Below are 72089 nucleotides of genomic sequence, written 5' to 3'. Positions count from 1 at the left end.
AGCATCGTATCTCATGCGTATGTGAACCGGTAAAGCTACTGCATTTTTCCACTAAATGTCACGGGCAGGAACGTTGTTTTTGCAACAGCTGCCACTTCTACAGCTGGGAAACCTCCTGCGTCCCAAGAGCATCACAGCTGTTTGTCAAAAATGGCTGCAGTATTCCGATAATCGTACAACACTGCCGCGATCTTCTTAGCCTAACGTAAGATTCTCTCAATTGCTTTCATTTTCATTGTAACCCATTCACGAGTTTGTTCTGGTTAAATGTACCACAACACATTTCGGCTGACTTGAAAGCTCTGTTCATTTTATTTTTTCACGCGTTTTTCGCCGTTCTCTCGGGCATTGCACTGCGCAGCCCGGACGGAAAGCTATGCCCCAACACCTATGTCAGGGGAGGAATGTCATGCGTGCTATTACTATTTGAATTGACGTCTATGCAGGAATACTCTCGAGTTGGAATTTCAAATATTCAGTAATAAAATAAAAACAGAACCACTGAAAGGCCAGCAAGGTCAGAATGCGAACTCGATCGGTTAAGCAAACTCGACTCTGTGAATGTGCGGGAAAAACTCTGCCGCTTTTTTTTTTTTTTAATGTGAACTGAGCATTTGGTGAAAATTGTGCGGATGTCGTCTGTTTTTACGCAGCAGCTGCATAAAAGAGTGACATTTTTTTATCGGAAACTGAAAACCATGCATGCATACGAAAAAATATTTAGGCTCAATTCTTAACTTGTGCAATGTCACTTACGGGTTATTATTCTCTTAACAAAGCTTCATTCAAATGACTGCACCTGCGGATTATAATGAGTGCATTCACCTTCGATTGCGCAGCTGTGGTGTTTCAAGGGTATACGCGCGCGCGCGCGCACACACACACACACACACACACACACACACACACACACATATATATATATATATATATATATATATATATATATATATATATATATATATATATATATATATATATATATATATATATTGAAGGCACGTATACGTACTCAGGTGAAAATGCCCTACTGGTTTTCTTCTGGTTTCATCTGGTCCCACATGTGGGACATCTGGTTTCAATTGGTCCCAGTTACTCGGTTACTGGTTTCAACTGGCCCCAGTTGCCAGTGTTCTGGTTTGCTACTGGTTTCATTTGGTCCCAGTTACCGTGTATCTGGGTTTGAACTGGTCCCAGTTGTCAATGGCCTGGTGTGCTACTGGTTCCATCTGGTCCTAGTTGCTGGATAACTAATTCAAACTGGTCCCAGTTACAATGGCCTGATACACATCTGGTTTCATCTGGGCCCAGTTACCAGGAATACTGTTTCAAGTTTGGTCCCAGTTGCAACAGCCTGGTGTGCTAGTGGTTTCATGTGGTCTCAATTGGGATCACATCAAACTGGTTTCAACTGGTCCCAGGTGATAGGTTATTGTTTTAAACTGAAGTTACACGTCATGTAAATGTTTGTATTTGGGATAAAATATAGTTCCAGTTGCAGTTACGTCTGGGTTATTGTTGAGAACGCTGCTAATAAAACAATGTTTGGGCCCTCATTCTCAAGCAACTATAACTTTTACCTTTTATGGCGATGTCTCTTAACCAACATGATTTTTTTACAAGGATAGAGAGTTTCAGCGGGGTTATTGAATGATAATTTGCAACTTTGGCACACCGCAATTGGTTGTGAATCAATCATCCTATTAGAAGAGAGCTGTTTGATTACACATTCGAATTTTAATTGCATTGGGCAGGCACAAATTTAACCTGCTATGGCCTGAACAGCTCTAAAATGTTCCCTTAAATGCAGTTCATGCAGCTAATAAAATATTTAGGTGAATTTTTTCTGCACCGCGTTTACATAATTTTATTACACGTAATGTTCTCCTGGCCACCAGTGAATACTTGGCCAACATAATACACCCAATTAGCACAAATGTTGGACATCGCAAGGCGACAAGAACTTGTAATGCAGAAAAAATAGCCGACCTCATAACGCTGCTGGCAACATTGTCTTAAACGAGTTGTTTTTGAAGTCAAGCCAAACCAAGCTAAGCCGATTGCATATTCAAAATGGCGGGGAAGCATGACTGCGCTGTAAGTCCAGTTCACCGAGTTAAAAAGAGTGCAAGTTGGTCCGTACCTTAAACGAGTGAACTGCATCGTTAGTAACAATTTATTCATTGAGCGACAGCATCACGTAGTCGAGTAATGGCGGCGCTGGTTTGTTGGTGCTTATATTTTCGATGAGGCTTCTTCAATGTGGTTCTAGCGGACAATGAAAGTATTCATTTGTGCTTCCAAGCCACTTTTATTCAAGTGGTTTGCAGAAGTGTTGCAGCTGTGCAGTCAGAACAAGTGCTTCCTTATACATTCATCCTGCACCGAAGAAGCGTCATTGTGCACTTACTGTTGTGCCATGTCCTGAGGTCTGCTGTTTGCTAGACCGCGAAGGTAGGACCACGTGTATATCCAAACATTGTGTATCTTATTCACTTCCCAGCCATCCTGCTTTGGAAGGAACAGGTCATAGCTTGTTTCGAAACTGTATTATAAAGTTTATCAACCTAATAAAATGTTTTAGTTTATTTGCCGTACTTGTTGCTTTAATATAAATCATGACTGGCACTAGCTTGCAATGAGCTGCGAATGATTTCTGTTATATTCCAACTAGGCTACAATCACTCCCATCTGGTACTGAAATGTTCCTGAGCAGTTTATCTTTCATGCGCCTTCTGCTAGTGCCCTGTCTGAGAATCAGCTGTGTTTTTGTCGATCAGTAGCCACTGGTCCACAAGGACTACGACCAGTTGCTACTGGTTTTGAACACTACTGGTCCCAGATGCTACTGGTTTACCCCTACTGGTCCCAGTCCTACTGGTTTTGTCCTACTGGCCCCAGAACTACTGGTTTGGACCTACTGGTTCCAGTGGCTACTGGTTTCATCTGGGAATTGTCCAATAAACCAATTGAACTGGAACCAGATGAAACCAGAAGGGATATTTTTCACCTGAGTACCGACAATTTATGCGGACATGAATACTCCGGACACGGGAAGAAACACGCGTACAGTTCGTACGGCCTTGCTCACACATTTCTACTGAGCTCGTTCCTGGAATTACGAGCGATTGCGTAAGAAATCTTTCTGATATCCTTCCTTTTTTTTCTTCTGTAGGTCATCAAGTGAAGCTGCAGATTGCAATCGCCGCACGAAGTAGTTCCAGATGACTCACAGCCGCCCTTATCAGTTCTCTGCCGCTACGCATCGACCAAACCGTGCGCAACTCGAAACCACTTATCGGGATTGCAATTAAACCCAGGAAGTGGGAATCGAGTTCGTGACGCCGCCCAGATAATGCAAAATGCACCTCTGCTTCAACAAAATTACAGTGAACCTTCTAGAACACTGTACCAGCATGATCACAGCCCGTCTCGGTTGCAACCGAAAAACTCGCAAGCGACCACTTATCAACCAACCATGCCCCCGCAGTGAGCGCAGCTAGCTAAGCGAAACCGATTTTTTAGCGGTGCACCGGGCCCATGCAGGAAAAGAAAAAAAAAAAAAAGAAACGTTTCTACTTCCTCCAATGCGTACGTCAACTACATTGCGTCAACCGGTCGGTCAGAAATTGTGAGTCATCGTGTTCATCGCTCCCCGCCTCACCATGACATCCCACAGCCGCGCGCAGTGAACTAACGTAACGTAACTAGGCCACCCGTTCGCTCTTTGGCCGAACGTAGACGGTGGAATCTTGACCTTACACCTGACACGCCAGCGACGGCTCGGCGTGGCAGGTGCCGAACCGGACGTATATAGTAACCCAGGAAACAAGCTACGTTCACAGTTTTTCACGGCTGATGAAACAGCGCTTTCCTGTCCCGAAACTCCTGGATCGCTCTAGCTGGGAGGAAAAAGCAGCGCGAAATGTGACACTGGAGACGACAACAGGTGTTCCACGAGCACTCACCAAGTGGGGTTCCAAGTGGTGACACGAGCACGAGAGACAGAAAGTGTCAATACACGCGCACGCACCGAAATCTGCTGCACTTCGCCTAATAACACGTCGTCGTCGTAACGCACGCTCCGCTGTGAACTGACCGCCGCAACAGCTGCAAACAGAAACGAAACAACACACCGATTCTGTCAGGTTCTGTGGTTCTGTTCCGACGCGCTAGTGGTGGGCGGCGCTGTGCGCCGTGAAAAATATGCGAACTCAACGCTAGGGAGCGTCGCAAACCTAACAATTTTAGGGGCCATAAAAATCTACGTCGTAGTATTAACTCTATAATCTACGTGCCACGCAAGTGAAAAAAAGTCATTCTTACGGAGGGAAAAATGCAAAGAAATATTTTTTTATAAAGCGGGAAATTTCGAATAACTCTTTTTTAGATTTCGGTTGAGGGTTTCGTAAACACGCGCAGGGCGCGAGTTTTAAACACCCCATCAGACGGTCGACTTTCATTACCGCGTACCAACTTTGACACGCACACCGCTTCTTTGAAAAAGTTACATACATATAAGTACGAATTGCCTGTTTTTCTTGCGCTGTGAATGTCCCAAAACCAGTCGCGTTCAAAACTTCCCACGTTCGCATATCTCGCAACGCAACTGGCACGCGACCTACAGTTGTCGCAGGCCTGCGCCGCAGTTTTTAGTGCTTCTGGGTCATCATTTCCGCCATTCTAGAGCGATCTTTCGGGCTTCACTTCAGCCGCACAGGGATGTTTTAAGCCAGTGGAGGAGCTCTTCTGACCTGTGCCATGGGAATGCCACATCACTCCACATATGTTTTGCTCCCCCCAGCCTCCCATAAAGGGAACATGCCGTCGACTGCCTAGTCGCGTGGTGCTATTACGTATACGCTATCATGTGCGTGACGAAGTGTCGCGGGTTGGTCAACTGCCTGTCTGGGCAGCTCATTAAAGGGACACTGAAGTGAATTTGTCAAGCTCCCGTTTTTGCTTGCACTGCGTAGACTGGCTCGAATTAGCACACTTTTCATCGTTTATCCGGTTGACAAATCGGTAATGATTTTATAAAGCGCGAAAGAAGAAAAACTACCATGCGCGGTTTGCGGCGGCCGCACCAACTAAGGCTGTGACGTTGAGAGGAGGGGCGCCGTGATTGGACGATGCCCAAGGTTAGCAATCACACAAGTTTCGGTTTCGGTTTCGGTTCTGTAAAACATAACCAATGGCTTTGTTGGATGGGCATTCTCAATATCTCAGTAATCATCGTACCGCGCTTCTGCCATGTTGTCGGCTGTAAAATGCACAAGATAAGCCTCCCAGGACGGCTTGTAGTCGTAGCATTCACTAGCCGAGACCTACGCAGTGCATGAACGCCCTCCGCGTACCCGCAGACGCCCAAATGTCATGCGCTTTTCCCCCATATTTGGAGCTTGCCTCCCTCATGCCTGTATCGTAAAAAGCGTGTTCGCACCAGGCCAAGGGTCTGTTCATTCTGGCCTGTGCCCGCTGCCTGCAAGCAGTCGGTGCTTATGGCAACAGCACGCCAACGAGAACTCGCTAGCGCACCAGTGCCAGCCTGCGCGCGTTTTGTAAACTAGTTAGTGTAGCCATGAACGTTGCGGCCCCAAAAAAGGTGAACTCAATATAGAAAACATCGGCGGAAAACAAAAAAGTTAACTTACAAAAAAGAAAAGCACTTACCCGCGGGGATTCGAACTCGTGACTCGCAAAACATTTGCGGTGTAATCCTAGCGCCCCAGACTGCTAGGCTACGGAGCGGGATGCGAGTACCTTGCTAATATAGGGTATATATTGCACAACCGGTTTACACTTTTATTTAGTTTGGGCATTTCAAGCCGCTTAGGTGACTATTTGTTGTACTGCGATCGTGCAGTAAGCGTCGCCCGAGTTTCCACAGTAGCTCACGTCTAGCAATTGCATTTCGTAGACGGAAAAGCGTTCGCAGATGCGTAGTCGTGCTGCTGACCGCTGTGCTTGTTCGCCCAGCGCAAAAAAGTGCTTCCCGCACCCTAGTTTTACGCTGTACGGTAAAAATATCAGTTGATTTTATTTCCTTAGTACCTATATTGACTTCGCTGACTCTTCTCCCGCCTTCAAGATGCCTTATATTTTCCTACTGGCGTACCAGTCAGCGAAGCGTCGCATGTGCGCTTGTGCAGCGCTTGTGTGAAGCGACCTTGACTTGGAGCTAGATACAGTGTACAAACAAACCAAGTAAAGAAAGGCACATTCTTCCATTCACAAACGTGTCCTGGCTTCGTTTCAACTAAGCGAACGAATTGCGACCAAGCAATTTCTTTTAACCTCCTTGATTGCGACGACCCGCCGGCGGCCGGCGGACGAAACGTTGGGCCGACTGACTCTGTCGGCCGGGGAGCCGTGCAGTAGCGCAGCCGTGGCGCAGCCAATTGCCAGCTCATCCCCTCCTGACGTCACACGAAAACGCCACAGAAAGTGGGCGAGCGTAAAGAGAGGAGGACAGCGTTTTCGAATTAGTTTTTCTACTAAATAAAATCGCGTAAACGCGCCTAGAGTGGTCGGAACATGGCCTGGGGACTCCGGACTACAATTTGCGCTAGTAATCCCGCAATGTTTACATATCACTTCAGTGTCCCTTTAATTTCCTTATCTCCCCTCTTTCCATCACCCGCCTGTCTGTATATATATATATATATATATATATATATATATATATATATATATATATATATATACAACGAACAGACGTTGTTCGTTGTATATATATACAACGAACGAATTGTATATATATATATACAACGAACAGACCTATGCTTAACGTACAGCACCAACTTTCCTAACGTAAAAAACATCTTGAAGCGGCACTACAACATTCTCGGACAAAGTGAACGCCTCAAACGGGCGTTTCCGTCCGTTCCAGGCGTCGTCTACCGACGATCCCGGAACCTCAAAGACACACTCGTGAACGCAAGGACAAATTCATTGTCCGCGCATAATGAATGCCGGCCATGCCTGAAACCGCGGTGCCTTGTCTGCAAGGCAATGCAACAGACAAGCATTGCTCAAAGCTCATGCAACAGACAAGCATTGCTCAAAGCTCCAACTCAGAGTACTCTTTAAAAATTCGCGGGAACATGACGTGCGACACTTCCAATGTGATTTATTTGATTGAATGCAATGTGTGTCGAATGCAATATATAGGGCAGACAGGGACCTCTTTCAGGCTCCGGTTCAATAATCACAAAGCGCACGCCAAAACGCGCCCGACCCTGCCTCTCTCCAGACACCTCAGCCTTCCAGATCATTCTTTCGATAAACTAAGCGTCACGCTCTTAGAGACGGGGTTCAGGTCAAACCGGGAACGAGAACAACGTGAATCATACCTCATATACCGATTCAATACAATCAAAAAAGGTATAAATGAGGACCCAGGCACACTTGCAGCGATTAAAACATTGTCATCTACCTAACCGTATCAGTGGCGCTGTGGGTGTAGCCGGAACCGGACTCTCGAAATCACATGCACGTGAGCGTTTGTTCAGTGGATTTTTCCCACATTGCTGATGTCTTTCCGTTTTTGTTTTCATTTTTATTCCTTCTCTCCTTTTCCGCTCTTCGTGTTCACTCCTATCTTTTTTTTTTCTTAATTCTCTCTTTTATAATCTTGTGTTATAACTTTGGAAACTTTTTCTAAATCTCCGTCACAATCTTACAATTAAGTAATGTTGCTTAGTGTCGGTGCTGTTTCAGCAATAACTTCTGTTTACCTTCTCCCCAAAACACGTGTTCGAAAATTGGTTGGGGGATTTAAACGTTTGGATATGGCGCATAACCCGGAAGATAAGCAATACAATTTTGGGGTCTGCGTTATTACTCGCCGCTGTTATTACTTTGCCGCTGTTATCACTATTCGCCCCCGCGGACTGGTTACATTTTTGACTGCTTGCAAATCTATTTTTCCCTCCCTTGCACCTACAGTCGTCTTCTAAGCCCGGCTACCGAACCATCGGGGTTTATTTTCTCCGTTTCCCCCCCATCCCGTTGAGCAGCTTGCGTTCTGGTTTGGCTGTTTTCCCTCCCATCCCCCACTCAGCGGAGGGGAGACACCGACGACGCACGGGTTGTCGCTGAACTGCAAAGTGGCAGCTCTTAACAAAGACCTGAAAACTCGGCCTAGCGCCCCGTTCTCGGAAGGCGTCCGTCCGGCGAGGGAACGGTGGAATGGTGGCGGACCGTTTCCTTCTGCACGAACACAAAACGTCCTTTAATTGTCTCAGCTCCGGGAACGGGCCCATAAACGGGCTGTAAAATGCCTTGTTTGCACTTTCCGAACATATGGCGGGACACTCGCTTTCAATCAACGGAAACGCGATCCCTCGGAGCGTCTGGGCGTTAGCATAGTGACGGCTAGCGGCGGAAGATATATTGCCTTCTCTCCTTTGTTCTACAACCCCACTTTCGGACGCTGTTGAGCTTTTCGCGTTTCCGCCACCACTCGAATTCCTGTTCAGTGCTCTTTCATCTCCCTTTCTTCCTTTTTTTCTTTTTTTTTTCCTCTCCAACTATCTTGGCGTCTCTCTCTTTGTTGTTCATTTTTTGTTCATTCTTCCAATAAGGAAGATTCCCGCTTCGTGTTTGTGTTGTTCACGTATGTTTGTGTGTGGTATCGTTGGCCATTCGTAAACCCGCTTTCCACTTTCGACATATATGCTCTCTTCCGAAACGACCGAAGCCATCATTCCTGTAGAAGACTTGTCTCGAAGTCGAAACGTCGAAATAAACCCTCCGCTGTTGCTCTGTTACCGAGGTTTCTTACTTTGTGTTCACCACGCCTTCGGCCCCATCGCCAGCATGCCAGTTATATATAGTTATATATGAGGGGCTCGTTGAAAATAACACAGAAATAAGAGTTGGCAAACAAGAAAACCTCGGAAAGCAAAGGGGAGGATGTGGTAGGTCGTTGAAAGAGATAAAGAATTTGGAAAGAAAGAAAGTGGAGAAAAAATGCCCGCCAGGTGGGATCCGAACCCACGACCTCCAGAATACCGGTGTGGTGCGATAACCACTACGCCACCGGCGGGGCGATTTTCCCCTCCACTTTCTAGGGTATTTATGTTAAGGTATTTTTGTTTTCTGCGCTTGGGGGTGGTAGCCAGCGCCACTCGGACTACTCGGGGTGAAGGGAACCTTCTTTTTAACCCCCGGGCCGTGACTCGAGCGTCTACGGCATGTCGAGAGTGGTCGACCAGCGTTGAAAAGGTCCCCTTTTTTTTTTTTTTCGGGCGGGAGGTTGGTGGGGGGGCATGAGAGCAACCTTATCCCCCCTAGAAAAAAAATGGCTGCGGTTTAGCTCAGCTGACCTTGGATATGCAATGCATGCAACGCTTGGCTTAGTCTGGTTGAGTCCTGGTTTCGCTTGGTTAGCCTTTGATGTGGCTGTTTTGCCGACCACGGCTCAGAGCCGTTCGGTCCCGCGCAACGCTCCCAGGAGGCCCGGCCTCGCTTTCATTCACGGCAAACGCGGCGTTCCTCTTCGCCGGTCGCAATAGGAGTCGCGTAGCCCGAGACGACCCAGTGGCGCAAGCGTGGGAGGCTGCGTGGTTGGTCGGCTACCTATCAGCTAATAGGCCGCATCCGCCACGGCCGCAGATTAGCAAACCATTTCTGCAGTTTAGAGAATTTGTAAGACATTACTGCGATAACCGCAGGCTTTACCCAGCCCCCTGCAAAGGGTGTGAGCAAGGCCGATAGGCGAATACTGCGGCGCCTGCAGACGAGCACATTTACGTGCCCTGCAGTAGCAAAGCACTTCGATCCTAAAACAGATGGGCGGTGTCTGCCCTGTGGGGAGGTGTCTGACACCTTCCACCTGGTGTGGGCATGCCAGAGCAACCCTGCGTTATCCCCCACCCCTTCTCCTACCAGAGAGGCATGGGAGGCAGTCCTGCTCAATGGCTCGGGGCTGGAGTCTCAAAGGGCTCTAGTTCGACGGGCGAGAGTGGCGGCCTTGACCAATGGGGTCCCGGAGTAGGGACTGCGCCTGTGCGGAGGGCCGCAGGCCCTAAAAGGCTATGTCGACAAAATGCATGTTTGGTTCATTTAAAAGACTGCATTGTCCCGCTAACCATGATACCAATTTTATATCGCAAACAAAGGAATAATCAATCGAGAAACGCATTTCCCGGTGATTTTTCTGACATCACGTGATCTTGTTGGTACGATCACCAACCTAAGCCAGCAGCCACGAAATGAGTTTTCGCATAGCGGCTAGCGGAGGCTCCCGCTACGGCGGCGGGTTACCGGGACCCGACCCGACTGCGCACGTGCGCGCGGGGAGGGCGAGGAGGTTGCCCCTCAGCGGAGCGAATGCGCGGGAATGGCGAAGGCCGGCCCGCGGAACTAATCCACCCTACCGGAACGAATGTGCACCTGCCCACTCGGGCCCGCGACCCGCCGCTGTAGCGTACCCGCTATGCTAATACTAGAGAGTTTTAGCATAGCGGCTCCCGTACGCTACGCTAAGGTTAGCGGGTAGCGGGAGCGGACTGCGCATGCGCGCGCGGGGAGTGCGAGGAGGTTGCCCCTCAGCGGAGGGAAAGAGCGGGCATGGCGAAGGCAGGCCGCACGGAACTAATGCACCCCACCGTGACGAATTTGCTCTCCCCAGTCGCGCCCCGCAACCCGCCGCCGTAGCGTTAGCGGACGGAGCACGCTATGCTAAAACTCTCTACTCTTTAATACTTTATTGCGCGATTGTGTAGGGGTATTCTAGTTCCGTTTTATCCTACCATTTGAATCCTAATGTGCAATTAACAAAGTGGTAACTACGTTTTAGTGCTAGCCTAGCTATATACTACATCACCCCTGTCGCTGCAGCGCAAAATTTAATCATTTTTACTATTTCTTGCATTGCCTCGGTTGGAAAACATCTGCGTCTGGAATGGAGCTGTGTGATTTAAGAAATGCTAGTTCTTTAAAATTGAACAAAGTTGTGCATTGTCTTCACCTGGTCCATTGGATGTCTCTCTCATGATATTGGTGCGAATAATGGTGGTATTTAGAGCCAGGTGAAGTTGCAAATTGTGGAAAAAATTCACCCGCATTTCCCCGAAGGGGAGCATGGGGAAGTGCGAATGCACGGGTGATGCGAAGGAACTCTTCTTGGCCAATCGCCCTAAGTGGGTATGTGGTGGGGTCGCTTTCGCACTTAAAAACTCTCCTTGGCCAATCGCCCTAAGTGGGTATGTGGTGCGGACGGACGGACGGCGGTGGACGCGTGATTCAGGGTCGCTTAAGATAATACTGATTGTGGAATTAAAAGCTACTTAATTCCACACTAGCCTGGTCAAAGTTTCAATGACTTGTGGGCTTGGCGCCTCGTGATCCCGATGTATGCTATAGGATTCAACCAGGGCTTCAATCCCATCTCGGTGAGGTATATTTGTGTACAGAGAAGTTACATCTATAGTTACAAGGAAGGCGCCATCAGGGATTTTTATGTTGTTAATTTCCCGTAGGAAGTGGTTAGTATCACGAAGATATGCCGAATGGGTAGCGAAGGAACTCTTCTTGGCCAATCGCCCTAAGTGGGTATGTGGTGCGGATGGACGGACGGCGGTGGACGCGTGATTCAGGGTCGCTTTAAGAAGTGCATTCGCACTTAAAATTCGCATACCGCGTGGTGCAAACCTTCACTCGTCATACGGGACGTACTCACGGTCATTTTGTGCAGGCATTACATTAAATGGCGATAGTTCATGTGATTACTTGTTTATTTCAACGTGTGTAGTATGATGAGTGTGACATCCGCAATAAAATGACGTAGGCTGTAAGAACGAGATTTTTTATTTAGTTGCTGTCCAAAATGCAATATAATTTTTTTATCGCATATAAGCCTTCTACGCCCACACAGCAGAATCCAGTGTAAGGTCAATCAAGCTCATTCTGTACAGTCTACATCAAATCTACGCGCTTACTTGATATGTATCGCAGGTGTTGTCTTAAAAATACGACAGGGTGTGAATTATGCTTACAAGAAGCGTTATATTGCTAGCAATAATTTCACCAAATACGAACCCTAAACAAGCAGACATCACGCATAAGAACAGCGCTGTTAATGGCGAAAATTACGCGAACATGGCAGGATGAATCCTCACGCAGAGCGGAATAATTCAGACATAGGTATTTGTCAAATCATTCCAGTTGAAATTGCCGCTTTTGTTTTGAGTCTCTAACGAACTACATCTCGTAGCTTGTATCAGGTCTCCGGGCGGACATGAGAAGCTGGTGTTTTGTAACATCGTCAATCTGGTTGACATTTCGCTACAGCCCAAAATGTCGAGCCTGCTGCAATGAGTTCTCCATGGGTGTTTTGTAATAGTTACGTTGTTGTCGGTCAAGCTTTCAATCCTTCGTGCATAAATGCACTTAGTCTGCCTGAAGGTACATACAGCTGAAGAGGCAGCCAGCACTCTGGTGTATGGGCTCCTGCCTTTTGGCTGCCTCTGGCTCTCAGCTGTATGGAAGTTATATGCCAATAAACTCTTAATGACCTATTAAGGTGTGTACTAACCAGTAACTTTTCTGGGGCGGCCATCCCCGTTAGGTGTATAGGTGGCAGAGCAAGTCACTGCAAAGTTTACTATTCAATGCCATGTCGAACTTTGAATTTAGCAAGAAAAAAGAATAACGCAAAAACGTCGGCGTCTGACTCTTGCGGTTAGACATGCTCTGTGCAAGTTGAGCAAAATCTTGCGGCGTTTGGAATTGTGTCGTAAGATCTGAGGATAGGCACTATAATAAGGTCCTATAATATTTTGGTTTCAAACATTAGAAAAGGATCGATACTTTTTAGCAGACGCCTGCGCTGCCATTGTTCAGCCGTGTACACATTGCCGGTTTTAAAGCTAAACGATCAAACAGCACTTTGCAGTGTATGAGCAAATTTTGTAGTTTTCTTATAGTGCCGTCGCAAATGGAAATTATATTTGGTAACACAATTGGTCCACCAGAAAACAGGGAGAATTGGCCAGTTTTACAGAGCCAGCATGACGTTTGGATGTGGTTCGATGCTCGAAACGAGTCAGCATTTTGTTCCCCGCAATGCACCAACAAAACATGTGCAGTGACATGGCTCGGCATACATAAACGCTACACACTACCGTGTCTGCACGAAACACGCAGTGATGGCGCAGTTAAAGCATTCTCTTGGTTAACAGCAACCCTTATATTCAAACTGAAGCATGGTTTCAGTGTGGTGAAACGTAGCGTAGAAAAAAAAAAAAAAAAAACACGGGAGAGAGAGAGGAAGAGAGAAAGCTCCTTATTAAAGGAAAGCGCAGAGAGGACTCTGCGGGGTGGGGAGGAGGGAACAAGGTTGCAATAGGAAGTAAGGCGGAAGGGAGAGAAGAAAGAAAGAAATAAAACGTAAAAAAAAAAGGAGGTAGCGTGTGTGTTGGGGGCCGTCAGTGCGACACGTGAATATATGCATTTGTCCTTGCAGGAACAATAAAAACAGGAAAAAATGCTGACAAAGAGAGAGCGAAGACACCAAACACGCGCCAAATTCTTTTGACTATCACAGCGGCCCATCTCGCATGGCCCCACATTGCAAGAAATTCAGTTCACGGTCAGATAGCGCAAGCGTCGGTTTGCTTACGCAGTCGTTCGTTTCACGCGCCATCTGAGCTGCCTCACTGATTAAGCGCGCTAGCTCGTCCTTAATCTTATCGACCATTGTGGCGCCGAGGAACTGCGGAGTGCAACCCCAGCTAGTGAGAAACCCTATGGCAACCCCCACACGTACTGACATGCTGTGCCAGAAAGCCTTCCTTACCGTGATGGCATGCCCGCGTCTGCCCGGCTCGCGCCGCATGGCAAGGGAATTCTGTGTACTACGTTTTGAGTACACTGTACGAGCTGTGTTCTGTGTTTTACAGCGCATTGGAACCCACGTCTCTTTACGGGACAGGTTGTGCTTTTATCAGGAGCGCTAAAGACAATTTTCACAATGACACGTTGTCCGACGTGGGTTTCAAGAGAATACATGATTCACACTCCCCATTGGTGCTCGTGTGTTCCTGGGCAGAAGCGGTCGCCTCTAGAGTGTCGAACTGAAGCCGTAAGCACCTCTCCCACCATAACTGATGTCGGCGCCAACGTGGACTCAACTACAAAAAGTGACCAAAAGTCACGCTAAGCTCTCCAAAACCAGTTGAAGGCTAAAGCGCCGGCCTCGCCAAGATGCTCAGCGAATATACACGTGTATGCACTTCGAAACACCGAAACTGTCGCAATCTCGCTCAAACGCTGCAACACCCCACAGCCGCACTCTTTGCGTAGACGTCCTCTCTGTTTTTTAAAGACGACAGTCTTTCTTGGGCTACTTAAACGCAGAAATTTTGGTCTGTCTGTATGTCTGCCTGTCTGTGACTCAATACAGTCAGCCGGCCAAAGTGAAATAAAATCTGCGCAATAGTCTTATATACTCCCAGCCAAATCTAAACATCTAAGTCCGGTGTCAGTGTTCATACTTGTCAACATTGTTGAACGAGACATAACGCAGAAGGCAGAAAATCAACACATAAGAGATATTTGCAGTGTTCCTTTATTAAAAATTCATGGATGCTTGGTTTTTGCGATTGCGAATGAAATACTACATCAACGGCAGAACACCGTCGCCTGCTGTTACCAGCGCTACCTCCTAGCGGAAATCAAACGGCGAACGAAAGGTTCCATAGATCCATGAGGTCCACATTGCGCTTGGAACCATGGAGGAAAAAATTGGAACGCTCGTGCAGTAGGGCATCGTGGTTCTATAAATGCTGTAGTAGGGTACCTAAATTTACGCGCGTCTCCGCCGTACGGCAGCGCTGGCATCGAGAACCGGACTTGGAGCAGTAGAACGCGGTAAGTTTAAATTGTCTTGAACAAACCTCTAGCGTATTATCTTGGGAAGAACGAGACGGGAGAGGAAAAGCACGAGAGGTGAGCGGAAAAGAGAAGGGAGGACTTTACTTGGCAGATCTCGAGCCGCCAATCGTCTTTCGGTGTCATTTGCAACGAAAGGAGCAGATACACGGTCTTTTTTTTTTTTTTTTTGCATCATCTCCTCTTTTCTGTTATTATTGCGCCATTTTGCCACCGCTGTGGCATAAGTAACAGGGAAACAATGGACAAAACAGGACAGAGGTACGACACAGAACGAAAGAAACTATTTCACTCTCTATCTCCCCATTAGCCCTTCCGCTATGCAACTTGTCCCCTCTCACTCATTCAAATCCTAGCGTCACCGCTCATTCTCTTTCCATTCCGTTCTCTCCATTAATATTCCCCCATACTCTTCGCACTCCTCCTCTCCACTTCGCCGTTTCCTTCCGCGTTTTCCCAGCTCACCCCTCCTTCCACTTTCTTCCCATCCTCCTCCCCCTATCCAGATCTATTCTCATCACTTTGTAAACTGCGCTCTCCCATTTCCGCCTGCTCACACCAATCACTTACCTATCCTTTCCAAGAGGGTCAGTAACATGCTAGACAGCAGACTCGCACGTTTCTGGATGAATAGAGTCACTGACAGCCCAAATTTCAAAGCAGGCCTAACGTATACTGACCTTAGAACCTCGCGGCAGTTTTGGCACCAACAGGGATCCAGACATGGGAGCCAAAGACGCCCTCTCAGGAAAATGAAAAACTCCCACCTCCCCTCGCGGGAACCCCTGTGTAGATGCGACGCATAGGGGGTTCCGTTGTTGTTTCCGTTAGATTGATTCTCCTATCGCGTGAAACGTGCCGTGAACCCCCTGCCGCGGCTATGACGCAACGTGCCGCGGCTATGACGCAACACAATCCACTTTAATCCAATCCAACCCAAATCAAATCCAATCGAATCCAAACCAATCCAATCGAATCCAATCCAATGCCCCTCGCGAGAGAGAGTTCGCTATCGGAGAGGAGAGGGGGTGAGCGGCGGAGAGCGCAGCTGGCGTGGCGAGGAGAATGGGGGAGGGGCGGACAACGCCGCCGACGACGACGATGACGCCGGAGGGACAAGGCGAGTGAATAAGATGCTCTGCATCTAAAACGCTTCCGGGGTGACCTGGAGCTAGCCGAGAAAAACGAACAGCCGGCTCCATCCTCTATCATGCAGCAGAGAGATCACAAGTGGAAAAAAACATTCAAGAATCCCAGAATCGCCACAACCGAACTTTATTCACACAGTTGACAGCTATTTCCGTGGAGCCGGGTTCGGTGCGGGAACATTGTACAGGTGAGCTCTGCTGGGGGCGCGGAGCCAGCGCAACACCATGTCAGTGTCTGCAATGCTGAGCATGACCACGCAGTTATTAATTAGGTGACGGCGCCCTCCCAGGATGGCTGCTACAGCATCCTTGTGACACGGGATGGCCACGAAGGCACTGCCCATGTGGCGGTGATCTGCTAGGTGCATCATGTAGACGCCGTCTGCCTTGAGCCCCGGGAAGCCGCTGAAGAACGCCTTGACGTCGTCTTCCGTAGCGCACTCGGGCATGTCGCTCACGAGCACCATGGTCAGGGGCGCCTTCTTCGGGCTGCAGGTTTCCGGCGACACCGTCGGGGCTGACACGGCGGGAGTATTGAACGTCGGCGGCGGGGTGAAAACTGCAGCCGGCTCCGGCGTCGGCACGGGATGTTGGTCGCCGGGCTTAATGGCGTCCTGCAGGTCCTCCGGCTGCGGCTGCCGGGCACCACTCTCTGGGTAGGGCACCGGCTGGGCACCCGCGAGCTTGGTCTTCATCTCGTCCACGCTGCAGAGAAACGCCTGCACACAGCTCGGCTTTCGACCCATCATAAAGCGGTTGCGGGAATTCACGAACGCCCGAAAGGCAGATTCCTCGGAGTTCATCTGAACGATGGCTTCTCCCGACGGCTGTCCCTCGGCGGTGTAGACAATGTGCACGCCTTGGTCGACGACGGAGCGCGCGTCTGGTCCCAGGAACTCCATGATGGTCTCGTGCTGCGCGTCGAGCGGCACCCCTTGGAGACGGAGGCATTCCTTTCCTGTGGACAGCGGAGCCAGCGTCTCTTGTCGCACTCCCTGGGAACGCGCCGGCACTGGGGGCGAAGACGGGGCGGATGGCTGCGGCGGAGCGTCGACGGTTTCAAAGTCCATCTCAACGCTTAGGTGGACTGTCGCTGTTCGGTTAAGCTTGCCAAAGCTTTGTCGCCGTCCTCAGCTGCGCTGCTTCTGTAGGACCCGCCTGTCGCCGTTCTCGCGCTTGCACCTCGATTATGGCGTTCTGCACGTGCACCATCGTTGATCACGTGATGACGTGCTGGCCGGGAGGTTCACGCGGTGGACCGTGGCCCTCGCTTCTTCATTCGCCACGGCTCGGGCGCCAGAGGAGCACGAGCGTCGCGGAGGGAGAGAAAAAAGACAGACAAAAGCAAAAGAAGAAATAAAGCCAACTCAGCGGCGTCTGCGTTGTGAGCGCGGTTCCCTGCATGCCCCTCTACTCTGGCGTCGTCAAGGGCCTTGCTGAAGACAGAGAGCCGACTAGTCTCTCCAGCAATGCGCCAGCTGCCGGCGTTCGAAAGATCCTGCGTCGGCTTCTGAACGTTGTGCTGCTTGGCCACATACCTAAAAAGCAAGTCCCTCTTGGGGATCCAGAAAGGGCTGGAAGTTTTTGCACAAAGGCATTAAATGACCATTTGCTGGAATAATATCCTAGGATGTCTAAGCACGCCTTATCATCTAGTGAATCGGAAAGCATAGTGTTCATTTGTGAAGCCGATATACGCCAGCGTCGTGTGCACCGCTGTGTTTCACAGCCTCTGTCGATGTAGGCGGTTCAATCGATCAACGTACATACACCGCATCGATGAAAACTTGTTGAATTGCAGCATAGAAAATCCAGACATACGTCGGTGGCTGATATAGAGTCAAACCCCCTTATAGCGAACTGTAATATGCGCCGCGATTAGTTCGATATATACAATAATTCGATATAGCCGAACCCGTCTATAACGAATTTTTTATTACGTGTTCGCAATACGCGGGACCCCCACCCCCATTCCCGACATTCTCACATAACAAAACGAACATATCAAGTATGCTATCTTATTGCATTCAATAAAGCTACTTTCTGCCTTGACTGCCTACTTCGCAAAAAAGGGGTGATTTTTGTTTGCACTTTCGTTTTGGCGGCACCAACTAGCACCGCATTCACTAAACGAGACGTCGTTTGCACCAGTTCAAGTACGTGTTCTTCAGTATCGAAGCAATATTGGCGGAGAACATCAGCTAGCAAAAGTGCTTCATAAAGCATTGGACGGCTTTATGTTGTGACACCCTCAGCCTCTTCAGTGCTTTCAGCAGCACCAGCTGCCATGACATCGGCGATGGTGTTTGCGCTCGAGGGGTTCATAATGACGGCAACATCGTCGTCAATACTCAGGAAATCCGCTGAGGACACTTCTTTCCGTACAGCATCTGGAACATTGGCGACCTCTTCGCGCAGTTCGCCGATGATGCCGTCTTGGTCAGGATTCGCTGGCTGGATGGGCTCCGTCGTGAATCCCGTGCGTCGGAAACAGTTACAGAAGGTGTCGGGCGTCAAGTCGGTCTATGCGAGGCTCAACGTCTCAATCATGGCCAATCAGCACCTCAATCGCCGCTCCGAGACAACGCACTTCGGTTGCAATTGGAGGCGCACCGAGTTCGATATATCCGATGTGAACTTCGTTATAAGGAATACGCTTCGCGTGCATTTTTGTAACAGATGTGCTTTTGTTCGATATATAGCGTAACCCACTCTATCCGGGTTCGTTATAATCGGGTTCGACTGTACACAAATATATTTTACATGAGCTGCTCGGCTAGACAGGACCGGGGCAGCGCCTCGCTGGCATTGTCTTGCTACCGCTGATTCTTCAAAACTGCACGCACACGGATCGCGTGCTCAAGCGCTTTGTCGTCTTCTTCCACTATGGCACAATATGAGCACGCTACAGCCTGCTCACTCGCACCCCAGACTGCGGAGGAAGTCGCTTTCAGGGAAACCACGCTGCGCCATCGGCTAGAAAGACAGACACTCCCTCCACCTCATCGCAGCCTCTCCAAAGAGCAACAGAGTCAGTCTGTCACCTCATTTGTCAGCATGTTGGGCTCTGGACACCCACTACCACTCCCTTTCTGAGTGTCCAGCTTCCCCTCCACTTCCATTCCCCACCCATTTCCGATCGACTATCGGTGACGTCGCGGGCACTGGACGTCGCGGCGGCCTTTTGGACCTCCGCATGCATCCCCGCCTTCCCAATGCCAGAGACAAATAAAGTTTCTCTCTCTCTCTCTCCTCATTCAATCTGGATCCTTCCCCCACCCAACAAGGCTGCACCTCATGTTCCCGGAGCAATACTGAGACGATGTAGGCGCGATTAGAATGAACTATTTACACTATTTACAAAAGGGGAAAATACGAGACGCAGCAGATGACCGTTTTAGCCCCTGCCGGGCACCACACCGATCGTCGTCTTTCTCGTCCTCCACGACTGGCCACATGCCTTGCAAGGGTATTTCTCGTCATAGCAGTGGCTTCACCACTTCGCCAAGGAAGGCTGCACCGTAACAATACCCTGCAGAATGCAAATTTGGTATAAAGCCAGGGTCACTCCGCCACATAACTGGGGAGTGCGACTTCATCTCAGAAAATCCACTCCCCCACTATCCCCCACCCCCTCGTTTAGAGAGTAATGGGAGATTTTGATCTCCAGCTCCTCACTGGCGACCCAGCTTGCGCTGGTCGGCAGGGCGCAGGCGGCCATTACATCATATGGGCTCCAGTGAACAAGGAACCACTCCCAACGGGCCACAGGACCCACTCTAGACGCTCAATAAATGTATTCTCTCTCTCTCCCCCTATGGAAGGCACAGCGTTCATTCTACGCAAGGTGATGCTGTGGCGCCTACGATTACACGAGTTCAATAGTGTACTTGTGTCTTGTCATTATTATCATCGTTCTTTTCTCTCTGCGACGTCTTCTTCTTTTTGGTTCCTTATAGTATAAAGCAGATTGGCTTTCTCTTTGCATAGATAGGGGCTCCGGAGAGAGGGCTCCTCCCTAGTGTCTCCCCCTAACACCCCTATCTCTTTATGTATAAATCTTATGAAGCTGATGGTGATTTAAACCCGCAGCCACCCCTTGCCATTCTCCTCCTCTGAGCACTGGGAAAGAGCGCTGTCCAGGTCGGACCCTGACGACCAGCTTGGGCTGGTCCAGAGAGCCCAAGAAGCCGGAAATCCTCAAGAAGTCACGGAATAAGGACTGTTACCCTAGGCTATAACTGCTCCATCAAGCCGTTTATTCCTCCTCGTGGTAGGTTAATATGATTGAGACGCTTGCTAGACACCTAAGAGCTACGTGTGTAATTACCAAGCTCGATTTATCCTGCATAGTGCCAACACGTTCCTCAGTCGAAGGCCACAACGCATATGTTCACCTAGCATATGTTCACCTAGTTAGGGCCACAGAGCTGTACTGGTCCAGGTCCAGGGGTTCTGTGCTCGCCTCGTATTCCAGAGGGCTCAAGGTTCAATTCACACTTAGAGTAAGATTTACCCATTTCAAGTCCCCAGGTTGCTTTGTTTACAGAAGCTTTTCAGAGAGAAAGAGAGAGAGAGAGAGAGAGATAGATAGATAGATAGATAGATAGAGAGAGAGAGAGAGAGAGAGAGAGAGAGAGAGAGAGAGAGAGAGAGAGAGAGAGAGAGAACTATTATGAACAGATGGGTTAAGGAGACGGCGTAAATGTGGCGTCATTCCAAGCCTTCGTTGACCTCTTTCGATCCTTTGACCATTGTGTGTGCCACTGACGTCGGAGTTTCCAAGTACATCGGTAACTAGTGCTTCCGCTTTAAAATCGGCATTGTCTGAATTAGCAAAGCGGCTTCGCAATGGCTGCGGCACGTCACGTGGCTTATCAAGCATGCGCCCAGGCGCCGCTGGATTTAAAAAAAAGCGAAGCAGTGCAGAAGATTCGTTAGGGAAGCTTTGAAGCCGTCGTAGGCGTCGTCTCACACACACACACACACACACGCACACACACACACACACACACACACGCGTGCGCACGCACGCGCACACACACACACGCACACACACACACACACGCGTGCGCACGCACGCACGCACACACACACACACACACGCACACACACACACACGCACACACACACGCACACACACACACACACACGCACACACACACACACGCACACACACACACGCGTGCGCACGCACACACACACACACACACACGCACACACACACACGCACACACACACACGCACACACACACGCACACACACACGCACACACACACACACACACACGCGTGCGCACGCACACACACACACACACACGCACACACACACACACACGCACACACACACACGCACACACACACGCACACACACGCGTGCGCACGCACGCGCACACACACACACGCACACACACACACGCGTGCGCACGCACGCGCGCGCGCACACACACACACACACGCACACACACACACGCACGCACACACACACACACGCACACACACACACACACGCACACACACACACGCACACACACGCACACACGCACACGCACACACAAACTTGTGCGCAGCCGGCGCACATGCCGGCTTCACAGCTGCAAAGCTTTACTAATATCTTCGAGCGGTTTCACCGTCGCGGGGAATATGACCTTCATTTGACCGCGGCTGCGCCGTACCCTTGGCAACGAATTCCGTGACTCGCCAAGCCGAGCTCCGCCGACGGCCGCGTTCGCTAATCGCCGCCTCTGGCGCCGCTGCCGGCTTGGCGCATGCGCTTTCCGCAGCTGGGTTGGCGCCTGACCATGTGACTCGTCGCATGCTTGGTTCGATGTGTATGACAGCGAGGAGGGGCCGTCTTCTCTGAACCTTGCGCGATGAGCTGGAGGCTTTGAGCCGTCGTCGCCAAGCGGCATCTGACCAACGCGCGGATATCGCCAGGCGAGCAGCATGCTTCACTGGAGAGGGTCCGGAATGCCAAGCGCGCGAAGCTAGCGTCGGGGACTGAGGAAGAGCGAGCCGTTCGTCTCGAAAAAGCCGGAAGCGAGACCACAACCGTAGACAAAGGCAGACTTTGGGCGAATAGTATAATAATTCCAGCTAAATCAATGGGAAACCAAATGAAATCAAGACTTGACTAGATCAAGAGAAGCTTTCGCTTTGCATACCCAGGGTTAGCTGAGATAGACCGCTGTCATTCCTTATTTTATATCGGAGACACGCCCGCAATGTCATTCGTGGCGCGTGCTTGATAAAGCCTCACGAAGTGTCGTAGCCAGCGAAAAGCCGTTTCAGTGCTACAGGGACTGTTTTGCTACTACGGATCACGCAGATTTTTCTTCCTTGGTGGGCCATCAGTGCGTTCTCATTAAAAACGTATGACCCCATTCTATAGCCCCAACAGGGATTTAGCTTTCTGCTGTAGTTATGTGGCCAAGCAGCCCGACGTTTAGAAGCCGACGCAGAATACTTCGAACGCCGGCTGCTGGCGCATTGCTGGAGAGACTAGTCGGCTCTCTGTCTCTTCAGAAAGGCCCTTGGTGACGCCAGAGTAGAGAAGCAAACAGGGAACCGCTCTCACAACGCAGACGCCGCTCAGTTGGCTTTATTTCTTCTTTTGCTTTGGTCTGTCTTTTTTCTCTCCCTCCGCGACGCTCGTGCTCCTCTGGCGCCCGAGCCGTGGCGAATGAAGAAGCGAGGGCGTGAAACTCCTGGCCAGCACGTCATCGCGTGGTCAACGATGCTGCACGTGCAGAACCCCAGAATCGAGGTGCAAGCGCGAGAACGGCGACAGACGGGTCAGCGCAGCTGAGGACGGCGGCAAACCTTTGGCAAGCTTAACCGAAAAGCTAGAGTCCACGTAAACGTTGCCATGAACTTCGAAACCGTCGACGCTCCGCCGCAGCCATCCGCCCAAGAGACGATCCAGCCATCAGTACCGGCGCGTTCCCAGGGAGTGCGACACGAGACGCTGGCTCCGCTGTCCACAGGCAAGGAATGCCTCCGTCTCCAAGGGGTGCCGCTCGACGGGCAGCACGAGACCATCATTGAGTTCCTGGGACCAGACGCGCGCTCCGTCGTCGACCAAGGCGTGCACATTGTCTACACCGCCGAGGGACAGCCTTCGGGAGAAGCGATCGTTCAGATGAACTCCGAGGAATCTGCCTCTCGGGCGGTCGTGAATTGCCACAACCGCTTTATGATGGGACGAAAGCCGAGCCGCGTGCAGGCGTTTCTGTGCAGCGTGGACGAGATGAAGACCAAGCTCGCGGGTGCCCAGCCGGTGCCCTACCCAGAGAGTGGTGCCCGGCAGCCGCAGCCGGAGGACCTGCAGGACGCCATTAAGCCCGGCGACCAACATCCCGTGCCGACGCCGGAGCCGGCTGCAGTGGCCACCCCGCCGCCGACGTTCAATACTCTCGCCATGTCAGCCCCGACGGTGTCGCCGGAAACCTGCAGCCCGAAGAAGGCGCCCCTGACCATGGTGCTCGTGAGCGACATGCCCGAGTGCGCTACGGAAGACGACATCAAGGCGTTCTTCAGCGGCTTCCCGGGGCTCAAGGCAGACGGCGTCTACATGATGCACCTAGCAGATCACCGCCACATGGGCAGTGCCTTCGTGGCCATCCCGTGTCACAAGGATGCTGTAGCAGCCATCCTGGGAGGGCGCCGTCACCTAATCAATAACTGCGTGGTCACGCTCAGCATTGCAGACACTGACATGGTGTTGCGCTGGCTCCGCGCCCCCAGCAGAGCTCACCTGTACAATGTTCCCGCACCGAACCCGGCTCCAGGGAAATAGCTGCCAACTGTGTGAATAAAGTTCGGTTGTGGCGATTCTGGGATTCTTTAATGTTTGCACTTCTCGCTCTCCGCGGGCTGATAGAGGAAGGAACCAGCCGTTCGTTTTTCTTGGGATAGCTCCACATAATCTTTGAAGCTGTTCCAGCTAGATCGTTTGGAGAGGGCAACTCTTGTGCTAGAACTGTCACAAGGTTCTAGCGACAGCAGCTTCGGCTGTAAATATGGTCTGTAGGGCAGATTCAGAAATACCACAAGTGAGTCAGCTCTCTAGTATGATATTGCCCCTCTTGGAAATGGAAGGTAAGTGATTTGTGGAAGGGCATTATAGAGCAGGCGAATGGGGGAGGGAATGAATGAATGAAACTTTATTAACATAAGTAGAGAGAGAAAAGCAAACGGAAAGGCCGAGAGGTTATCCACGCTTAGAGCCCGGACTCCTACCGGACACTGGGGAAGGGGTGTGCAGGGGATGAAAGAGAAAGCAAGCAAAAAAAAAAAAACTCCCCCCACCTCCCCGAAGGGGATCGTGCGGAAATGCGAATGCATTGGGTGCACCGATGAGTGCGCTGCGGCAAGCAGTCACGGAGAGAGGCGCGCGCTCCACTGCATTTATATATACTTTTCCGAGCGCAGCGAGCGGAGAGAGGGTACGCGGAGAGGAGAGAGAGACCCGCGCAACACGCCCGCCCCGCGCGCGAGCTCTCTCCGCCGAGCTCCGCGATGCGAGCGCCCTTACACGCCCGAGCGCGCTCCTTCTCTCCACTCACTCTCCGCTACTCCGCCCGAGCTCCGCGATGCGAGCGCCCTCACACGCCGAGCGCGCTCCTCCTCTCCCCTTGCCCTCCGCTACTCCCGCCCGAGCTAGCACGTGCTCCGGTTGCTAGGCGCGCCACAGCTGTTGCTAGGTGCACGCCGCCCAAGGCACGACAACCCCCGACTAAGAAATGCATTCGCATTTAAAAGAGGGGAAAGAAGGGCCGCGCACACACTTCAGTCCCTTTGCGGCCACTATAATCTTTCGGCTAAGCCTGTTTCCTTCATAAAACGCGAAAAGGGCTTTTGTTCCTACATTTGTTTTTACATTGTTTTTACAAAGGGCGAATTACATCCAGAACACTGTAGATCAAAGAAGAGTATTCTAGGCTGCTGACGTTAGATCTAAACACTTACCCTATCAAAGCAGATAACACGCGCGGCATAAAAATAAATAATTGCACACGCGCTTCACCTGGCCCACGGATAACACAGATAACACAGCCCGGCGCAGCAAAAACAAAACAGAAATAAACAAACCCAATGCATGGTTCGCGGCATTACCCCGCACTAAGAGTGCATCGCCACGATGCTAAAATAAAAGACAGTCCGAACAAACAAAAAAGTCCGTCATCTTGCGAAGTAAGGTTTCAGGCGAACAACTTGGGTGACTTCGGGCCGCGTGCGTCGTCGCGATGTCCCGGAATCACCATCGGGGATCACCTCGTAGGTAAGCTGGCCAACACGTTGTAGAATCCGGTAGGGTCCGAAATACCGTCGCAGAAGCTTCTCACTGAGTCCATGTCGTCGGATGGGAGCCCAAACCCACACAGGATCCCCTGGGCGGTACTCGGCGTCTCGGCATGGGTGGTTGTTTACCGTCCGGCATCCACCAGCTGATGGTCGTTGTGTGAACTCGAGCTATCTGGCGGGCCTACTCTGCACGGTGAAGGTATCCTTGAACGTCGGCGGTGAGGTCGTCGTCTTCTACGTGCGGAAACATGGCGTCAAGCATCGTAGTCAGCCGTCTTCCGTAAACAAGCTTGAACGGTGTCATCTACCTAGTTTCCTGGATAGCCGTGTTTCCTAGATTGCGGCTGGAGTACCGGCAAATTTTACCGCCATTTTTTCGCGGGGCTGCCAAGGTTGCCAGAACACGAATGTTCACCCAGCTAAAAAAGCGGTGGCAGGGGGTCGCCAGTTTATGTGACACCTTTGCCTAATGTACACATCATTTTTTTTTACATTTTTTTTCTTTTTTTGCTCACTTCCGTTTTCTCCCCGCCATCCCTTCCTCTCTCTTTTCTATCTGTCGTTCCGTCGCTACCGATTCCTCTCCGCCCGACTCGCCGCGCGGAATATGCGGGCGTTTGAGGCCTGCGTGCGCGTGGCATTCACTGTGTTTATTGTTTCTTTTTTTGTTTGTTTGCTTTCAGCACATTCACGGGTAGAAAGAGGGCATGTGCACCGGTTCCAGCAGCGGGTGTGTTGATTAGCTCGCACTATACATTCGCGGGTACTACAAACGTATTGGGGCCGTAAAGGCTGCGAATTTGTCAGTCCACTCTGGTTACAAACCCCTGCGCGCTTGGGCCGCGGCTCGGGCCCGGGTTCACTCTTGTTTTTTTCGCTCCATCCCCGGTGGAGGTTGCGCGCTAGAAATGGTCATAAATGCCTATTTAATGCCGATTTCAATATCGGCGCCTATGTGGATTAATGAGAGTTTTCACCCATAGAACAATGCAGAATTTGGACGGGACAGGACGCAGAGTCCTAGTTAACCGAAATTCCGAATTAACGGGGTTTTGCTATCGGCAACGAATTGAAACCTGTAGATTTAATTCATTTGAGCATTGGAATTTTTTGTCCTCTATGAGTATGGTCGAGAGTGCGTGTGTGCGTGTATGGGGATCTGAGTCTTCGATAAATTTTATAGATAACCGGAACAGCTTGCCTTCGAATTAGCTCGAATTTTTTAATGTCTCCTTTTTTTCTATGGGGGTTAGAGTCCACGGAAGCGTAATGCAGGCGCTACCTGGCCAACAATTTTATGCTAGGCATTATTTGAACTGTGCATAATTTTGAAAAGCAACCGGTCGCCTGCAAGTAGGCGTGTTTACATGGTCAATACGAGTTCTTACGGGATTAATATAAATGGGGCAGTAACTGCCCGAGTGCACTTCATAGGGGGACGCTGGAAATGACAAGGCGGGAATCAAAGTACTAGTAATTTACATTGAAAAATTGTCCTCGTTAAATTCATTTGCAATTTTCCGCTTGTTAAGAACCACTTTTTCGCCAATGCGAATTCATTCGTCTTCGTTTTGTTTCTTAGAGTTCAGGTGGCGTCAAAATTTATATGGATTGGTTTTTAACATGTGCAAAAATAACTGAGCGTTCGTATATGAGAAGTTTTTCGGTGACGGCTGGACTCGTCTCAGTCTACGCCTCACAGAAAGCATTTCGGCTGGCGTACCCGCAAATTTTCCCACCATTTTTTTTCGACCAAGAATGCCTTCCCCGATAAAAAAGCAAGTCCGCTCTGGTCACAAACCCCTGCGCGCTCGCGCCGCGGCTCGGGCTCTGGCCCGGGTTCGTTCTTTTTTTTGCTTCGGCCCTAGGGGAGGTACTACAAACGTATTGGGGCCCCTAAAGGTCGCAATTAAAGGCCGTAAAGGCCGCGGGAAATTACGAGAAAATTTGCGGGTACGCCAGCCGAAATGCTACCGCTGCAGGCATCCACGACGACGTATCGCATGTAACTGGTCGTATTGCCAAGCACACAGAGATAAAAGGCATAACATGGATACGTTTTTATTCGCACAGAAGTAGAACATGGGCAACCTTTTCCCACCCATCTGTGATGTGATACTCGCGTACAGCAAGATCACTACATCGAAGCCGAATGTAAACCGTCCATAATTACACACGTGCAAGGTACAAAACCAGCTGAAGGCCAAGTTTCAGCAACAACACACCCTACACAAGTGCATCACAATGCCCCAGCAATAACAACATTCGCAAACATCGTTTTTCTTACAAACGTCACTCAGTTATCATTTGCTCGGGAGTGTTCTGATGCATTAAGTGCTTGGGAAACCAAAAATTTCCGGCAAGAAGTGTTGGCAGGCCGGGTGATGACACAAGAATTTGCAGCTTCGGAAACCTTTCATTCGGGAGCACAGGAAAGTGACAGTAAAAGCACAGAAATCAATCAATCAATCAATCAATCAATCAATCAATCAATCAATCAATCAATCAATCAATCAATCAATCAATGTTTATTAAAGTGCCTAGGATCATCCAAAGCCTTTGTTCTGGCCCAATCACAAAACAAATGACAACACTGAAATAAAACAGCAGGTGATATGGTCACCAAAGAATGCCAGCGAAAGCGAACAAACAATAAAACCCCCCAAAAGTACAATAAAATTAATAACAGAAGAATAGTAACACAAAAGATCTTTCCATGCCAGCATTTTCTGCGCAAAAGGATAGGGGCTCACCGCACTGACGGCCTATTTTGATCAGTCAGCAAGTGACCCCATGCCATATGCTAGCGCTTTGGTCCGACTTTGAAACACTGAACGTTCACAGTTGCATTACCTATGACATACCAGTACGCAGGGGTTTGGGCATTAACTGTTCACATTTGCCTCCGAGCTTGGTGTATTATTCCGCAAGCAGATTTACAGCCGAGGCTGGGGACTTGAGTTCCTTAAAAAGGCTGGGAAATGAGAAGTTGTGAATTGAGAGCATCCTAAACACCTGTACTTTTAGTTCGCCCACTGGGCTCTTCTTTCCTACCGTGAGAGTGAGAAACAACATCAACTTCTCAGCTGACTTTTTTTCAAAATGTCACGAGATAAAAAAAACCTTGAAGGCCACCTTCCAGCTTCCTTTTTATAATTGCAATGGCTGCTTCATTCGGTGCTATGCCACTCGGCTAGCCAGAAATGATGAGGGATGTCGCACATCTGTTCACTGTAGACAAAACTAGAGCAATCGCCACAACTGGAAACGCTGAATCTCGAAGCCGCACCGCCGTTGAATTTATAATATTTTTTTTCGTCGCGACGTTCCACAGTGAACTACAAAGCAGGCATTATTCAGGCAACGCTCTTCTGAGCATTTCAAACAGGTACAAGGGGGAGTAGGCAGACTAAGTTTCTTATTCAGACGAATGGTGCAAGTTTTGTGCGAACTACGGATAAGAGCGTTGGGCAGATGATAGGAGGGAAGGTATTTTTTTTGTTTGTCTAGGAGATTGTAGTGCTGAGAGGCAGGTCATGCCTCTTGACAATGCACATCTAACACGCAGTGTGCCCGTCACTAATACCCCTGTCACAGGGACACTTTCGATACGACTGATTGATTTTGATTTGATTGTAGGGTTTAACGTGCCGACGCTACACAGGCAATGAGACGCACTGTAGTTGAGGGCTCCGGATTAATTTTGACCCCTGGCAATCTTTATCTTCAAGAAAGCTTCAATACTGGTCACAGGTCCCATGAAGAAACGCTTTGCTTAGTGGTCCAGAGCTAGAAAGGACGTGGGAGTTTGGGAAAGCATGACTGGTTTGGCCAAAACGAACCACACTGCTTGGTACGTGGTAACACTGTATCCGGTTGCTTCTATACCACTACAGATCACCAGTACCTTGCCTGCTTCCGGTTTATTTTGATGCTAACAGCAGCTGCAGTCGCTGTTTGTGTTGTCGATTAGCGATTTCTCAGCAATTAATGAACCTTTTGGCACCAAATCAATGCTAAAATGACTATGGAAAGGTCAGACTTTTGTTTGAGACCAACTTGCGGTTGCCTTCAATGGCCCTTTCTGACTGAAAAATCTCGGAAACGGCTCATGTCCCGTTCAAAATAATCTCAGCAACGCACTCTTTGCACTGCACGGCTCCGGTGATGAGGTGGAGGAGCAACTGCCGTTGCCGTTCTTGAGTTGTACCCGAGTATAGTGCACTAAACAATGCCACTTCATATCACAGTTGGTAGCCTTTCACCAAAGTGTCAGTTTATATCACTGCCTCAAAAGAGGCAAACATGTCATTTCGGACATCTCAACGCTGCAGCATGGGTTGCGTGGCTTCTGTTTAACAGATTATTTATCTAACGAAGAAAGGATGAAAACATACATGGAGAGCTTGTTTAAAGGGACAGCAAACTGATTTTTGTAGCGTATAAGCTCTCTGTCTCAAATGAAAGGGCACCACTTAAGACATTTTGAACCGAAACAATGTTCCTGATAGCACCCAGAACGTACGAAAGCGGAATATTTAGCCAGCCTTTCATATATATTATAGCGAGCCAACAAGAATATTTAGCCAGTATGCTGGCAACCAAGACAATGAACCATACAGCAACATACTTTTAAGCACTTTTAGCTGTGCGCAAGATGAGAAAAGGGGCATTTAAAAATTTGTTCTCAACTAAAACAATAATAAAATGCAGTCTTTCTTAATTCTTAATGCAGTTTTTGAATCACGCGTTAAAACCGATGGAGCTGCTAGTATTCGAGTGGTAGTGTCACACTGGCACCACCTTTCCGATTTCAGAAATCTTAGGCCCAAATTAAAATGATTCCTGCCAATTTTTAAAAAAATTTCTTGTGGTTACCCCACTATATAAAACGCTTCCACTACTTTATATACCATATTTTTCGGTGTATAAGTCGTGGCTTTTTCTGATTTTCGTTGATGCATCTTAGCCACTGGTGTGACTCATGTATGGAATAAATTTGGTACGTGGCAGCCACGCATGGTCTGTGCTCACACAGATGCCTGTGCGCTGCGTGACGTCAGTGCACGTTAAGAGACAGCTCTATGGTCTAAATGAATGAACTAATTGTTAGCGAGTCGGAGGAAGAAGGATCGATGGTTTTGCCTAAACGCCATCTGTAAGTACATGCCATCTGTGTGTATCAATAAACCATTTTTGAGAAGTTAGTTCTGTCTAGACTTTGGACGGTAGATGCACATGTACAGCACTGCTGACTGGGGAATGCGTTCAGAGGCGGCAGCCGCCGCAACTGTGCACTTTCGCCACACTTTCTAACGGACTGATCCTCTATGGGTTTACCTGATTAACAAGTGCGTTTTGTACACCGGTGCATCCTATACACCGGTGCGACTTATATACGTCTTTTTTTGCAGAAAAACTGCCGTTTTGAGGGGGGTGCGACTTATACAGAAGTGCGACTTGTAGACTGGAAAATACAGCAGATATTCCTTGCGGTTACCCCACAATATAAAATACTTTCACCAATTTGTTTTGAAATTCATTGTGGTTACCCCAGCATATAAAATGCTTTCACCAGTATTAGAAATTCCTCGTGGTTACCCCACTATATGAAACGCACCCCAGTATATAAAACGCTTTCACCAACTTTCGAAATTCATTGTGGTTACCCCACTAATGACACGTTCTCACCAATTTATGTAGAAATTTCTTGCGATTAACCCACTATATTAAAACGCTTTCACCAATTTATTTATAAATTCGTTGTGGTTACCCCAGTATATAAAATGCCTTCACCAGTATAACAAATTCCTCGTGGTTACCCCACTATATGAAACGCACCCCAGTATATAAAACGCTTTCACCAACTTTAGAAATTCCTTGTGGTTACCCCACTATATGAAACGTTCTCACCAATTTATTTAGAAATCTCTTGCAATTAACCCACTATATTAAAACGCTTTCACCAATTTGTTTAGAAATTCCTTGTGGTTACCCCAGTATATACAGTGGAATTCCGATGAATGTACCCCGGCTTTACGGCGACCTGCTTCTTACGACGGATCACTGTGGTCCCAGCAAACTCCGCATAGTAGAAACAATGCATTAAGAACCCCGATGATACAATGTTCGGGTGCATGCGGTCTGCTTCATACGAAGGACGCTGACGGGGATAAACCGGTGTTTTCCCCACCTTTTACGCCACGTTGACCCGTATTTCTTCACCCCCATTTAGCACTGCTAGATGTACAAAAAAAAAAAACAGTCTGTGGCGGACCCAACCACTTGCTTTTAGCAGACTCAAGCTGGCCGGTGCTGGCAGGCCTTTGACGGCCTCACTGGCTCCAAGTGGCAGCAGAGCGCCGAACGGCATATAGGCGTTTCCTAGTCAGCACAGCCAAGCGACGCGTGGCGCCATCTAGGGGCATGTTTGAAGCTATGTCCACGTGCATGTGGCCCTCAATTTAATTGCGCAGAACCGCTTGGTCTCGTAGTGTAGTAGTTCCGCTCCTGCGAAGTGAACGTCCTAACCCGGGTTCAAATCCCGTTACCGCTTTTTTTTTTTTCATTTTCACGGGTTTGTCATATTTGAATATTAACACTTGTTATCCTGCATAGAATCTATTTATGACATCTTTCTGCATTATAAATGGGATGTCGGGTATTTTCGTTGCCTTTTGGTCAGTTTCAGCTACTGCTTCTTGTACGTTCTTACGGTTTTTCCCGGTTTAGGTCGGTTTCGGCTATTTCTGTTGAATATTTTTCTACACCGTGGTTTTCAACCATTGCAGGTCTGTTTTGGCTGCTATTTATTTTAGTTCGGGTGGTTTTGCATGCTTTAGGTACGTTTATGCTGTGATATAACCCCCACAAGCAAGCTCAGGTGACGGCTGGCTGTACTGACTAGGAAACACATATACGCGTGCAAACTGTGAGGAGTTGAAGTCCAGGTAGCTGGCGGACTGCAATTTGATGCTCGCATGGTGCTGAGGAATGTGACACACAATACCCCACGGCGATGACCTAACCCCCGCTTTCCTCACCCGCCTGACCTCTCCCCACACCACTTGCCAGCGGCCTTGGCCACACTCCTGCCTTTTCCCCACTTGTATTGCTTGTCTGCACCGACCTTCCCAGCTTATCTCGTGCGCGTGAGGTGCAGGGCTGGCGGGGGGAGGAGGGGGGCACGGAATAGGCGTTTTTGTTTTAGAAACTTGGGATTTCAGTCAGGGTTTTGCAAATTATGCACGAATGCGCTAAATATAGTAATTTAAACAAGTGTTTCGCCCGCCTGTCACGCAAGACCGTCTATTAGGGCGACATTTACTGTACCCCGATGATACAACACCCCGCTCATACGATGCTTTCACGCGGCCCCTTGAAAGTCGTATTTTCGGGGGTTGTACTTAAAATGCTGCCTTTCATATTCCCCAGTACAGTTAAGGAACGAGTTTGGTTCGGCTGGTTGGCATAACTTTTGTGGGAAAAAAAAAAAGTAAAAAAATTAAGAGAGAGAGAGAGAGAGAGAGAGAGAGAGAGAGAGAGAGAGAGAGAGAGAGAGAGAGAGAGAGAGAGAGAGAGAGAGAGAGAGAGAGAGAGAGAGAGAGAGAGAGAGAGAGAGAGATTGCAAAGGATAAGCCGTTGTTCAGTCAAATTTCTTTGTTACTTAGTTCTTGTTCACCGTGTTTTTCTCTCCTGTACTATAACCATAAAGCAAATGAAACAAATGCAAAATCATGAAAACACAGATATCATAACGAGCCTTGTGCACAATATAATACACTCCCAAGCTGAACAAGAAAGCAGTATGCTATATTGAGCATACCGTGAAATGGACCATGGGAACAGCCTACACAGGCTAGCAAAAGAAACTTTTCAAGAGTTTCTAAGCTGGTGGTATCTATACACCAGGAGAAAAAAAAAAAAAAAGGCAAGCTATGGCAAAAAGCAGTTGTGAAATGATCTGCTTTACAAACATTCACGAATGCTAAAGCGTATCCCTGGAAAGTGATAGTGCATTTACTTGCACAATTACTGCACCGACCTGGATCCAGAATTAGGCACCAAAAATTGATTTTTTTTTTTTCCTTTGCCAATCATTGCACCTTAGCTTGCAGGAATAACCATCAGCTCATTCTAACTGATGATAATGGCACTTAACTGTTCAGTGCCAGCAATAAAACACTGGATAAACTATGCTGCATATTGTTCGGGGAATGATGTGAAGGATCTAGCTAACAGTGCGCCAATGACAGAAAAAAAAAAGAGAACAGTTTTTCCATTTTTGCAAACACATCGCTATGGCTGGCATCAGTTATCTTAGCATGTTTGTTTCACAAGATGGGGGGGGGGGGGGGGGGGAGAGGGAGTGATGCCAGCTACATGGCTGGTTTAAAGCTGCCAGTCGCCAAATATGATCTGTAGCGAGGCATACATGATTCCTGCTGACACTTTGGCAAGTTCTCACAGATCAACAAGCAGCAATAAGTTGACAAGTGACCAAAAGTGGATTGCGATTTGCAGTAGCTTCAACAAAGGAAACTAAATTTGACAAAAAAGAACTCAAAGTTGAACTTTGCTAATAAATAAACGGCAAGTTGTCATTTGCGCATGCAGGTAACGTGTTCTTTTATTACAAGTATGTCTACGTTTCTCGGAAAATATTTCTTGAATGTGCTTACAGTAGCTGGAACTTGAACTAATAATATCCACTTGAATTTCGCATTCCCGATTCCCGGCAAACCACGTGCAAGCATTACGCGAACCACTAGAGTATATTCCTGCTGTTCTCAAACACCACACGTGCCCTTCACACTTCTAAAAACACTGCAGCCACCACCGTGCAAAAGCAAGCGAACTGTGCATAAAACCTAAAAGCCATTCTTCCAAGCAAACGACACCTGAGCCCATCATGACGGGGCCTAAGATTTACACTCTCACAGACTTATTACACCCTCAATGCTGTTGCAAGAGACAGCAGCCCTCCTTATACACAGGGCTTGACACGCAACCTTCCAGGAAGGAAACAAAATTTTTTTCTACGTAATGAGTGACACATTTCAAGTCTGATGCTTCAGGAATGCTCTCATTCGAGTAAGCGGCATCACATTCATTTGGTGTCCCGTGGAAAGAGTACAAGAGTTGGATGGGGAGAGGAGAACAGCACATTACGTGTGTATGCAGTTACGGAAAAAAGAAACATCCTAACAAAGGTTACCGTTGTCAGCACACTCTTTCACTGTGTCCTACTACTGGTCCTCACACACCGCGGGTTGTTGATTCACTGCACTCCGACTGACACCATTCGGACTCCCGCTCCACCAGGAAGGGACAGGAGTTCACTCTGTCATGCGTAACAGGCTACTTAGAAAAAACAGCGCCAAAAACGATACAACAGGGAGTAAAGACAAACACTGCGCTGTGTTTGTCAAATCAGCGCAGTGTTTGTCTTTACTCCTTGTCATATCGTTTTTTGGCGCTGTTTTTTCTAAGTAGCATCATGCATCAACTAGCCTGTCTCATTCACTTGTTCAGTTCATAACAGGCCACTGTGGGGTTTTGGAAAAGGAGAAAGTCGTAAACAGCGGTACGTCACAGCTGCCGCCCCAAGAGAACTCGCCATCACCGGGGACTGCCCGTTCCGTCTCCGTAGGGAGGAGAGAGATCGTGCGTTGTCTGGCGCTGTTCTGGCGCCATTCGAGGGAGGATGGGAGACGACAGCCCTCTCCTAGGAGGCCCAGTTGTGGCAGTAGGTGTTTTGCCATTCTGGAATGTAGTCGGCCAGGGGCCCTGCATGGCAAAGGAGGAGGAAACAGGTTGCATTGTTTTGCACAGACTGAAGCGCTGGGGTCTAGTTTTTTTAAAGGAGCCATGAAGACAAAATACAAGTTGGGTTTATTAGAAAGGCTGCTTAGTCCCGATAACAATGATACCAACATCATCGCAATCTTCAAACAAATAACGGAGATATTAAAGAAAACGTGTGAAGCAGTCGCGACCCCCTAGCCAATTTCCTGCAACTTTTCTATGACGCCACGGAACAGCTTGTTTGTGCGATTGGTGGCCGCCTAACTGACCTGTCGCGTCGGCACATGACTGGACGTCTGTAATGGGGCCTCTGGTTTCATTTGACCGCATCACTTGAATGCTAACATGCAGTTAATGCACTGAAGATTACATTTTATTGCTGGTCCGTATGACGTCATTCTTGCTCATAACACGTCACTGTGGCGCAAATTTTGAAAGTTTTTAAATGCTTCTTGCTTTTTTTCATTAAAAAACATCTTTTGTGGCTGTAATGGAGCTGAGTGAGATACTGAATCCTAGTTCTTTCAAATTAAACGAAGTTGTATTTTCTCTTCATGGCTCCTTTAAACGTCAGAGCTGTTTAAGCTTGATCTTGGTCTGTTGCCATTCACAAAATAAAAAAAGAAAAAAGAAAAACCTCTTTCTTTGGTGTGAGGTGCCCGGCACGACCTTCGCACAGTGGCTATAGCATAAAAGAAGAAAAAAAAGAAGAGAAGAAATGCCGGACGCAAAGCCACCCGTTCACAATGCACACGAGAAGTCGGCCACCGGACCAGCTCACGAAGAAATGGAGGCCTACCAGGGCGAGGACACGGTACAAGAGGATTTGCTGTACATGGCTGCCCTGTCAGAAGACGATGACGAAAGGGATGATGACGACTGCTACTGAATAATACACTATGCATACTTTAAAAAAGCAGACATGAAATTTTCGTGTTACGTTTTTTTTCGCTGCTATGGGTGCCTTCCAGGTCATTAATCATAGAATGGCGCATTAGACGGTCGATCGCAGCGTAAACAATCATTTACGGCGTCGTTTATTTGTATCAGTTTCAGTTTCAACAAAACGAACGCCGAGTGGCCACCATGACAGGAGGGTGCACCTGACGTCGCCATTCCTGTTGCACCACTGCCGGTCTGGACGCGCTCGCCCAGACCGGCCGAGGTCTTCACCATCTCCACACACCCAAATCCATGACGTGATACATACGGCGTAGCAGCGCGCGCCAACCGCAGTCAGAGCATTGGCTACGTCACGGGAGCCCCAACATCGGCAGTTTGGGGCAAGTAGCAGATGATGTCATGTCGGCCCACTCTGGGCTTTCTTGTGCGGGCGAAGATTTGAATGGATTTAAAATGTCTTATACTGAACGCCTACTGTTGAAACATACTGGGAGATATCTCCTAATAAAAAGGAAGCATTTTACGCAGTTATCTCAGTTCTGAAATTTCGTGTCATTACTCCTTTAATGGTCTTCGCTTTACAGTGCTGTCCGCAATGGCTTTGCACTGCTGGAGTCCGGCTGCTCTCTCTCTCTCCTGGGATCCACTGTCAGTGTGGCGAGAAGCTAGGTTGACCCCAAGCTCTGCTGTTCCTCCAGCCTTGCACCACTAGTCCAAGCTGCACCATTTTTTTTAAGGTTTGCTGGAGTATGCAGGTTGGGTGAGACAATTGAACAAGCTAGACCAGCTGTTCCACACCCTAACTGGACCAAACTAAGACCTGGCTACAAAGCTTAGGCGTTTTTCGTCTCGCCAATCGGCAGTTCTCACTGGGGGAGCCACTGTCCATGCAACAAAGGTGTTTTTCCCATTTCTGTAAGGGCTGAAAACATGAGAGCTTGACAAACGCTGTATGATCTTGAACATCTTGAGGTAGCACAAACTCAACACGGACACAAGAAGAAGGAAGCACGCAGACCACAGTGCTACTTGATTGATTGATTGAATGTAACACAACGCAGGCAATGAGGCACGGCCATAGCAGAGGTCTCCAGATTAATTTTGACCAGCTGAGGATCTTTAATGTGCACCGAAATCTCATACCACAGCGCTACTTCGTTTTTCCTGTCCACTTCCTTCTTCCTATATGCGTGTTGAGTTTGCGCTACTTCAAGATGTTCAAGAACCACTACTAAGTAGTCCAAGTGTTGATTCTGCTGCACTAAAATCATAGTGTTGTTGTTGGCCCAGCCCAAACAGCGAGCTGCAGAGAGGTTGTGCAGAGACAGCTTTCTGGTAAGTTTTTAATAAACTCTGGTGAGACAGTTTTGCCATATACCATTTAGTTTAGTGCGTAAAATACTGCGCTGCATGGGTTGAAAGGCAGTGAAACAAATGGCACCATGGCGTCTCCTATGCAAGCGTGCTAAACTTGGAAAAAAAATCCCGGGCATCTGTACAGGTATACAGCGTTGCTGTAAGAGTCTCTTGCCTTTGAAGTACGAAGCGCTCCAGCGCGAGGCATAAACGAGTGCCCCGGTGTTTTTTCAGTATGTGTTACGAAGCGCTCCAGCGCGAGGTGTAAACGAGTTTTTTTTAGTACGCGTTACGATCTAGCGTGAGGCGTAAACAAGTCTGTTGGTGTTTCAGTACCGTCCCTACATCGGACGACGATTACAGCGACGATTACACCGGTGATGACGACAGATGCCAACAGCCGCAGCCCTTAAGGGGCGTCGCCCCTAAGGGGTGTCACCCCTAAAAGAACAATTTCACTTTTGCCATTTACTTTGAGACTGTTTTATTTACCAGCTTTCAACTGTCTGTAGCAGTCAAGAGGTTCTTGAAGAACCACGGGCAATTCTTCAGGAAAAAAAAAAAAGATGAGCGGTGGACATGGCCCAAGGCAGACTGTGGCGAGTTTAGGACTGACAAGACAAGCAAAAGCTTGCCATGGTAGCGCCCTCCTGCTCTCCTGAGTTTTGAAGCTCACACACCTCACACTTCTGCATTATGTAACTCAAGTAATGCCTTCAAGTCAGCCTGTTTTGCCTCTCTCGACGACTGATTCAAAAATATGTTATCAGTGATCTTGACTTTCCTTTCGCGTGTTTCACCAACATGTCAGTGTCGCTTGTTTCTAAAGCTCTGTGCCAATTTCCCTCACAGGCTGGTGATTCAAGCTCAAATGAGCAAGAACAGGTGCAACACAATGTGCCAACAGTTGTGCAAGCAGCAGTTCTCAAGCATTGAAAGTGCTCACTACCGTATTTACACGATTGTAGGTCGACCCTTTTTTTCAAATTTGACAATCCAATGTCGGGGGGGGTCGACTTAGAATCGAAGTCGAACCGTCTACCGCTAGTAACGGCAAGAGAAACGAGAAGTCGGGGGTCTACGAGGTGGGGACAGCTTTGCACCCTCGTTCCCATGGTTATGGTCTAAAGTGTGAACCGCATGGGGCGTTTTGTGCTCGCAAAAATGCGCCGCGCTGACGCTGCCGCGAATTCCAACCCTCATGCTGTGCACTACGCGATCGGCGGCGGCAACATGGCGGTGTCACCAGCCGCGAAGAGGTGCGCGTAGCTCCAGCGACCGCTTTTAACCGCTCTTTAGATATCACTGAAGGCAAAAACGAAGACGTTTGTGCAGGAAAGGAGCTGATAATGTGGTCGAAAACGACACTATAAAGCATTATCCGCGCCGCTAAGGAAAGCGCCAATCAAATATCCGCCACCGTGGTAAGCCTAAACATCTCCGGCGGCGTCAGCCGGCTGGGGCAAGTCGTCAGGCTCCTCCCACTACCACGCCCGTTACGCGTCATACCGAGGTAGAACTGGTAGAACGTAAAAGCAGCAGAAGCTGCCATGCGCGCGTAATCGTCGACGCAGGCGTGAAAAACTATCCTGTGCAACGCCAACGCGCAAGAATCGCGTGCAAAAACGCGTCAAGAATCGTTTTATTCGTCTCTAATAAACAAAATGAGTATTAGCGAATCCCTTGATTGAATGCGCGGCGCCAACGTAGCCCAAGTCATATCACATTGTTCAGTACACTTCCGAACGCTATGGTGGGAGGTTCCGTCAGTTGCCATGTTGTTTTGATATCGCGCAGCAGTGGCCGCTGCCGGTTGCATCGATGGTTGTCATCTCGCAGCTAATGTGCTCTTCCTGCTCAACCCACAGCGCATGGTTATTCCGGGTGCTTAAACAAAAGCTTATCTTTTTTAACATCTACCGCGCATACCGCGAACGCACGGCTCTTGTGGGAGCATCGATCATTAGAGCCGCCGTGTGGGTTGACGGAAGAGCTTCTCTTTGTGATACGATTTTGTAGGCGGCGCTCGTTTTTTTATTTTTTTTTTAAAGAGAGATGCAATTTTTGGGGGTTGACCTACATTCGAGTCGACTTACAATCATGTAAAAACGGTACTTACTCACTACGCCTGTCGGGGCAATTTGAGATACGATAAAAAAACACATGCACATAAAAGGGCTAAACCCCATCAAAGTACACAGCAGCAACCAAAATGCTTGTCAGGCATTAGGGTGACCCGAGTGGCATAGAGGATGAAAGCACGCGGGAAGAGAGCATGAGAGCAGGAGGAACTCCGCCTTCACTGACAGGGACCAGTGCATGCACCTTCATTTTGTTGTTGTTATTTTCGTTGTTGTTTTCGATCGAGAAACCAGAAATTTCCAGCAAGCATCAGCCAATGACTGGTAAATTATCCTGCACTTAAGAATGTACCACAAACCCCAGCAGCCCAACCAAGATTCCGCGAAAAAGCGGGATTGATTGATTATGCTGAGGCTATGAAGTGCGCTGCAGAGGAGGGCTCCAGATTGATTGCGACCACCTGGGGATCTGTAATGTGCGCCCAAATGTCGACACATGAACAAGTGGGATTCAGTCACGGGGGTATTCGAGTGTCACACCTGACAAGTTTTTGCTTAGAAACGTTTGTGTGCCATTCCGTTTTTCAGGAGAGTCTTCCCCCCCCACCCACCACCCGTGCCAGGTGGAACTTTCAAAAGCGGTACTCACGGTTTCTGCACCTACGGGGCAGAAACTTGGGGGCTCAGTAAGAGGGTTCAACTTAAATTGAGAACGACTCAGCAAACAATGAAACGGAAGATGACAGGTGTAACATTAACTCTTTCGCTACCGCCGGAAAATTGGCTAATTTTAGGGGTCCAAGAAAACATTTTTTTCCTGCTAAAAAATTGGTTAGGCACTAATTGCAGGAGCACAAAATGCAGATTATTTAACGGCATTTCCAATAATAACAGTTTTTTAAAGGTTTTTATATATCATAATTGTAAAAAAAATATCAAAACCACTATTTTTGTCAAGTTGTCAAAAAAATGATAAAAAGGAGTTGTGTATATCAAACCACCAGTAGAAGAAAAAAATTAGAATATACATTTTGTAGGAAAACATTTCAAAAACACGCCCTAGAAAAAATGTCAACTTGCGCGGAACAGTTTGTCAGATATAAAAAAAAATGTTAGCATGCACGGTGCTCGTGTCATGCGGTGAAGCCCAACCTCCAATTCAAAATGTGCAATTTCGGGTGGTTTCCTGGAATAAATCTGGCGGTTTGTCATTACCAGAGGCACCAATTTACCCCGACATAACGTAAAAACATCTTTTCAATGGCTGACTTCGCATTTACAGCGAGCACAATATTTGAGACAAGCACGCGATGCGGAAAAAAACATGCATGAAGTTGAAAACGGAACGCCGTGGCTGATGCTTGTTGTCGTTCACGGTCAGTTATCGTTCAAAACATAAAGCTGAGCTTTATTACAGTCGAATCCTGCTACAACGAAATTGACGGGACGCGCGAAAAATTTCGTTGAAGCGAAAATTCGTTGAGGCGAAATCCGCCCCAACACACCACGGAAAGGTCCGAAAAATAGCCCCGTATGTTTCCGCATCATTGGCAGCAAAAAAACAATGTTTAGAAAAAGGAGTGACGCGCAATAACGTCACGTTTATTCGGATAACAAACATACCAATGGTTATCTGTGTTCACTGCACGCAAAGAACGCGTTACGGAGGGGGGTGAAGAAATGCAGGCGGAAAACGTATTGCTGCACAACAAGGCGTGCCCACCGAGCTGATTCCTTTCAGATAGCTGCTAGGCCGTCGGAAGCCCCCCTCGCTTGTGGCAGGAGCAGTGGCGTCGGTGGCGTTATCTTATCCTCTGACGGCACGGCAGCTACTGACCTTGGCAGGCAAGACGCGCGCGCTTGCATTAAACATGACCGCCCGCTCGCTACTAAGATAGGATGACTTGGCTTCAAGACCAAACACGCAAACATGATTTTTGCTCTTGGCTATGAAGAATGGTAGAAGGAAAACGGAAAGGACAGCTGCTCACGAGCCACAACGCATACATGACGGCGCCGCGCCAGCAGCGGAGCACATTCGTGCGATTTCAATTGGATACAGATTGGCTGTAGCTCCGGCTTGGCGAACCGGGCCTGTGCCTCATGTAAAGACGGCCAGCCACATCGTTATCACCATCAAACAATGAGGTCCGCCTATGGGTTTTTTTTTTTTTTTGGTGGTAGTGTGGGCGCACCGCGCATGTTTTCGGTGAAACTAAGCGTCCTGAATGTTTAAAAAGTTACAAATAGCTGGCGCCATGCTTATTTTATTGTGAAATAATTGTTCAAACCCAGCCCAATTCATCGAAAATTTCGTTGAAGCGAAAGCAAGCCAGACAAATGGTTCGTTGTGGCGAGGACTTAGTTGCATTGACTACTATGGCTAGCTGATGGGGAATTGGAAATATTTCGTTGAAGCGGAAATTTCGTTGAAGCGGACTTCGTTGTAGCGGGATTAGACTGTATCATCTTCTTACTCGCAATTGTAGCCTTGCTCGCAAAAATGAGGTACGATGAGCTAGAATCGTGCCCTGCGATCTTTGGCCGACTAGCAGTTGCGCGCTGAAAAAGATCAGCACAACGAGCCTCCTCTATTGCAGCGCTACCTAACAGTTTTCAAATGAAACAGTACAAAAACTTATCCGAGACTCCGTCCGAATAGACAGTTCAACTAGCAGCAACATTAGACACCCGGCTATACACTCGCATGGAAACAAAACTGGAAGGCGAACAGCTGGCAGTGTAAGGCCGGTTTGAAGCGCTGTCCTCGGCAGAACAGATATCTGGTGACTGGGTGTGACCTTTTCACTTGCATCTGAAGTTCTTATCGCAGAAATCGGGTTAGGGTGGGGGGAAATCAGGAGCGCCGTGCTTTGTTCGGGGATCAGTCGCGAACGCTTCAGGCGCCATGGCAAGTAGCCTTGAAGTTGGGTAACTGCGTAGTAGCGCTAAATATGAATTTCGCGATGCAGAAACGAAACCGAAACTGTTGTAAACTGTTTGCGAATGGTCCTGGGGTAAGTAGAACTACCACAGTACTTAGAACAACGTGTGCAAAGTCAATAAAACTGCCTAAAATCATAAAGTAGCTTTGCAACCAGGCACTGCTTGACATTTTCAGCCGATTTCTGGGATTATTACTGTCAGAGCACGAACCTGACGATTGAAAATCGTTTGCTAGTTCCCCATTCACGCCCTGATAGCAAAAAACAAGCGCTGGTGCAGAGTAATTACGAGTTGCATGCATTCTTCGTTGGAAGCCGTGACGCGCGATGACCACGCCCCTTTTCCACACCCAGGTGGTTCAAAAGCGTGTCAAAAATTACGTTTCCGTTGCAAAAATGAAAACAAAACTGATTTTGAAAGGCCATTTTCTGACCTAACTCCGAACAGCTTTACTTGTTCGAGAAACGCCTGGAACGCTATGAAAAGGCGCTTCCAAAAGTATCAATCAAATTGATCGATTTTGATAGGTGCGGTAGCGAAAGAGTTATCGGACAAGACGAGAGCACAGTGGGTGAGGGAACAAACACATGTTACGGACATGTTAGTTGAAACTGAGAAGAGGAAATGGGCATGGGCAGGGCATGTAATGCGAAGGCAAGATGACCGTTGGTCCTTAAGGGCAACAGAGTGGATCCCTAGAGAAGGCAAGCGTTGCAGGGGGCGGCAGAAAGTTAGATGAACAGATGAGATCAAGAAGCTTGCGGGGATAAATTGGTTGCAGTTAGCGCAGGACGGGGTTGGTTGGAGGTTAATGGGAGAGGCCTTTGCCCTGCAGTGGGCGTAGATAGGCTGGTGATGATGATGATGATGACTCACGGGTGATCCACCCAACCAGGGGCAGGTTGTCGCCGAGGGCGCGCAGGGCGAGGGCGATGCGCCGCTGGGAGAGCCGCTCGTAGAACGGGGAGCGCACCAGGTACAGGCAGAGCTGCAGCAGTCGTCGGCTCAGCTCCAGGCGCTCGCGGGGGCCCAGGGAGGCACGCGTGTGCGACAGCACCTGCAGGCTGAGGGGGCAGGGAAGGATAGTCAGCAGAATGGAGCTCACAGCTAAAAACCACTGACCAGCACTTGAGATGACCCACTGCCAGAAGCACGAAGGAAGAACATGTTTATAAGGTGAAACACCCAATGCAGCGAGCGTGGGAGCGACCACGTAATAGACAACTTTGGCTTACTGTATTACCGTACCGTTACCAATGTACCAAGATGCGACTGCACAAGTGCGAGGTGAACCGGATTCTTTCCGTCAATGGAGATGGAAAACGTTTTTTAGCCCACCACTTGCGACTTTCGTATGATGGCCTACCGCAGGGGTCGGCGGCCCCCGGAACGACGTCAGAACCACCCCCTCCGCTTTTCACTGAAAGCCGACATTGCAGTTTTGACCCCAAATGGAAACATGTAGGAACAAAGAAAGATAACTTATACTTTGCTTCCCATTTTCACACTTAGCCAGTATATTGTCAATTGTTACCAGATATTACTGTCAATTCGTCAATTTTTTTTCTTTGCCTGTGAAGCCCCTTCCCCCTTCTCCCCGATTTGCCTTCTGGTCCCCCGCCGTGTCGGCTTCATGCAATTTGACCCTCTGCCTCAAAAGATTGCCAACCCCTGGCTTACCAGTAAACAACCAGAATGCATGCAGCGAGATCTGACGAATTAGTCTGAAAGCTTAAAGCCCAGAACTTTCCGCTTACACTTGAAATAGCTTGAACCTACGGCTCTTTAAAGTAGACGTTCACAACACAACAGATTTCTTTTTGAATAATTATAGACATGTACCCACATCTACTGTACAGCTTAAAAAATGGTGTCAATGCTGCCATCTAGTGGGCACAATTAACGACAAATATTGTAAACCATAATTCACGGCTCCGCTAAACATTTTGGCATGAAACGGGTAAAATAAGTTAAAATAATTACGCATAACCCACACTACCTCGCCCAGCATGATTTTGGAGGCATCGTAGCACTTTGCGAGCTCAGAAACTTATCTAAACTATTGGAGGGGAGCAAAGCTTAGCATGAGTATGGGCAGCCACATCCCTCGCCCACCTACTAAATCTCATCATGTGACCTACTCCACAGCATCATTTAACAACCATCACTTCACAAACAACATCAATAGACTACTTTTACGAATTCTGCCACGCATTAGTCCCCAAGAGCAGTGCTTTTGCTGTACTCAAGACTCAAGGAAGGGTATACTTCGTCGTCTCTGGAAGCACGGTGGTAATCTTTTTCCGGTGGCCATTTTTCCGCGGAAGGGACGTCAGGGCCAATGTTTTGGAAACGTCTAAGTGCCTCACTGATAAGACGATTGTTGCGTGGATATGTGCTGCGGACAGCAGTGACAGTGATATTCTGTCTACGCAGTTGAGCAACCTACTCAGGTAGGGACTTTGCAGGAGACCCAACACGCAATACAAAACGAAGTCCCTCAGGGACTTCGTTTTTGCCAAGGACCTTTCGCTCAGCTAGCTGAAGCACCTACAGATGCTCTTGGAAAAGATGTGCACCAGCTTCGCACGAGGGAAAGAAAGCTGACCGAGTATGGCTTCTTTCTCGCAAATAAGTAGTAGTACGACCTTGCTGGCATGCGAATAAAATCTTTTGATCTCTGTTCCGTCTTTTTTTTTTTTTTTCGCAACCCGCTTATAACAATTACCAGTTATAACGATAGGATTTCCTTAGAACTTGAATATTGTTAGGTATAAGTGGACTAGACTGCATCGCCCCCTGTTGACTAAAATGTTAAAAAAAAAAAAAGAAAAAGGAACAAACACTAATCATACACTAACTGCATGCAAAAAAAGCCAGAACCTCTTTTGCTTTTAAATTGATGAAAGTACTGTCAAAACCACACACACACACACACAAAAAAAAAAAAAAAAAAAAAAAACACGGCGGCGATGGCTTTACTGCGAGCTTCCCTAACATGTAAACATCTGGTTGCAGAGTTCAAAATGGCAGCCAGAGTCAACGGCATTTTGCCACCCTAACGACATAGAGGAAAGGTTGTACCAACGCAATCACAAATTACTCCATGCTGCGTGATAAAATTTAAGGCCTCTACAAGGGGCACTCGTCGAAAGTGTGGTTTGAACGAAGCTTGCCGAGCACACGAAAAATGAGGTGTAGCATACGCCTGTTGGCGTGCATTGACATCTCTCGCTTTTACCAAGATGGGCCGATTCGGAAAATCTACTCGACTATTTGAAAAATCAAATAGCAGATATTTGATTTGCGAACCGAATTATTTGTGGAAGTGCTATTCGAGTCGTATTCGACTATTCGAGTATTTGCAGCCCCCTACCAGAATACAACCACAGGAGTGCCAGAAAGAGTTTGCGAGTTTTTACTAGATAGGAATGTGCACTGTGATCTGGCTTCAATGTGGAAACCATGGGTTGAATTGGATGGGCAGCTAGTGACTAGTGCAAGGTGTTTGAAACCAGTGTATTATGTGCTTGTATTTAACAATTTGGTTCCTGGTTTCTTGGTAGGTTTCTTTTTTTTTTTTTCTTGCTCAGAGCAGTTCTGACCAGCTCCAAGCAGCTCTGTATTTTATTTTCCCATAGAACTATTATGGCGGGAGCAGTTTCGGGCTGCTTGGAGCTGCTCAAAACTGCTCTGGAAAATAATAATAATAATAAAAAAACCAAGTGGCTTCTTATGCATCGTAGAAGCTGTCTAAAGCATCCTTTCAATAAAGGGTATCTTGTCTAAATGAATTTGGGACTGATCACTATGTGCAGATCTACGGCGCGATGAACGAATGCATCCTGAATATGCTTGGGTTTGGAGCAGCAACAAATGTGCACTCACTACGCGAGTAAATGTGGCAACTATAAAGGCAAAAATGAGAAGGGTAACTCAAGTATGGACACTGCTTTTAAAAAAACTTCTTTAAATTTTAAGTGAACTCTGTGAAACCTGTCAGTCTTGCTGCTTTTTTGCCACTGATCTCAAATGAGCTAGTATTTTGCTGAGTAAGTAAATTAGTTCCCAAGATAATTAGGGATAATTAGCTATGTTTTGGAGGAACAACAGACAAAACAGTGTTAGCCATAGATCTGCAATCTTTATATTTTCCAATACTATGAACCCTGGTGAGTGCAATAAGAGAAGCGGTTTTTTGATGCTCCACTTGGAACAAACTCACCAGTGGTAAGGAACCATTTTGAATGCCCATTTCAAACACCGAAGTTTAATGAACTGTAAAAGTAGTTCCAAGCGGAGCATCAAAAAAACCGCTTCTCTTATTGCACTCACCAGGGTTCATAGTATTGGAAAATATAAAGATTGCAGATCTATGGCTAACACTGCTTTGTCTGTTGTTCCTCCAAAACATAGCTAATTATCCCTAATTATCTTGGGAACTAATTTACTTACTCAGCAAAATACTAGCTCATTTGAGATCAGTGGCGAAAAAGCAGCAAGACTGACAGGTTTCACAGAGTTCACTTATAATTTGAAGAAGTTCTTTTAAAAGCAGTGCCCCCCCCCCCCCCCTTAGCGAAGAGTAGTGGTTGTTACAGCAAAAACGGCCTTATTGCTCAAGGCACCACCCCCAAAAGGGCAGCGTTCCCACCTGGCCACATCAAGTCCAGCCGCCATAATCCATGGCGCCCAAGAGGAACGACCGCAGAGGCCAACCGCTGAAACTGATGCAGGTCGAGCAACAGTCAAGGGGAAACACACAGTCCCTGCTCTGGCTGGTGTTATTACAGCTACCATTTAGCATGAAAGGTTAAAACTAGAGAGCTCACTTCGTTTTATGTTGTCCGTGGTCTACCTTTGTTGAAATGGCTAACAAAGTCTTGCGGGCTAGTAGTGGCAGGAATGCAGTGGTTCTAAAAATTATGCTGTGACTTTTTCTTTCAGTGGAAACAAAACTCTGATTCACACAAACAGTGAAAAAACACGACACAATTTGACTGTGGATGAATCTCAATTTCTAAAACTTCAATCAACTACAGTTAAACCTCGATGTAACGAAGTCGATAAAATTCGTAATTTACTTCGTTACATTGAAATTTCGCTACATTGAAATTTGCAGTTATAATGAAAACAGGCGAAAAAAACAATTGGAGGACTATTTGTACCTGCCGATAACACAACTGGTTCAAATGAAACCGTTTGAAAATGCAAATGGTTCCATTTGGCCCATTTGTGTATTCGGCAAGTCCAATTGGCCCTCCAATCGTTTTTTTCGCCTGGGAAGTGTTCATCCCAAGAAGCGTTTCCTGAAAAAAAAAAAAAAACATGGCGCGCATACACGGCCGGTGCACTGTTTTTGTTTCAATCGGTGCTTAAAGGGACACTGAAGTGATATGTAAACATTGCGGGATTACTAGCGCAAATTGTAGTCCGGAGTCCCCAGGCCATGTTTCGACCACTCTAGGCGCGTTTATGTGATTCTATTTAGTAGAAAAACTAATTCGAAAACGCTGTCCTCCTCTCTTTACGCTCGCCCATTTTCTGTGGCGTTTTCGTGTGACGTCAGGAGGGGATGAGCTGGCAATTGGCTGCGCCACGGCTGCGCTACTGCACGGCTCCCCGGCCGACAGAGTCAGTCGGCCCAGCGTTTCGTCCGCCGGCCGCCGGCGGGTCGTCGCAATCAAGGAGGTTAAAAAAAAATTGCTTGGTCGCAATTCATTCGCTTAGTTGAAACGAAGCCAGGACACGTTTGTGAATAGAAGAATGTGCCTTTCTTTACTTGGTTTGTTTGTACACTGTATCTAGCTCCAAGTCAAGGTCGCTTCACACAAGCGCTGCACATGCGACGCTTCGCTGACTGGTACGCCAGTAGGAAAATATAAGGCCTCTTGAAGGCAGGAGAAGAGTCAGCGAAGTCAATATAGGTACTAAGCAAATAAAATCAACTGATATTTTTACCGTACAGCGTAAAACTAGGGCGCGGGAAGCACTTTTTTGCGCTGGGCGAACAAGCACAGCGGTCAGCAGCACGACTACGCATCTGCGAACGCTTTTCCGTCTACGAAATGCAATTGCTAGACGTGAGCTACTGTGGAAACTCGGGCGACGCTTACTGCACGATCGCAGTACAACAAATAGTCACCTAAGCGGCTTGAAATGCCAAAACTAAATAAAAGTGTAAACCGGTTGTACAATATATACTCTATATTAGGAAGGCATTCGCGTCCCGCTCCGTGGCCTAGCGGTCTGGGGCGCTAGGAATTCACTGCAAATGTTTTGCGAGTCATGAGTTCGAATCCCCGCGGGTACGTGCTTTTTTTTTTTTTGTAAGTTAACTTTTTTGTTTTCCGCCGATGTTTTCTATATTGAGTTCACCTTTTTTTGGGCCGCAACGTTCATGGCTACACGAACTAGTTCACAAAACGCGCGCAGGCTGGCACTGGCGCGCTATCGAGTTCTCGTTGGCGTGCTGTTGCCATAAGCACCGACTGCTTGCAGGCAGTGGGCACAGGCCAGAATGAACAGACCCTTGGCCTGGTGCGAACACGCTTTTTACGATACAGGCATGAGGGAGGCAAGCTCCAAATATGGGGGAAAAGCGCATGACATTTGGGCGTCTGCGGGTACGCGGAGGGCGTTCATGCACTGCGTAAGTCTCGGCTAGTGAATGCTACGACTACAAGCCGTCCTGGGAGGCTTATCTTGTGCATTTTACAGCCGACAACATGGCAGAAGCGCGGTACGATGCTTACTGAGATATTGAGAATGCCCATCCAACAAAGCCATTGGTTATGTTTTACAGAACCGAAACCGAAACCGAAACTTGTGTGATTGCTAACCTTGGGCATCGTCCAATCACGGCGCCCCTCCTCCCAACGTCACAGCCTTAGTTGGTGCGGCCGCCGCAAACCGCGCATGGTAGTTTTTCTTCTTTCGCGCTTTCTAAAATAATTACCGATTTGTCAACCGGATAAACGATGAAAAGTGTGCTAATTTGAGCCAGTCTACGCAGTGCAAGCAAAAACGGGAACTTGACAAATTCACTTCAGTGTCCCTTTAACCTCTACGCAGGCATCAGCGTGAACCGCATGGAGGGTTTTCTTCCCGCAAAAACGCGCCCCGCAAGCCACAGGCGCGCTGACGCAGCCGCAGAGACCACCCGCACGATGCGGGTAGCTTCTAACCGCTCGCTGAAACGGAACTCGAGGGGCAAGCGAAAGGGGCATGCGAGGAAAATAGCGGATAATGTGGGCGAAATTTTCACTGTAAAACGTCACCACGCCGCTTACGAGAGCGCCCATCAAATACCCTCCGCGGCGGTAAGCCTTATCGTCTAGCCAGCCGGCATCCCCGCGTGCTTCGCAGCTCCCGCCATAGGGTGCGCGCCTCCCCATTGGTGAAACCATGGCAAAACTGGTCAGGCTCCTCCCAGTACAGCGCGCAGCGTGAGAGTCACTTCCTGTTGCCGGCACGCAATCGCGGACACTGGTGTAAAAAAAACGTGCACGCAAGGTTCATAAAAATTCACAAATGCTTGTTGGGACGATGAAACCCAACAAGCATGAGCGAACTCGAACGAAGTGCAAAGCGGCGGCGGCAACGCCATAGGTGATTAGGCTTAACACCGCGGAGGATATTTGATGGGCGCTTTCGTAAGCGGTGCGTGTCACGTTTTACAATGAAAATTTCGCCCACGTTATCCGCTTTTTTTTCTCGCATGCCCCTCTCATTTGCTTCTCGAGTTGCGTTTCAGCGAGCGGTTAGAAGCAGTTGCTGGAGCTACCCGCATCGCGCGGGTGGTCTCCGCGGGTGTGTCAGCGCGCCTGTGGCTTGCGGGGCGCATTTTGTGTTTTTGGGGGGAGAAAACGCTCCGTGCGGTTCATGCTGATGCCGATTAAGCCGTAGACGATTAAGCTCCAACAGAAACAGAAACAGTGCGCCAGCCGTGTATGCACGCCACACAGTTTGTACGCAAGGGGCTTACTCAAAGACTCCGTGGCTGGCTGCATCCGCGGCATTGGGCGACCCGTGTCGCCGTTCGCATTTTATTGGGAACCCATTTCGGCGCTTGCATCTCCCAAAATCTACTTCTACAACTTAAATTTCGTGCCTAGTTCTCCATGAAACTTCGTTACATTGAAATTCCCGCAAACGGGACTTCATCACACAGAGGGTAAAAATACATGGTGTGCATACACTTGAACTTACAAAAAATTCCGTGGTTCGTTACATCGAGGGTTTTGTTACATTGAAGTTTGTTACATCGAGGTTTAACTGTACCTACACAATTCACATTTTAACACTGTTAAATTGCGAGGCAATGAAAGCAGCCTGCGACTTTTCTTTTAAACTTAAACATTAGAGCGTTCCGAGCTCTCGTAAAAAAAAAAAAGATGCTCTATCTCGTTTGAAAATAAAGTGTGGCTCCACGATAGCGTGTTTTACTTACCATACTTTTCTTTTTCTTTCTTTAGAAGTGCAATTTGCAGGGTGTCATAGCGAAATAGAAATTGCACATCTCAGTGACTTAGTTTTTTTTTTTTTTCCAGACTAGGGCTCAAGTTCTTTCTTGCTTTATAGTTTTTTTTCGTGCTATTAATTTTACTACTGCTGCAAATCTACTTTTGCAAACTGTACCACCTGGAACTGCATTACAGACAAAGGTATGGGGCAGTAACACTCGTCTTGCCATTTTTTTTACTTCTCCTAGTTAATCAACGAGCAGTTCGTGTTTGTTGTATTGGTACACTTGTGAGGCCCACAAACCAACTAGCAGAAACAAACTCTCCCGTGCAATTCCACACCAAAACAAATAGGTCAACCAGGAAACTGAAAACAAAGAAAAATAAAAAAAAGTGGACTTCTGGTATGTTTTAAAAACATTGTAAAAAAAGAGCCCTCCTTGCTGTATCTTCTTGTTTCCCCCATTGATTAACTCGCTGTTTTTGGCACTGTCAGCGCTCCCTTTATTCCCAGTGCCCCCAAATTTTGTAAATTTTCAACAGGTTACAATTAACAGCCTGTGCTATAAATTACACCGCTATATCCACTCAACAATTGCTTCAAATACTCTTATTTTACAAGAACCATTGTCGAATAGAAGAAGCTCCCTAACAACGCAGTAATAAAAATATCAGTATCTCCTTTCGAGTCACATCTGCACAGGTGACACATCCTCTTTGTTTTTCTGTCTATTTACGTGTGTGTGCGTGCGTTTTTCCAGAGAAGGTGACTTCTGGTATTTTTCTCTGACCCAGCTAAGATCTTGCACCAAGATCACAGTACTAACATACAAATAAATAAATAAATAAATAAATAAATAAATAAATAAATAAATAAATAAATAAATCAGTAAATAAATATGAATGAATCAATGAATGAAGGAAGGAACAAATAAATAAAAAAAAAACAAATAAATAGCTAAATTTAGTTTTATACCCCTGTCACACGGGCACTTTCAATCGCGATTGAAGTGAATCGCGGTCGAGTTTTCGAGCGCACTCGACGCACTGCCGGTGCTACACGGCCCGTTTCAATCGCGATCGAGAAGTTGCACTACTTGCACTCGTGTACGCCAGATAGCGCTAACAATGTACTTGTGGCCGGCATCTGGTAACTTCGCGCGGTCGTAGGTATACGTAACTATGGAAATGTTACCGCACGCTTATTTGGGTCAAGTTATTTGACACAATTTGTGGCATTAGTTGAAGTTTTCACTTTCTCTGTCATTACTGAGCGAGGACGACAGTATCGCCGCTTTCGTCCGATCGCGCTTAGAAGCCTCGATCACGCTTGAGAAACCAGGATTGAGTTCGAGCGGGATCGAGCTCGATCGCGATTGAAAGTGCCCGTGTGACAGGGGTATTAAATGTGTCCCATAGGATGCTCAATGCAGTAGTTATAAGGCTGCCGGCAGCACCGGATGGCACGAAACCAAAAAAGGCAAACAAGAAGGAAGCACAGGCAGAGGATACGGTGCGCCAGCGGCCTGACGACGTGGGCCACCTCTGCAGCCAGCTGCGCTCCTCGCAGCTGCGTCGGCCTACCGCTGCTGCCACCAGTCCCCGCTGGGGCCACGGGAGGGCGCCACTGCCTCCTCGACGGAGGGGGCGCTGCGAGGGCGGGGAGAGAAGGCAAGGTGAGACAGTCGATGGGACAGTGAACATGTGGTCCGCTTATTTACGGAGCTCGGCTCAGTGAAAGCCCTTATACCGTATATTAGCGCGTATAACCCGCCCCTGCATATAATCCGCACCCCAACTTTCAGCCCGCCGGGAAAAGAAAAAGAAAAGTCCTCGCGTATTGCCCGCACATTTGATACAAAAAAGGCTACACCGAAGCTACTGCTCAAACAACATATGTACTATGTAGACAGCAAAAGCGTATATTTAGCAAGTAGAATACACTGACTGCAAGGTGAAAGTCACAATTCACTAATAAAATTCAGTTGTTAGATTGTGCTCATCTGCTTTTTCTTCCTTGTCCTTGTATGTTTCGCGCAATCACTGCCGTGGAAGGCTTAGTCAGTGTTATAGCGTAGGAGCTTCACGGCACATTGCGCATTGCCGTGAAGCTACACTAAAGAAAAAACCTCGCGTATTATCCGCACCCCTACTTTGCCACTGAAATTTTCGAGTTTTTGGTGCGGGTTATGCACGCGAAAAAACAGTATATACTGTACAAACTTGCATGTTTTTAAAAAAATTTCCATGAGGATTTTACAGGAACGCTCTACGTAACTACCCGAAATATTATTTTGTTTTAGTTTTGTGAGAAACGTGCCATTTCCTCACATAATTTACTGACAGATATTTTACTTTCGTGGCTCATATTGTTACGCAGCGGGAGGACACGAACCATGATAGATGAGGCAACGATTTAGCGGGCAGACATGACTGCTAACACGAATGCCGAAGCCATGCCACATTTGCCTCACCATTTTCTTCAACTGCGGTTAGCACAACGCAGCTCACCACTGCCGACTTCTTCCACCTCGCATCAATGTTACGCCTGTTCTTCCCACGAAAAAGGGACACTAAATCCTCTTCCACAATGAAGAAAAAAAAAACCTTGCTCATTTTGTACTGTGTCTCTTGCCGTATGTTAGCACGTGTTTGGCAGGACTGATTATTGGCCGACTAGCGGCGATGATGTGAAGAGCAGTGAACAGGGAACAAGCAAAGGGCCTTGCGCCATGTCGCGTGTGGCACAGCCTGTGAAAATGCCCACACACTTTACTCACATATTTTTACCTACCAACTTTCCCTTCCCTGCACTTGCCAATCGCTGAAAGATGGTAGGGAGATGAACGCAAATACTGCATATTCCCCGCAAAATTCGCACCATGCATGGCATAAAGCAACCTATCAGTTTCCCAAGAAGGGAGCGACGTGCAAGTCGATCACATTTACATAAACCACGAATGAACGTACTAGCAGTCACCAAACCTTTTTTTTCACTCCTCCTCATTAGAGTAGAGGCAATCATAGAATTCTCTCTTCACAATGGTCTTTATAAAGTTGCATGTTTGATTCGTGATTGACTCAGCCCTGAATGTGTCATTGGTTCTGTGAAAAGCGCCAAACTGACCTCCTAATGTTGCAAAAAGAAGCACAAATGGATTTCTGATAACGTTAATTTTCTACCCTCTTCCCAGTTCCCACTTCTTCCCGAATCCCCTTCAGGGTCTTATGACCTCCTCCAATAAACAGCCATCAAATTAAAATTACCTGCACGGAAAGAGCACATCAAAACCTGTCTTTCAATCAGAAAAAAAAGCGTGCAGCCAGAAAACAGTGGTGTAACGCAAAACCCATTCCCTCGAGCTGATTGCTCGTATATAGCTGCAAGATCGAAAGAAGCTCTTATCTTGGTTGTGCCAGGGGTGGTTCCTCTCAGCTGAACGACTTTGACACCCTTACTTCGACTTTGAACGATCGACTTTGAATTCACTGTGGCATCTGAGCTTGAATGGCAAGCCCAGTCATGGTTACCACAAGATACCGTATTTACTCACATAATGAACCCACTTTTTTTTCCAGGAAATTTGGCATGAATTTGGAGCGAGGGTTCATTATGCGGGAAAAAATTGCAACAGGTTTTTAAACTTTGAACTTTTATACAATAAAAATGCTAAGTGAAGCACTGTCAAAACCTCACCTTTTTAGTAAAAACATGCAAGTAATTATGTAATGAAGTTTCTTTTTTATTCACAACATGCTACCGGCCCCCTACTCGCCACCGTCCCCCTACTCGCCATGAAGCTGTCCTCCTCACTAAAGTTGCTAATGGCTTCCCATTCATTGTCGGCTCAGAGAGCTCAGAGCCTTCTGTGCCGTCAAAGCGCTCCAAAACTACTTCGTTTTTCACACTGGGAAACTTCCCTCTTTTGGGCCCATGAAACACACACCGATCTCTGTTCATCGCCCAAGCCTCTTATTTTCCCGAGTAGCGTACACAAACTGGATCAACAGTGAAGTGCCATCCAGCTGCGTGGTTTCCATCTGCTTCAACGCATGCTCCACCACCTTCAGTTTAAAGCTGGCTGTGTAACTGATGTACTGGCCCATTGTATGGCACGCCCCAGGAGCACAAAAGAAAGGTTGGAACACAGCTGAACAAAACCATGGAGCGCAATGGCGAAGTCGCGGAACCGCACAAAGCAGGGAAGGAGTGTGGAGTACGTTTAATGCTTTGTTCGCTTGCCGCAGCGCTTTCATGTTGCTATAGGCAAGAAGGTTCATTTTGCGTTCAGGAGGTGGCGCTCCGCAAACGTGCAATTTTTAAATTGTGAGCCACAGAATTTGCACTCACGTCTCTAGCCATACAGTTTTATACTAGTATATACTAGAGGGAAATCTGGCACTGCATTCGTGGGCCGCCGTGGGCCGCCGTGGGCCGCGCCATTGCAGCTAGCGACGTTCCTCGCCTCCTTGGCTTGGTTAGCCACATGGCTTCTTTTTCGTCTTGAAGCCAAAAGGGGTAACATTGTTTTTTTGTTCATCTTCCATGAAGCTTCTAAACAATCCCTGACAAATAAATATTTCGGGAGCTTTAATTTTATAGTAACAGAACAAATTTGATTAATGTTTTGCAGTAATATTGTTGCATTTTTGCAGCCAGAGGCAACTTTTCAGCCTGTTCGTGAGCCATGCCAAGGACAAGTGGAACATGCCTGCCCGGTACATGATGGCACGCTCGCTCAAGCGCGGCTCCCCTAGACAGTGGCGCCAGATTGCGCCAGATTTCCCTCTAGTATATATTAGTATGAAAGTCTCTAGCTACTATTGAGATTTCTTTTTGTTAAATGTTGGAATGTGTTTTGAGCATCTCTGCGCATGCTGTGGGACGATAAGTTAGTACAATCATCTACAGTATCAGCAACCATGCCGAGATAAAAACATATTCACGCTGCACATTTCTTATGCAACGTGACAAAAAAAGTAAATTCTCAAGAAGAAAAGTGGGAGAGGGGGGGGGTGGGGGGTGGGGTCATTACGGAAGTAAATACGGTAATGCCAAGATAAGGCTGAACACTGAAGCTCGACTTTTTCTTTTTCACAATAATTAATTTAGAATGGATCAGAAGAGAAAATTCACCGATGGCTGTGACCACGAATGTGTTGCCACAAGCCACCTTGAAAAGCTGGGGTGCAGCCCATATACAAATAGCTTTAGATGTTTTTTTTTAAAAGCAAAACACTTAGGGCCCGTAGCCCTGACATGCATTTATACAGCATACCGGATGCCTTGCGTTGAGATTTTATCCTTCCTTTTTTTTTAATATGGGGGTAAAAATTGGCTTGAGAAATCATAATTTTTTTTATTGTGCCTCAAGAATACCCCCCTTTTTATATACATGGACAAGAAAAGTCAACTCAGCACTATGTCTGTGTGTGTTTCACTTTTTGTGTGGCATTTTTCTCAGCGTAAGCTGACTAACAGTTGTTGCCATCACTTAGTCACTAAATGCCAGACATTTATTAATTATATGAAAACTGTACTAAACACTGCCAGTCATTTTCCCCCTCCAGCTCCTGCATAAACAGACACCATGCTCATACGGACTTGCGGGTATATGAGATTTTGACCTGAAACAAAATGAAAATCCCATGTACTGCGCTCCTTTGGTCACAAAACCAAGTATGTTTTGTTTCGAGACCAAATGAGGCACTTGCGTACAATGGTTGCTTCATATGCATAAAAAAAGCACACTTTTAAAATGTGAAATTCTAGCTGTCAGCTCTTTTCAACTCTTTTAAAGCTGATACGAAGGCAGGAAGTTTGGCTGCAAGTTTATGAATTTCTCCCCGATTAATCCTACCTCAACCAAAAAAAACACGGCTCATATGAAAAGCTTTTCGCGCAACTATGGCCGACAAGGGAAAACCGAAAGGATAACAGCAGCAGCCTAGTTCCCTTCTCGCTGGACTGTGACTAGCTGATGGAGTCACGGACTGTGACTGTCATGGTTAACTTTCGGCCGCCCCCTACCATGCTTGCCTTCTCTATAGGGATCCACTCTATTACCCTTAACCCTTTGAGGGTCACAGCCATACATGTACGGCATTGGCAAACACTTTCAAAATGGTCAATGACATACATGTATGGCATTGCTTGTTACGTTGTACCTTTAAAAAGCGCGCCTTTTTCGCCAACTTCTTTTGCTTGACATGTGCTGCCACACTTCGGAAATATGTCAAATTTTTTTCTTGCGCCGATGGTTCTTCTTTTTACTTTTTTATGATTTACTTCAGTGGCGCGCCGGCTATCGCTTGCGCATCCGCTAACGAGGGGGCGCGCTGGGTATCGCCCATCGGGCACCCGGGCGCCTCTCGCTTCTCGCTTCTTGCACATGCCACAGATCAAGGTCGCCTGCGAAACTGATGAGGCTCTTTTCTCCTTTTTTTGTATTTTACGGGCGGTGCGCCGTCTATCGCTCCTGCATCTGGCCGCACGCATGCAGTGGCTGGTTTCGGTATCGTCCTCCGGGTGCTTCCCGCTTTTTGCGCCCGCGAAACTCATGTGTATCTGATTTTGATTCACTCAAAAGGTGCCGGCTTGTTACTCTCTCGTTTTTATTTCGAATTTTTCTTGTGTAACTCATGAAGAAACCACACGTATGTAACAACACAAACGATGTTTTTGTCACTTTATGGTCACCCTAAAAAATTACGATAATTTTTTCTCAAAATAGATTCACCCGAAGAATTTAAATCAACAATAAAAAAAATTGACCCTGGGAAATCACATTTGGTGAAAAAATTCAACCCTCAAAGGGTTATGACCAACGGTTATCTTGCCTTCGCACTACATGCCCTGCCCACGTCAATTTCTTCGTAATTTTTACTAGTATATATTAGTATGAAATATTCGCCTTACAGCAGAAACCGAGCGTGAACCTCCCGGAGGTTCTCACCTGCGGCCAGAGTGCGGAGGGTGCGTCCACTGTGTTGCAGCTCGTAGCACGGCTGGGTGGCACTGGCATCGACCCCCAACGTCTTGCGGTCAAGGGGGGCGACACTGGGGCTGCACTGGAGTCCCTGGCGATGGTACAGGAGCAGCACTAACCGCAGGCATGCCCTGCATGAACACGCACGCACATTCAGTGTACACTACCATACTGCGAACTGATCAAGAAGCAGGCTACAAAACAATGTCTACAAAGTTCAACTGTTGTATTTTTGTTAATGCAGGAATTCTTTAGGGTTGTGCAAATATTCAGAACTTGTTGATACTGAAGAAAATAACACAGTAAATGTCTGTCATAACACAGTCATTAGGACAAGAATAGTACGTCGTTATAAGCAGTACCTTGTGAAAAGCGGTGCTGATTTGCTCTCCTTGTGCTAAAGTTGGGACCGTGGAAAAGTTTGAATGAGGTGAGAATTCAACTAAAGTGATTTTGCTATAATGAGACTTTACTATATTTGATTAAACTAAACTAATATTTTTGAGGTATTTTGAAGTCCAAATACACAAACATTAAGGGACAACATTAAGGGACAAGAAGGGAGCGGAGTGGGTCAGGGAACAAACGCGTGTTAAGGACACATTAGTAGAAATCAAGAAGAAAAAAATGGGCGCGGATGGGGCATGTAATGCGAAGGCAAGATAACTGTTGGTCATTAAGGGTAACAGAGTGGATCCCTAGAGAAGGCAAGCGTAGCAGGGGGTGGCAGAAAGTTAGATGGACAGATGAAATCAAGGTGTTTGCCGCGATAACAAATTGGTCGCAGTTAGCACAGGACTGGGATAATTGGAGGTCTATGGGAGAGGCCTTTGCCCTGCAGTGGCTGGTGATGACGACGATGATGGCGAGATGAGAAAGCCTACTGGCACACTGCCTCGTGGCCCCAGTTTTTGACAATGTTGACGACGACTTGACTTGATAACTCAAACATGAACGCTTGCAACATAACTATGAAACAAGAACAGTGCTAACTTGACAACACACCAGATGAAGAAACGATGACCACAGCAAAGGGCAATCAGGAATCCCCCTGGTCACCTTGTCTACATGCGCTGTGTAGTCAAATAAGGCCACCAAAGTTCCCAGAAACAGCCCAGTTTAGTTAAACAATAGTTTCTTTCTAACCAACGTATCGGTGGCGACAGATGCTCGAATACAGGCAAGGCCATCATCAAGGCTTCGAATTACTGTGTAAATGCAACAATTCTTTCACCAGGATTACAACAATGAGATCAGATTGCAAGGCAGAGTTGCAAAACTCAAGCCACTCATTCTCCAGAGCCAGTTGATGTTTCTAAAAGCTCTGAAAGCCACCTAATGCTCAAGATTTAGAAATATTCAAATGCCAGCTCACTCTGCTATCTTCCCAATTTCCTAGCTCACTTCATGTGCACGCGGGGTTGCAAGTGAAAACTAAGGGGGCCGATTCAGAAAAAGGCATCCTACAGAGACAGGTGCAAAAAGTGGCACTCCTTGGGCAGACTAGTCTTTGCAAAACTCCAGCGCTCCTCCTAAGGGTAGCACCAAACACAACAGATTTAATGGCATCTTTCAAAACTTGATAGTGCCTTTCAATGGTGATTTGATGGTGTCTTTCGACATGTGGCACATGCCACGCAATCTCAAATGGTTGACGAGGCACTGTGAAACGTTCACTGACTTTTGTAGGACCATCAAAGTCACCGGGGAGTGCCCGTGAAGATTTCTTTGGTGAGCAATTGCAATGTATTTCCAGTGTTTCAATAAACACCTCTTTCGTTGTGTGGCATACTACTCACACGACCTAATTGAGATTTTGCCTCTCGTCGTCTTTCATCTTATACAACGACGTAAATTTGCACATTTTTTTATTCTTAAAATGCCCATCACTTGCTCAATGAGCTTAGAGTGCACAGATAAAAAAGGTGACCAACCCTCGTTTCTCTGGCTGGGCGTAGCCCATCTAAGAGTTGTAATTTGGAAAGATCCAGTATCGTTGGATGGTGACTACAGCATGATTAAGTGCTACATCATACACCATATGCTGTATTAAATAAACCTGTTTCTGAAGATAAATGATCCACTATAAGACACCTTTCAGTTGTAAGCCGCAGCTAACAAAGTGGCCTTCCCCCTGCATTCTTTTCATCCTAACTTTGTCCAGCACGTAACAAACAGCTAGACGGAACCTGCTGGCTAAAGTAAACAATCATCCGATAAACAGTGAACTCTGCAAGCCAATGTAAACAACACTGATGAAAATTGCGACCAACAAGAAGTGGTAACTGCACAACACAATGCTCTGTAGAGACCAAGAACAAATTTCCCACTCTAAAATTTTCTATACTGCCATTTACTGCAGAGCAATGGGCAATCATGCTGCAACTGTGCTCAACAGCTGTAATAGAACCACCCATGCCTTCCTTTTCAACAAAGGCTCTACTTTACCCAACAAGAAAACATGAAATTCTACCAGCTCACAAAGCTCTCTGTAACGACTAGGGAAAGTAAATACTTTGCTTCAAGAACAACTGGAACTTCCGTTTTTTCCTGGAAAGTAGGTCGTTCCTCTAAATGCCATAATGGGCTCACTGCACTGTGCGCAGCAAAACACAAGGAGTAGGGGGTTGAATTCTGAATCGTATATATTTTGCATGAACACCTCTACTAGTTCAGAACCTGTCTGATAGTTCAGCACACAGGCACTCCCTTGTGCCTCAAGAGTGAACCCTGCCAGGCATGCATGGAGTGGCTCCTCACTTGAGTGTCTGGACGATGGCGACGGCCACCCATCGGGCCAGGTCCCCCCGGAGGTGGAGGGCGGCCAACTCGGCAAACACCTCCACGTACTCCACCACGGCCAGGCACGACTGGAGTCGCTCCACCGCACGGTCCTGGTTTATTGTGAAGGAGGAGGAGGGGAGAGGAGAGGGGGACTCGTTGGTGGCTGCGCCCTTTTCTCTGGACAGCTCCACAAGATTAGAACACACCTGGTTTGGGCGACTTGGACAATAGGGATGCTTTTTTCTCTGGTTTTAACTTAGTCACACATATACTGTTGTGTCCTGACAAAGTTGACATGCAAGTTGGTCCAACATAGGAAGGAGGACTTTGTTAGGTGATTTGCCTAGTTGGTGATGTCACGAAGAGTGAGCACCAGAGGTGCAGCCGCCAATATGATGACTGAAGCACAATCACATCCGCCCGTTTGCCGTTGCCTTCGGCGTTACGTTTTAACAGCATGCCATATTCCATGGTGCATAGCCACACGGGGAATAGTGCTTATGTCTCGACGGTCTACATGCACATGCAACAACATTGTAGCTGTTCTCTCTTCCCCAGAGGCAAACGACCAACCAACTTAAAGGGACAACTTAAAGGGACAAGGGATAACTTTTTATTTTAGCTGGAAGATCGCAGATTTCTCAGATGTTCGCCAACTCTTGTTCAACCCCAAGCAGTGTTTCATCTCTCTGGAAATAAACAGCAAGAGCTGACCACTTTCTCTACCATTTGCTGATGATTCTTCTTTCATGCCTTAGAGCAGCCCACCAAAAATTGTACTGAACAGCAGCGCTGAATCTACCCGAAATCAACTGGGCCATGTGAGCTGCCGAGAAAGCGTTGAGAATACACACGCTGCTGGCTTAAGTGGTGACCAGTAACGCTGATGGCTGGCGTTGACACGTCGTAAATTCCACAAATAATCACGGCTTTTGCCACTGGCTGGTCAATGTGTGTACATCGGCTCTAAGTCTTCCACAATCACTCGCACAAATCTTTCCACTGCTCTTGTGCACCACCACGAAACATTTGACTGAAACCAAAGCACAACTTAGTGGCAACAACAGTAAGGCCACTGTGAAGTTTAAAAACTAAAATTTGATTTTTTTGAGATCGTGTGCTTGATGAAAAGTTTCCAAATACAATTACTTTCCATTTACATTCTTTCAATTCACTGTTCCTTTCAGAAAAAGTTTTGATACAAGCTCTGCCAATGCTATTTCACCACTCACAATTTGGAACGTCATGAATCGTAGCCTGGAAATGTGTATGGGGTAGCAATAGCCATTTCGATTGCTTGTAGTTCCCCGCAATTATTAAACAAGTGCTGCTGCTGTGAGTGGTATATCAGCACCCTCAGCCCTGCAGACTACTGTTATATGCCAGCTTGCTTTTACACTTTAGCATTCCTTTGATGCCAGATAAAGTCCCCCCCCCTCCCCCCTCCCCTCCCCCCCCCCCCTCTCTCTCTCTCTCTCTCTCTCTCTCTCTCTCTCTCTCTCTCTCTCTCTCTCTCTCTCTCTCTCTCTCTCTCTCTCTCTCTCTCTCTCTCTCTCTCTCTCTCTCTCTCTCTCTCTCTCTCTCTCTCTCTCTCTCTCTCTCTCTCTCTCTCTTTATAAGGTGCCTGTGTGTCCACCTTTTTTAGAATCACAAGTTTGGCACAATGAAATGACAAAATATGTTTACAGCCTACCTGAATGAATAAAAATTGCCTCCCACATTCAGAAATGAGCAGTCACCAGTTGCAGACAATAGTACTACATATTTCTGTATAGGGTATGCAACCTGCCTTCACAAAACAGAATTCCCTCCTTGAACGTAAAATTTACGAAACAGAAAAAAAAAAAAGAGGTAAAAATAACCTGCACCAAACAAACTTTAAAAACCTAAAAATAAATAACATTTACTTTCTGTGATTTCCACATTGCTGAAACAGTACACCTCCACAAATGGGAACTTGGATGGCAGGAAAAAAGCGAAGCAATCTGAGCATGCATTTTTCCAGTCTATGAGATGGCCAGATTCTACAGACGCCTTGAATCGTACGAGCTGAATTCTCTTGCCGACCAAAGATCCACGGAGACAGCTGACGCGCACAGCATAATTTGCGAGTTGGCCAGCAGACCTTTGTTGACACTAGTGCTGCTGCAAGACAGGCCTCCCAAGGCCCTGAATCGACCTGTCCTTAAGCGAATGAGCAGACAGCTGTGGTAAGTGGTGGCCTCACCACATGCAGAGGCACGTTGGCGGCATGTCGCAGGATCAGGTCGTTGAGCAGGGTCAGCAGGCTGGACGACGAGTACAGGAACTCGGCAACCACGGCCGACTTGCCAAAACGGCCTGCATCAGGGGTGGAGTAAGAGCAGAGTGCTGTGGCATCACCCTTCGCACAAACTTGGCACTTTTTTGCAGAGTTGAGAAAAGAAAAAATCTCGGGCCATCTCCACAAACGGGAAACCTGGGGAGGGGCGAAGCGTGCAGTGTATAAGTGTATTCTTGGAGCCTTGGCGTTCCTGTCAACGGAGATGAAACCGTTTGGGGGGTGGAGGTATGCGGCTTTGTTGTAAAAGTCTCTTGTATTTGAAGCACAAAGCTCTCCAGCGCGAGGCGTGAACGAGTGTCCCGGTGTTGTTTTAGCATGCGTTACATCCTAGCGCGAGGCATAAACGAGTTTCCTGGTGTTTTAGTACTGTGACAACATGAGACGACGATTACGACCAAGACAGGAGACGCCAACAGCCCCAGCTCCTAAGGGGGCTAGGGAAACCTTTTGTATCAATAAGCGCCTACAGACTTGAATTGCAATTGCAGTGAAATAAAGAGCTTTTTTTTTTTCTGAGAAATCCAAGTTTATCCCCAGCAGGTGAAAAATCCCCAACTCCAATGTAGCCCCTTTGTTAAACAGCAAAAATTTCATACAGCCAGGACAGTACCTTGCGAAATTACCAGAATATAGCTTGCACAAACAAGACTTGCACTTTGCAACATCATGCAAGAGCTTTTTGATTTTGCCTCCACCACTTCCCCACTGATTTTGCACCCCAGGCCAACAATCTAAGCTGGTTGAACCCCATGCAGAGTCAACTACACTGAAAATCAGTAGCGTAATTACTAAATTACTGGCGTCACCTTGAAAAAGTGTTCTACTGCCAAAAAGGTGACCCTGCCATCGTGATACGATTGAGGTCAATCTTTAGTAACCCCGCAAAGGGCTAGTAAATGCAAGAACTGCATATAAAAAGTGTGCATGTGGATGAAAACTCCATATGAAGTTTAATGTAACCAACTTGCTTTGTGCTGTGTTGCAGTAAAGCAAATGTGAAATGTCTAACATTTCTAGCTCATGTGCTTACTTACGGCAGCACATTTTGCCTCAAATAAAATTTAAAGTAGGAAACTAAACACTTCTCATTAGTTAAATAACACTGCAAGCCAGTAGAATTTTAAACCTGGTAACTGCGATTCCCAACACATCATGACGTCGAGGTAAATCAGGATTATTTGCTATGTAAGGAACAACACCAAAACTAGAAGAAAAAAAAATCAATGCATGCACACAAAATGTTGTATAGATTAGACTAGGAAACCTTCTCAAACGAAGCTGGTTAATACATTTGATGGTGCCTTCTCAAGGGCAGAAGGAAATGTACTAAATTAAATTAACAGACATCTCAGATCACTTTGATGACTTCTCCAGCCCAGATCTGAAAACAGCAGCAGGCTTTTTTCACCACCTCTCTGCACAAGTTTTTTATTGTCACCTGCTTTATGGTTGCCTTCAGGACATTCTTGGAATCATGGTATTTTATCTTCATCTATGGCTATGAGAATCACACGCCTGGTAGTCATGCATGTTGCATTTCGGGGATAGAGGAGAACCACAAGTTGGGCACATTATCACAAAAAGTCCCAATGATGCCGTCCTTGCCTTGTGCGTTGGAGCCAAGTCAAGCTGGAAAATGTGTTCACCCACGGCCTCACAGCGATTACACATTGATTCAGCTGCCAAAGTCATCCTCAGACCATCAGGGCCATGATGCCATCCTTGCTACCAAACAGAGGCAGCACCATCACAGAGGCGGGAAATTTGAACGGCATCACCATGGGTACAACAGCCGCATTTTGGCACAGTCCGGCAATTTTAGTGGTCCACCATACTGTCTTGAATTAAGTTCTCATTACCTGGAAAGAAACTCTGCAGGCCTCCGCTGGTGTGTTTTAGGTAGTTCAGGATTGCCTGAACCTTTCCCTTTCGTTCAAGCTTGTTCTTTTCAGCTGACAGTTCGTAGTTTCTCAGTACACAGAATGCGTATTGTAGGTCTTTACAGTTGCTAGGCTGACCAGGGACAAAATAGAGAGACAAGCTAGTTGGTGAACATCCATAAGTGAAACTTAAGCGCAAACTGACACAGGCACGAGAAAGGGAAACGAGACCAGCGCTTTCTTTTTTTTTTTTTTTCCCTTTTCTGCAAACATAGACTGTTCAGGGACAACAAAATGGCCTCCCGTATCTGACTCGAGTAGACAGGTGCCTTTAGCCACCAGACAAACAGAAATCGAGCCTAATGAGGCCTCCCTTCTACTGGCCTTGCCACCCCTGGCAACCGCATCAACAGCTTCACCGACAAAATGATCCCTTTCCGCTTCTGCCACAATGCTGGTCTCACTGGTCTCGTTCCCCTTTCTCGTCCCTGTGTCAGTTAGTGCTTAAGTTTCACTCATTCATTAGGGACCTTTCCCCATCCATTGCTTTCGCAATGTTGTTGATGCTGAGCCCAAAGTTTTGCTTGATTGCTTGCTCCAGTCGTTGGCAGAAAGAACTTCACCATTTCTTGGCGATCCGTTTACTTCCTGCACTTGGCTCAATCCGAAACATCTTTTTGTTGTATTCGCCGAAAGTCTTGGCAATGTGCTACAGCTACTTTGTGTAATAGCGAAGCCATGCGATAATTTTTCAGGGTTGATTGATTGATTGATTGTAGGGTTTAACGCACCGATGCTACACAGGCAATGAGGCGCACCGTGGTGGAGGGCTCTGGATTAATTCCGACCACCTGGGGATCTTTAACGGGCGCCGAAGACTCAAACATACGGGCGTTTTTGCTTTTCGCCTCCATCAGAAAAGCGGCCACTGCGGCCGGGAATTGAACCAGCAGCACAACGCCATAGCCACCGTGGTGGGTAATTTTTCAGGGTGCCTTTTGGGTGTGAAGCAAATCAGGTATTACCCCCTCTTGCCATATTCATGGCTCACTGTTGGTCAAGGCACAATGAACTTATCGTTCAGTGGTTCATCGTTGAATGACATTGCGGATGAGGGCAAATTTAGCCAGTTATCTTCGCTACATTGTTGCCAGGTCGAACAAGAAAAAACTCTGGATTTGTCTCGACAAGCCTCTACTTAGGCCCTAACCACATCTCCCAACAGCGGCAAGTGACGCGTGGAATGCTGCAGTGCTAGGAGCCATGTGAAGGGAGACATATTCTTTGATAAGCGAGAGATAAGCGAGGCAACATGTGACAGCAAAAGCATGAGTGAAAGGCTGAGCTTGCTGTCAATGGCAGTCACAACACTCGTCACGGTCACTTCTTGTGATAGAGCTATTTAGAATTTTAAAAAAGTGTTTGAGTGCTTTCAGTGCTCCGAACCCTTACGATTTCTGGAAGCAACCGAACAGTTAACAGTGCTTTACTGAACTCTTGAATTGTCATGACCTGAACATACTGGGTCCAGCGGCACTGTGAAATAAGATTTCCGAATCTGGCTTGAGCTTTTCTCAAGGCTACACATCAACGGAGGGGGCTGGATGTGAAAGAGTGAGCAAGAAATCATCACCATCAAGATTGAGCTGCACTGCTGAATCCTTGACCAGTCGTACCGCCAATGATTTCAACGCGCGTTTTCAGATAGCTTTTTATAAGTATTGCACGGCCGGAATACGCGATTATCCCATGACACTCACCAGCTATTTGTAAGCGGAAAGGGCTACACAATTGGCGTAACTATGCTACGGAGCATTTAATAGAGATTACATTTAGTGGATTGCATGCAGTCATATTTTATACTAATTTCGAACATTCAATAGCGTGAAGCTGCTTTATATATAGGCATACGAACGGCAATTTATCAGTCACCTTACCTGACACCGCGGTTAAACATCGCGGGAGTGTCAAGGAAAAAAAAAAAAAACATATTATAGCTTAGTTTTCGACAAAGCAGCGTTTAAAATTTTCAAGCATGGGCATTGTTCTCGGAGCATATTGCCCAACCGGAACAAAAACCGCGCGACGGGAGCCCGCAAAAGCGGAAAGGTAAGTCGGCATCTAATTAAGGCCACTCGCGCAGCTTTTCCGGGTATACGGCGCGGCGAAAATGTCGCGACAGCGCCTGTGTGTTTCGCACATGTATAAACCCGCGTTTGTAAATTTGAGACCTGTCAACACGTATTGGAGGTGCTCTGGTTTCGCAACACGTACGCGCCTCCACCGCGAACTTCTTATTCTCTTCGCATCAATGAGTGAAGTGGAGTACGTGCGACGTTGAAGAACGGTGATTAGAGAGCCTGCCTAACGCTAGCACATGCCCGCTCGCTGGGTTAACGCAAATGAGTGCATTGAACCCGAATACATCACCTGTAAACAGCACCTGCGAAAACAAAGCTGATACCCCCAGGGCATGCTCGGAGAAACGTCGCTCCGGGATCGAAACCACCGTGACAGCACATGGAAACTTGTTGAGACTTATCGCTCACTCACCTGCTGTGAAATAAGAGACCCACCGAAGCACGGTCTCGAGTTCGGTGGCCACAGCGGGATTCGCTTTCACAAACTCCCGATATTTCGCGAAGAGGTCCGCCATCGCGAATGAAATTGTATGAAATCATACTTTGTCAAGAGGAATAAAAACGGCTGAGGTTGCTCAAAAAGTGTGTTATAGTGCGCCACCTTTGCTAGCGTTTGTTTCAGTTTCGGTTTCGCTTTTTGGTAGAGAGAGCCTTTGGAACTATAAAGTTTCATTTTGTTGACTGATTGATTAATTGTGGGGCTTAACGGACCGACGCTTCACACGCGATGAGGCACGCCGTAGGCTCCGGATTAATTTCGACTACCTGAGGATCTTTAACGTGCGGCGCCGAAATCGCCAAGACACGGGCGTTTTTGCTTTTCGCCTCTACCAGAAAAGCGGCCGCCGCCTCCGGGAATAGAACCCACGTCCTCGTGCTCAGTGAGTTTCATATGAAACTCTGTTTGTAACAGCAGGGCTTTAGATTGTCATCGTCTTGTCAAGAATTTTCGAATAGAAGGAGGAGTATTGTGGGTATCGCGATAGGAAAACGGAAGCAGACACGTCGTTGAAAGCTAGAGCAAGACTGCTTGAGTGTCGGAACATTGCAGTGAGGGGAAGGGCAGGAGTTCGACCGAATGAGGATTTATAGGGATCGGGAAATTTTTTTTTTTTTGGGGGGGGGGGGGGGAGGAGGGAGGGGGAGGGGAAGAAATTGCGATAGTGAGTTAATCTGGGGCAAAACCAAATGAGGTGGTAAAGATTAGGTTTCTTTGGGGAGTGATACGGATTGGGGCCGCTAGTCGCCCCGGGGAATTTTGTACGTGAGGAAATCCATAATATGGGTAATCGCAGAAAGGTCTGCTTCAGTTTGAGTAGCGTGTGGGATTAATGGATGGGTACATCGAGAGACATCTAGGCTGGAGTGACACTGACATCAGTAATATATATATATATATATATATATATTAGTTGACTGCGGTCGTTTGGTTAAGTTTGGCAAATCGATTGGTATAGGAGTACAGCGAGAGCTGGGTTTATCCAGACTTTCGAATTTGGGGGTGGGGGGGTGTCGAAATCCTCCTGGGGGTGCTGGGGTGATGTCGGGGGGTGGGGTGAAATCTGTGGGTGGAGTGCTCATGGTTGTCGAATCTTTTTTACGGGTGTGCTGGGGGGCGTTGAGGGGGTGTGTATAAAGTATTCAAGGTATTGGTTGAGACAGGACGGAATCGGTGGGTAGTTGGCGATGCCTAGGGGGCAGATGAACTCAAAAGTCGCTGTGGAGTCTGTTGAGGGTGCAAAGCGGTGATCTCAGTTCCTTGGTTGGTAAAAAATGAAGGAAGCTCACACTCACGCGCAACACTGGAAGGTAGAGAAGCTGTATGCAACCTTCATGGAAATCACGAAGGTTTAAGTCCGCGATTGCAGCCGATTTGCTTCTTCGCTGCCGCTATCACTCCATCATTGTTGCTATAAGGGCGAGATTTCATTTTTTTTGAAGTGATAATTATTGGACATCACCTGAGGGGGTCGTACGCTGTGTCCTGTCTTTCTTGTTTCGAGCAAGTGCTGCCCCGATTACTGCGAACGCTCGAGATTTTTTTTGGCCAATCTTGGCCAATCTCCCTAAGTGCGTATGCTTGGCTTGACAAATGTGCGCAGGGGACACTGGTCGGTAGTCGCGAGGCAAGCACACTCGAGCGCTAGGCATTTTCTCGCTTTTGTTAACTGCCGGGTGGTGTTGTGAATCAGCCATCCCGATGTCAGCAATACTGGCCGATGGATGATTGTCTCGGGATAGAGGTCTTCGTTTTCGAGGAACTCTTGCCATCGGTTGAGTAGGACGTGTTCCAGGACCTTGTTCACGCAGGACGCGAGCGAGATCGGGCGGAGGTTGTTCGTGCTCAGCGGCTTCCCGAGTTTTGGGATGAGAATTGTCTTGGCCTTTTTCCACTGCTTAGGCAGGGTACCGCTCCTCCAGCATTTGTTGTAATACGCCATCAGGTTCTCGATGGAGCGGTCGTCGAGATTTTTTAGGGCCTTGTTTGTGATGAGGTCCGGCCCAGGTGCCGAACGGCTGTCGTGAAGGGCAGTGCGTACCTCTTTAATTTCTATATCCCTGTCCAGACGCACGTCGGGTCGGCCGCGGTATGGACAGTGGTCGACCGACGGTGTCGTCGGGACGTATTTGTCTTGAAGCTTCTTTCGCAGGGTGGCAGCTCCTGTCTCCGCAGTCTCTCGATGCAGAAGTTTGGCGAGACGGTCTCTTTGGTGGGACTTGGTTTTGGTTTCGTCAAGTAGCTGTTTGAGTAAATTCCATGTCTTGCCGTTGTGTAGCTGGCCGTCAGCCGCATTGCATAGCTCGTTCCACTGCTGGCTGCAGAGCGTGCGACAGTGCTCTTCGATCGTGTGGTTGAGCTCGGCCACTTTACTGCGGAGCCTTCTGTTAAGCCTCTGCTTTTTCCATCTGCTTTGTATGGATTTCTTTGCCTCGATGAGGTGGTCAAGTCGGCTTTCCATCCTGTCTGTATCTACGTCGGTCTCGATTTCTCGCGTCGAGTCGCGCACGTTTCGGGCGATCTTTTGAGTCCACGTGTCGATGTCCGTGATCTCGTCTGTCTCGGCTTCTTCTCGATCCCTGAGCTTCCTGTACTCGGTCCAGTCGACCCAGGTGTACTTTCTTGTACTGCTTGGTTGTTCTCCCGACGTGGGCACGATGATTTCGGCGATCGTGTGGTCGCTTCCCAGGTCTTCTCCGGTGTTTCTTCAGGTGATGGTGACCGGTTCGTCGTTCTTGACGAACGTGAGGTCGGGTGTGGTGTCGCGAGAGACAGAGTTTCTGATTCTTGTGGGGTATGCCGGGTCCGTGATGAGGGTGTAGTTTAGTTCTAGTGCGTCTTGTGCTAGGTTCCTCCCCTTGGCATTGTTCTTGGTGTATCCCCACATCTGACCCATGGCGTTGAAGTCTCCGCACGCCAGTAGCTTTGACCTCCACGCTGCAGTGCTCGCATTGTGCAGCACCGACTTGAACCGCTGTAGCCTTGCGACGGGTTGCTGTATATGTTTAATAAAAAACGCTTTCATTTCTGCGTTTGGTCGGCACGAGCTCCGTGAATGTGCGCTCTATCTTGACGTTTTTGAGTACGTGCTCCACGATGGTCAGTCCCTTTCTGACCAGGGTGCACAGGCCCCTGCCGTCTGGAGGGCCGGCGTGCACTCTGTAGCCGGGAAGGGACGGTGTGGCGGTGAGAGTCTCTTGTAATAGTAGCACGTCGGCTTTTCGGTTGGCGTGCTTGATGTGTTGTTGGATCACTGCGCGCTTCCGTTGGAGGCCGCGGCAGTTCCACTGCCACACGACTATGCTTGCTGGTTCGGTGGCCATGTTTCTCCGAGGTGTAAGTTGTTACCGGGAGCTTGGGTACCTTGCTGTTGAGCGAAAATCGGGTGGGTCGTCATTAGTTGAGTGTTCCTCACCTGGACGGCGAGTTTGCTGTCGTACTCGCCGAACTTTCTCTCAATGGTGGTCCTCATTGCCAGGATCAGCTTCTCGAGCTTGTCTAGACGAGAGTCGATACCAGCGAAGCGAGCGTCGAGGTTGCTGGCAGTCTCCTTATTTGTTTGCTTATCGATGGCTCTCTTCTTTGGTGCAGGCTCCATGGCGGAGTCGAGCTCTGCCTCGCTAGTACTCGGCGCGATCGGTGCTTGCTCCATTGGTTGTTCCTTGTTGTTAATCTCCTTGCGGATGTTCGCCATCTCCCGGGTTAATTGCAGGATCGTGACCTTCATCTCAGCATTTTCTTTTCGCAGCGCCTCAATCGTTTCGGTCTCCTTGCTCGTCATTTGTTTCTTCTTGCGGTCGACGCTGGCGTCCCTGCTTTTCATTGCGTTGGGGCATCGGACGGCGTCTACCCAGCTCACCCGGTCTCTCGACGGGGATCTTTTGGCGCTATGTGCACTAGCGTCACGGCTCTGCAGCCTCTCTTTGCTGCCTCTTATCGATTGTGAGCAATTCCTGGAAGGAGCTCTCGACTTGCGCGCAGCTGGTGGCTCGAGCGATGGAAAGTCGTGCTCGAGCGACATCTAGCTTTCGACCTTTCGCCGTTCCCACTGTCTCTTGGGAACGACGTATGGGATTTTGTCCCTGGCTTTGCATTCTCTGTCGGCAGTTAAGTGCTTACCGCCACACAGCTTGCACTTCGGCGAACACGGATGATCCTCTCGGGGGTTCTGTTGTCCGCACCCTCTGCAGATGGTGTCGGTCGGTGACGCAAAAACATTTTTGCGGTGTCCGATGCGTCCGCACTGGTGGCAGACATCCACCTGTTTTCGGTATAACTGGAATTTCATGAGAGCGGAGCCGTATCTCACATAATTTGGCGCTGAAGGCGACGATGATCGTCGTCGTGGTTCCGATTCTTTTGGCTCCCAAGGCTAGCGGGTTACGTTCGCTGACGATGCTGACGTCGATGTCCCTCGGTGTTTCGCTCACGGGTACTCCCCGGATGACTCCCTTGACGGTGTCGTGCGGAGCCTTGCGGCACGCGCCGATGTCGCGCAGCTTGCCTTGAATGTAGATTTCGCTAATTTTCTCGTAGCGACAGGCGTGTTCTTCATTGGGTG

The 72089-nt window shown here is 47.8% G+C and overlaps 3 protein-coding genes across 3 annotated transcripts in view; 1 reads left to right on the top strand and 2 right to left on the bottom strand.

Annotated features, from left to right (window-relative positions):
- Nucleotides 1-4182, bottom strand: part of LOC144175810 (lipopolysaccharide-induced tumor necrosis factor-alpha factor homolog) — a 19966-nt gene extending 15784 nt beyond the window's left edge. The window contains exon 1 of the mRNA XM_077704809.1: nt 3969-4182. The gene's annotated coding sequence lies outside the window, so the exon portion shown is untranslated. The remainder of the gene's footprint in view (nt 1-3968) is intronic.
- An 18734-nt stretch (nt 4183-22916) lies between these two features.
- LOC144175542 (epithelial splicing regulatory protein 2-like) lies at nt 22917-23846 on the top strand. Its single transcript, XM_077704615.1, has one exon. The coding sequence runs from the start codon at nt 22917-22919 to the stop codon at nt 23844-23846; it is 930 nt and encodes a 309-aa protein (XP_077560741.1).
- An 11005-nt stretch (nt 23847-34851) lies between these two features.
- On the bottom strand, nt 34852-67562 carry Pex16 (peroxisomal biogenesis factor 16). Its single transcript, XM_077701932.1, has 8 exons — nt 67442-67562; nt 62913-63025; nt 60662-60795; nt 57869-58032; nt 52425-52562; nt 47102-47174; nt 43324-43511; nt 34852-35143 (listed from the first exon to the last, which is right to left on the bottom strand). Exons 1-8 carry the CDS (start codon nt 67542-67544, stop codon nt 35082-35084), a joined length of 975 nt encoding a protein of 324 aa, XP_077558058.1. The 5' UTR covers nt 67545-67562; the 3' UTR covers nt 34852-35081.
- Between the last annotated feature and the right edge of the window lie 4527 nt (nt 67563-72089).

Source organism: Haemaphysalis longicornis, unplaced genomic scaffold, assembly GCF_048455015.1.
Source record: "Haemaphysalis longicornis isolate Haplotype H1 unplaced genomic scaffold, Haemaphysalis longicornis Haplotype H1 scaffold_3, whole genome shotgun sequence".
NCBI classification, from domain to species: Eukaryota; Metazoa; Arthropoda; class Arachnida; order Ixodida; family Ixodidae; genus Haemaphysalis; species Haemaphysalis longicornis.
Note: the sequence above shows the minus strand (reverse complement) of the source record. Positions and strands in the feature narration are given on the sequence as shown.

Coding starts and splice junctions, on each gene's coding strand:
- LOC144175542 (XM_077704615.1), top strand. CDS start 22,917: ATGAACTTCGAAACCGTCGACGCTCCGCCGCAGCCATCCGCCCAAGAG.
- Pex16 (XM_077701932.1), bottom strand. CDS start 67,544: ATGGCGGACCTCTTCGCGAAATATCGGGAGTTTGTGAAAGCGAATCCC. Junction 52,563..57,868: donor CCTCCGCACTCTGGCCGCAG/GTGAGAACCTCC, acceptor CCGCCCTCGCAG/CGCCCCCTCCGTCGAGGAGG. Junction 35,144..43,323: donor CCTGGTTGGGTGGATCACCC/GTGAGTCATCAT, acceptor TTTGCCATGCAG/GGCCCCTGGCCGACTACATT.